Genomic DNA, 68,652 nt, shown 5'->3' on the forward strand with positions numbered 1-68,652 from the left:
CATGATGTCAACATGACCCAGGGGTGCCATGACCCTGGATCACTTGGCGAAGAGGGTCTCTGTCAGGTTTCTCCACTAACAGTTACTATTTTTTATTTTCCACACATTCCCTCATTAGAAGGGAGTCTTTTCTTCTCCTCCTTATTCTTTTGGCACCACCTTGCAGCTTGTGGGATCTTAGTTCCCTGAGCAGAGACTTCTACTTTGGCAGCTGGCGGACCATTGGATTTCTGCAGCAAGGTGCACTTGAGTGCTGGAGGAGAAGGGATGAGCTCCAGCCTCATCTCAGTGGTAGCAATGTGTTCCTGAAGCTGAACAAGCTCAGGCCAGTTTCGTTCCACCCTCAGACACCAGCACCAGGTGAGCAGCATCCACCCCGAGGCACCTCCTTGGTTTTGTCTCCTTTAGGTCTTTTTAGTGGCTGAGTCAACAATTGGTTCATATTGTTAAAATAACTTGCCTGGTTTATGTTTCCACTTGGACATGACGAATAGACAGGAAATTTCTATTGAAATGCAGTCTCAAAACTACACTTTTAAATCTTTTGTAAGGCTCTGCATTAAGTTTCATTGTCCCTTGGTATTTCACATCAGCAATGGCCACTGGAATGCGCTACATGCCCACCTTTGGGCTAAATAAAACATTCCAGGCTAAGACCCAGGGTGGTTTCTTACTTCCAAATCTAAATCTTTGAATTCCAACACTCCTCATTCCAAATTCAGAATTAAAATTAACAACTATATTTTGGTATTAAAAATGTAAATTAAGTTTTGGCAATTAATATCAATTAGAGAACAGCTTTCTGATATTACATTCATGTAAATGATACTGGCAGTGTCCGGACTCTTCCACGTATTTTGTTCTGGAATGTACTTAAAACAAAGACTCACGTGCTGAAGGGCAGAAGCAGCAAGCAAAACACTACTAGTATCCCCATTTTCCATTGTATTAAAGAGTCCACAACCAGGTCCTTGCTGATATTTTCCATTTATTACCGCAGTAGACAATTGCTCTGAAAGTGCAACACTAAATCACTCTTGTCACAGCCTCTGCTCCTCCACTGGCAAATACTTGGAAATTCATTCTTGGAGCATCGTGGACCACAAGCGTCTCTCTGGGTGGAAAACTGTCACTGCCAATGTCACAGGGCAAACACACACACACATGAACAGGAGGGTAAGAGGAAAAGAGCACTGGTGAGGCGTGGGGCCAGTGTCTGGGGGTCCTGGGAACAGCCCACCTGGGCACACTGGACACCCCACCTCCAGCAGCCACCCAACACGTCTGCTAGGTTGGCAAATGCCTGGTGCACCTTTTTTTCCCTTTTTCTCTGGAAATGGTGATACCATAACTGCAACTGTGTCCTGTCTCAGCGTCACAGAGGTCCATGGAGTCATTAGGAATTGAAAAGACCTCGTAAGCTAGTGTGGAAAACAGGTGGTTTGGAGAACTGACTCTTTGATCTCTGATTTAAAGCTGTTAGGCAGAAGATCTGGAGAGTTCTAGGGAAAGACACTGCTTAGCAGAAATAACTCTTGTTCTAGCCAGCATATTTTTGATGGGGAAAAAATAACTTTCAAATACTGCAAAGACAAAGAGGAAGGTGGGGGGCGGGGAGTGACATCAGCAGCTCTAGAAAACACAAGAGACTAAGAAATTAAAACGAGACCCCCCCCCCCGCCCCCAAAAAAACAAAAACACAAGTATGGACAACTAAGCACTCGATCTGACAAAACCTTCACTTGTGAACATGTAACAAACATATGCACCCACACACACATGCTAACAGTCAGTCAGGTAGATGCCCAGAGGGCAAATCCAAACGTCCGCTCTCTTTGGGATTTTCAGGGCAAATCTGAGTTTAGGCATAAGTGAAGACCTCCCTGGTGTCTAAACTCAGGAGGCAGCGTTTGTTCCCTGCTTGGGCCAACGTTGCTCCTGTATTTGTCTGAGCCCTTCACAACTGTCTGGGCACTAGAGTTCACTCTTCATACTCCTGGAGTTTAAATTGCTGCTAGACTTCTCTGATCTAATTTCACCTGCAATGGAAGCACCTCCCTTCTGGCCCCTATACGCCTCTGTTCTTTTAGGAATAAGCACCCCAAGACAGTGGTAATGAGAGTGTTCAGGAGCTGGAAAGTAGGAAGAGTTAATATAAATACCAGAAGGAAATGCCTGTTACTCTCCTATGACTTCTCTGAGACCAGGTGGCCAAGGACCCTGGCCTGCAAGGATAGGTTTTAGGGGAGGCCTTAATTTAAGGTACTGCAATCTGTGCTCACAAGAGCCAAGTAAGATGGCACTCCTCGGAGGCTGCTGAGGACTGGTCCTTGGCACTTGGTCCAACCCTAGGTGTTCTCTGACCTCTCTGACTTCAGTCCTTCTGGAGTCAGATCACCCGGCTTCTGTGGCGTGTGCCTAGTCATTTTTAGAGCCTGCCTGCAACACCCCACAAGGTTTGTGTTGGGCTTCCTGGATCAGCACACACCAGCTAACATATTTACCAGATGATGAGGACTGACAGCAGATTTCTCTACCACTGCAGACAGGCAGAGCCGTGCAAAGAAAGCCGTCCATCACGGTCACCTTTTCTGCAGATGTCCTAGTTTTGAGATCACAGAACTGACCATGTTAACACCTGGCAGCAGCCAACTTCTGCTTCCCTTCTTGCATGAGGGGAATGCAAGAACCCACAACAACAGGCTGGACACAACAGGTCCTGCCCATCTGGGAACCTGGGTCAGAAACTGCCCTCAGCTCCAAATCCTGCCCTTGGAACCCCTAATACAACCTCGCTCCTCATCAAACTGCAGTTTGGTGCAGTTTAATTTACAATCATACCTTCTAAGCCGCCTCAGTGAGACCTGTGTGGTCCACTGGTTACAATTCTAAGTGCAGCAGTGCCTAAAAGGAAAGAGTCCCACAGGAGGGAAGACTGGAGGGCATAAGGCAGGAGACTACAGAATCAGTAACACACGTTCCAAAAGGGTGGCCTTGGGGGACAAAGGTGTGAAATAAACAAAATGTCCCAATAATTTAGTGGCAGATCTAGAAGAGAGCATTTATAGCTATTCTGGGACTCTCCAACAAAATGCTTTTCCTGGATGCACAGACATTCGTAATACTGCTCACTCTCAGTCGACAGCTCTGGCTTGTACACATGGTCACGACACCCTTCGTACAGCAGAGGCGAGCACGACAGAGTGCCCGGGAGGCACCTGGACAGCGCACATCAAGACAAAAGGCTGAACTCCCCCCCAACAGAACCCCGTTAAAAAAAAAAGTCTGTCTATTACAAAGTCACGTGTTCCGTTTTTTTCCGCTTTATAAAGTCAGCGATGCTGGAGGGTGTCTAGCGGAATCCGTCCTCCAGGAATGAGTGCAAAAGGGGAGCACGCAGCTCGGGGACGTCCCTTCAGTGAGCAGATGGAGGGGCCAGCCGGAGACCTCCCATCCACTTCGGACAAACACACACATACAGGAAAGGATTATTGCCAGCTTGTGTACTCTCACAAGGTGATTTTTGTATTTCGAAAGCTTGAATTGTCCCTGAAAGAAAAAATGGGAGAAAAGAGAGCATTCAATACACAGTGTCGTCTCTAGGCAACACACACACACAGGGGGAAACCTGAGCTCGGCAGCTCTGGGGCCCACCTGACACCCTGGGACATTCCTTCCTTGCTCATCTAATGCCAGCATGGCCACCTGCCCCACAAGTCCCTTCAAATGCTTGGGCTCAACTGGTTGTAATAGCAAGAGGTCAGAAACAACCCACATGCATGTGAACAGGGGACTAAATATTAATGGGATACTGTGCAGCTTTTAAAAAGGGAGAAAGAAGCTCTCTACTGAGACTTCTGTAAAGAAGTCTTTCTCCTAGAGAGACCAATAGGGTAAGGTGCAGAATAGCACGTGCACGTGACACACGACTGTCTGTGTAAGCAGAGGTGGAGGAAATACGGTTTTTATTTGCCTTGAGTTAAGCCATACATACTAAAACGCTGTAAGGCTCCATGGGAACCAGTAACAGTGGCTACCTGGGGCGTGTGCTGGCAGAGGAAGGGGACTCTGGAAATTGGGCCGATGGAGAACGAGTGGAAGGGAAACCTCTTTTTTGGTTTTCTTACACACACATATGCACACAGAAAATGTTTTAAAACCTGAATCATTAATTTGTATTATATACTCAAAAAAAAACCAACCAACCAGAAATCCCTTGGTTCAAAACTGACAGCTGCTTACAAAAGGATATTCCAGGAGGTGAAATCTGGACACCCTTCACTTTAAAAACTTGGCATGTACATCCATGTGTGCATGTGTGTGCAAGTGTGCGTGTAACAGATCACAAGACATCTTCTTAGTTGCCTTCTAGGGGATGCAGACAGGTTTGGCTGCCCACTAGTAACCTCTCCTGTTTCAGCCTAGAAATCCAACACCTTAGCCATTTTAATCCCAAAATCTCAGGGCTAGAAGGGGCTTTAAAAGTCATTGCACCTACTGCTCTGGCCCCAGGCTTCAGACTTAAGTTTGTGTGAACTTGTGAGACATAATTTCTCATTAATCTGATTTTGGAATCATTTCTTCCATTTAATTTTAATGGCACATTCTAGAAGCTCTGGTTTTCATTGACCTGTCGGAGAATTGCTACAATTGTCTGGGTATCTGGCAACTGGACTGGAGAGAGTTAATACTGACGAAAACGTACGCTCAGCCCAGCCAAACAGCAGCGTCTTCCTGCCAATGGCTAACCAAGTCTCCCCCGTGATGGTGGCAGGCTGACAGTAACTTACAGCCCTCACTACACAGACAAGTTAACTGCAGATAAGAACACCGAGAGGGAAACCGGAGCTGGCATGGGTGAACTCTGGCTGGGAAGAAACTGATATTATCTCAAAAGCCCACTGGCAATTTTGTAACTGACACGCATGACCATGCAGCTCCATGATCAATGCTACTAGAGTTTGAATGATTCCCATCTAAGGAGTTGACTGAACACAAAGAGAACTTAGAGGAGTGATCATCTTTTTAAAGGGACGTCTAACAGGACAGACTCCCCTGAGGTGCCGCAAATAGCTAGCGAAGAAGGAGGCGTCTGATAGTAAGACAGAAAAGCAGGAGTCACTGAGGTGTGCCAGTTGAGTACCCCCAGGAACACTGTGCTGCAATACTGAGGGCTGTATGATGGGAACACCTCTAAAAACAAAGACGTGGTTGGGAGGGAAGGATTTGTTTGGCTTCCTTCTTCCCCTTTGATGCCATCTCGATCCCCATGGGCCACCTGGTGGCTCAGATGGTAAAGAATCCTCCTGCAATGCAGAAGACCCAGGTTTGATCCCTGGGTGGGGAAGAGCCCCACAGATCAACTGGATCACAAGTCAATCAACAGGGAGATCAGAAAGGCAGAGCTTCAGGAAGGCAGAATCAGAGAATCTTCTGACTATGGGAGAAGGATCTGTCTTGAAGTGGGAGAAATGGCAGGCAAATATCTGGACTCAGTCCTTTCACAGCTGTTTAGTGATGTAAAGAAGAGCATTCTCAGGATTAATTGTTCCCATGAGCAGGGCATCTTATCTTCTGAGAGAACTCCTGTGCTGTGCTGGAGCTGGGCCAGAAACAAATTCTCTCGGGTGGCAGGTAAACTAAGAGCTCTACAACGCATTCCCATTCAGAAAGAGGTAATATTTAACTCTACTGTCATAGATCTCTTCACAGAAATCCTAAGAAGTCAGAAGCATTTTAAAGTTTATTTGCAAAACAGAAATGGGGAAGAACAGAGTAACGGAGCTAAGAGAATCCAGCTGTTTTTCCTCCAGAATCTGATATAAAAGAAAAACAGAGAGGAACGAGGGTGGGCAACAGGCTCCTGATGACAGGCTGAGGCAGGCCGGTGGCAGTGGGCCCCTCAGGTCCAGCCTTTGTTTTTTTTTAAAAAAAAAAAAAAGTGGGCTGAGAACAGCCTGGTGCCAAATTTAGTCTGAGGAATGTGTTCACCTCAAAAGCAGCTGGGAACTAACCCTCAGCTGTCCCTCACCCCAGACTGCAGTGCATAGAGAGACGAGAAGACAGGAAGGGAGAAGGTAGACAGGAAGTGGCAGAGGCCACAAGCAACTTGTTTTCCCCCCTAAAGATGGGTTTCTGTTCTTTTAAAAGCAAATTAAAATTTAGACAATTAAGACTGAGCACTGGAAAGTTAGACCCTACAAGCACCTTGTGATGGGCAGACTGGGAAGGTTTATTAGTTTTGTTTTTTCAGTGGTTTTCAATAATATATAAGACTGTTCAGAAGGAAATGATAACACTTTTTACATCATGGTCTCAGAGGAACATTCTCTGGCTATTCAGCTGCCAGCCCAGGCCAGCTCTGGCTTCCTCCTCGCTCCCTCCCTGCATAGTAAATCAAACGGCAAACCACTTAGGTTCACTCGGGTAAACTTCAATCTCTCATCTCTGCCAAGTGACCACATCAACTTCATTCCCCATCAGTAGAGACCACTGCTCTGCGCATGCCAGTCTAGACATACAGGGCCCAGAATCTCCGCCCCTATTTCCCGGCAGCTAACCGGGACTTCTGCTGAAGCTATGGTTAACAGTGCCATGCTTATTTGTAACGCTAATAGAGGTCACATGACACAGTCCTAAAATATCAGCAGCTACATGGAATGGCACAAAACAGCAGATAAATTGAGGAGAAGTATTTGTGGTTTAAGAATTATTTAACTAGCAGTTTACTCCTTTTACTTGGCTGGAGAAAAGGGAGGGAGGACGAGAAGGCTAAAGTCCTAGGGGGCCTCTGAAACGGCAGCTGGTATGTACTCCTTCTTGGAACACCCAGTTAAACACTTTCAAGGTAAAATCAAAAAACATGAAATAAAAAAATCCTTCTCAAGTCTGTTGTGACAGGGAAGTGAGCTGGGTTTTTTGTTTAGACTCGAACACTCCTCTCATTCTCCCAAGTCTGTGCTTCAAGGAGAATACTTAACCCATTGAAGGAATGCACCCTTCAAGCCTGCCCCATAAAAATGACATGGGGTGGGGTGGGACAACAAAAAGAACAAAGAGCCTACAAAATAGCAATTATGCAAATTTCAAAAAAATTCAAAGGTATTTTTCCTGGGGAATCTAGTGCCAGCTGAAGGGAGAAGGAATAATTTTAAGTTTTCTTCTATTCTGTCTCTTCCAACTTCATTTTAAAGCCCCCTCCCAGGTGCCCATGGAACCTAAGATGCTGTTGAATTTTAAAGGTACCATCATTCTATGTACTTTGAGAAGTAAACACTGCCATTAAACTATGACAAAAACCTTTCTTATCACATTCAGTGTAAAAATCCTAATTTTAGGGATCTTCAAAGCAGGAAAAAAAGGAATTTTATATATGGTAATGCTGTTAAAGGAAGTCCTGTATCGCACCAGGACTCTGGAAATTTTACTTACGGACGTATTTTGAATGTCTGCTATTTCCCAGCCTACAAATCAACGTGTCGGTATTAGAACTAATACATGTTTTCATCCCTCTTTGATATACTAGCCACCATCTTAGAATTCTATATTGAGTATACTTTACAGAGAATTCCTTTGAATTTCAATTCTGAAAACCTAGCATTATCATCTAAAAACTGAATTTGTGATGAAGGAATTAAACTATTTGAAAAAAAGATATGAGTGGCCTGAGTGTACAGGAACTCCAGGACTGTTTGTTACTCAGACCCCAGACACTCGCTCTGTCCCTCACAGGGTCATACTCTTTGGCTCATCTAGGGAAGAAGGCAGGTCTCCTTTCCTTGAAAAAGTCTCCCTTGCTTCCTGTTCTGAAGCGGAGTTCTGAAACAACTATTAGAGCTGGCATGTTCTTTTCCAATTTGAGAAATTCTCCATTTCTTAGGGATGGGGTCGGGGGGTTGGGGGCGGGGATAGTTAACGTCCAGGGATGTGCTTTTGGGCCAGGCACATGCAGACCCTGTCCCTGTAGCCATTCCTCTCATCCAGAATAAATTCATTCAATTCCTTCTGCTAAAGAGACAGACATGGACTGGGAACTCCCTTAACTGAAATATAAATATTCTTAAAAGGAATGCTTCGCTGACCCAGCCTTTGCTATCCCAGGGCCCCTCTCTGCCAGCAAACACGTGTTGGTCTCACCATAATACCGTCTGGAACCATGCTTCCTACATAGCCCTGAAATCTCCCCCATCCCCCACCATTCACTTTAGCCTTTGAAACTTGGAGGTTCCATCACTGTTTCCTCACAATTGATAAATACCACCAGCAAATGAGACACACCTCTCGCCTAAGTCATACAGGGGCCAGAGGAACTGCCCTATTAGTCACAGGACACTGCCAGATAGCTTAAACATGGTCATGTCTGGGAATTGAAAAAAAAAAAAAGACTTCTGGTCCATTTATAGTCATGAAATGTCAGGATCCAGAGACCAGAGATATTAGTCTGTGGAACCTCACTTTCCAGATTAGAAAGCAGAGGTGCAGTGAGGCTCATCGACCTGCCCAGGGGTTAACTGGGAGACACATGACCCAGGGAGGATGGTAAGTCAGCAGCTCTGGACTCAGTGTTTTCCTCCAAGACGGTGGGTGCCTGGAACAGGCTCAGTGTTGGCAGAGATAAGCCTGGGGACAGATGGGGAGGGGCAAGCCCTTGGGAGGAGGGTCCTACGGTTGGGAGGGACATCACAGGGTTACGGAGTAAGATAGACGAGGCCCTACCCTGAGTGTGAGAGACAGAGGGGGAGCGTCCGATCAGCGGCCGCTGCTGTTCACCAGGCCATGAAACTCCTCCCAGGCCCTGGCAAACCAGAGACAAAAAACACAACAGCACATTCAGATCAGAGGCTTTTTAACAGAGAGCAGACAAGATAACCCCACACCCCAATTCAGATACCCTCAAGGTCAGGTGGGGCCCACTGATACCTGGAAGCACAGCAGCGAGGGTCCCCGCCTAGACTTTCCGGTTAAGCAGGGTGGCTGACACCTTTCAGGGGCACCTGGCACTTCTGGCTCATGCTACTGCCCATCTGGCCCTCACTGTCCCCGAGAGGACTTCCACGTCCTTCCAGCCACTCCTTCCACAAGTCTACTAGGGAGGCCACGGAGGTCAGATTAAATTCACACACCATGGGAGACACTTCCCATTCACCGAGGTGAGGGGCAGCAGCGCTTTCTGTCTTGGGGATGTGAGGAGAGGAGGAAGAAATGATTTTTCTCCATCAGGCCTCACCCTGATGAGGTAAAGGCAAGTACCTAACAGCATTAAGATGCTGATGCAAAGACGTGGTGAGGAAATAAGACTGCTTCATCTGCTTCCATACTTCAAACCTTTCAGCTCAGACCCCAAATTCATATCAGGTTCCATGCGTTTCTGATAATACACAAGTAATGATTATCTTAAAAAGTTGTATGTGCCACAGCATTTCCAAGGACCAAACTCCTTTGAAATTGCCCAGGACCAATGCTCAACGCAACTTTAATGCTTATTACCTAAATTTAGAAACTGGAGCTAGGAAGGGATAAGGAATGTGACTGAGGGGCAGAGTCTCTTGGATGACGTTCCACAGAGAATGAGCCTTGGTGGCTGCAGGCCAGACACCAGGAGAAAGGCTCCCTCGTGCCTCCAAAGCCCTGACCCACCTTAAGTTCTCTGAGAGGAGCTGACGTCCTTCCTTTTTGCCTGAGCCATTTTTCAGCCACTTAGGGACAAACTGTCAGGTAACTTCCCTGGGAATTATACATAAAATGGGTAATTTGGGGCCTTCGAATCTAAAATCCCTTACCGTCAATTATTCCATTTGTGGCTTAAAGGGGTGAAATACTCATGGCAACAACATATAGGGTTTAATATGTTAAAATTATTTGCTCACTACAGGTTTAATATTATGGTCACTAAACTACACTTCATCACTAGGTCTCCTACAGATAGCTTTTCTTCTTTTTTCAAATAGGAAGGGATGAAACAAAGACCTGGCCCAATAAATTCATTCTTGCATGCAATCATCACATCAGTTTCATTAGTTATTTCCCTTTTGAAGAGCAACACTTATAAATTAATGACGTAGCTCTCAGAACAAGAGACTGATCCACAGTTAATGGTTTCTTCAGAGTATCGCCAAAATCCAGATACATGTATGTTCACTGAATGGAAGGAAAACGTTAAGAGCGCTCAGTAAGCATGTGTCTTGTCAGTTCACAAACTCAGTTTCCACGGAAAGACATGTTTCACAGCTCTTTCTGGAGAGATGGTAACACGATGAACTTTGAGTCCATCAGTGATGGCAGGAGGTCATTTCACTCTTCAACTCCAAGTGAAGATAAAGAGAATGCAAAATCTGACACCCAGGCAATGACCCAGGAAACCCCTCTTCTCATTCTAAGAGTGAGGTTTAAGTTATATTTAAGCAAGTTAGGTGTCAACAAGAAACTGCATGGCTGTGTTGAAGGTTCACCTCATTTATCCTTTAGTTTCCAGAAAGGCCTACACTAGTCCAAACGGAAGTTCTCTATGTCAAGAACTTACAGAAATAGGGATTTCAGAGTTCCCCTCTAATCCAGTTTAGCATTAAACTGCCCTCCTATTTTCTTCAGCAGTATATTCTTTACATGGAAAACTTCAACATGAAGAATCTGGGCAAAGAAATTTCCTCAGGTGGATTCAGTGGAGATAAAATCACTGCTCACAGTCATTGGTACAATCACTGGTTTTCAATGCTTGACTAAGTAAACCAACCGCCTGAAACTAGGTGCGAATGTTCTGGCTATTTTCCACCTGGCATCCCAGGCATATATGTAATTTTAAAACTTGTTTCTTTGAAAGGTGAACAAAGAACAAGTTAAATGTTATATCTGGCATGTAAACTGAGTTTCCTAAAAACACTTTTTCCCCCTATTATCCTAATACAACCTACAGGGAATTCTAAACAGATTCAAATGACAGGGTAACAATGAGTCCTTTCAAGACCACTTTTTACCAGCTGGCTTACCAGCGAGCAAATTCTAAGGGCAGAAATCTCATCCCTTAACTCTGCATTTGCCCCCACTCTGGCCCAGCCCCACTTCACAGCATTGCCCTCGGCTGGCCCTCATGCTTACAGATGAGCTGGGCCTCCTGCTGATTTGGGCTTTACCTTGCACATCAGCGTAGAGGGACATTTCCCAAAAGCAAAGCCTGGCCAGCAATGATGCTGGGTGATGCAGCGCCCCCAGCTACAATTTAGCTGTGGCAAGAGAAGGGATGGTTGGTCCCTGCCTACCAAGTTCAATATTTAAATACAATGAAATCTAGATGTGGTGGAGTCCCCACAATTTGACCCATTTCTCCTCTAAAACAAATGAATAAAGACAAGTCACCTACCCTCAGCTCTCTGTGCAGAGGGGCCTGGTCAGTCTTCCCAACACTGTGGCCCACCGAGTGTAACAGGCCCTGTCTTCCCCTTCCCATCCCAGGCCAGAGGCACAAAAGGACTCAACAGACTATTCCAAAGAGGAATTTCCTCACAAAAGACACTGCTGTTTTATACGGCCCTGTGGTCGACCCAACTCTTTTCCTGGTGGTCCCATGATTCTGGGGTGCAAGTCTGGCTGTGTTATGAGGCTGTCCGCCTGCAAGGACCCAAATCTCTGAAACCTCAGCCACACACCTAACACTTGATTTGACCATTTTCCCACTTCTCAGTGGGCCCGTGCACCCTTAAGGGACTGACTGTTAGCAGTAAACAAGGGTGTGAGGCAGCAAGCAGTGTTCCCTCTGCAGCAAAGCAGCTCACCATGCTCCTTGCGCAGCGGCAGCAGTCACCTCTTAGCTCAGCAAGGGGTGCTAGCAAGGAATGCAGCAGGAAAAGGCCATGAGCAGTGTGATGAAGGAAGGCTGGGGAACGAGACACTTGAGATAGGACGCTGGAGACTGGATGGAAACACAGCAAGGGGGAGGGACACCTGACTGAGAAAGCTGAGCCACCCCTAGAACACTCCCCTCACCATTTCCAGGACCCCTCATCTCCAGAGTACGTGGGAGAGAATAAGTGTTGCTCTTTCCTCCTCATGTCCCTTCAATTCTCAAGTCCAAGCAGTTGTTGTTCCTTGGCTCAAACACAGCCACGCCTGTGGAAGAGCCATGGTGGAAGGACAAAGCAGAACAGTCCTGGCTTCCGTTCAGATGTGGCAAGGCTCAGAGGGGTCAAGGTCAGTTTGGTGCTTTCTGATCAACTCTTACACTGGTAGGTGGCATCAGGCTCAACCTCTGGACCAGCTATATTAGCTGAAATTAAGATCAATACATGTGGACATCACAGCGGAAGGCAAGAGGGAAAGGGCCATAGAACGTCATTCTTTGACAAACGCTGAAAACATAGAAAATATGTATTTCCACACATCAACCATCTCCATCTTTCAGGAACTTTTAAGTAATTTGGGGTAAGTGATCACAAAAAGCAGCAATGACAGAGCCACCTCCAGGATGCTCAGCTCATGTGCTAGTCCTGATGTGTGGTCTGTGGGATCCCAGGCCTCATGGAGGCGGATGGGCGGTCAGATGGCACAGCTCAGGGCGTCACTGCCAAAATGGAGCAGCACAGCCACTTCGGAGAACTCCACGCTATGCCCACAGCCATCTTCACAGATGCTATCAGGCCACGTGGCCTAGTGTGGGCAAAAGTGGTTTATTTATGGTTTGGGTGGAAGCTCTACAGAAAACCTAAAGTCACATTAAGCCTTGCTAGATTTCTCCATGCAGGTTAGGGGCTTGAAGGCCAAGTTGCAGCACATACATGCCGAGCCTCAAAAACACATGGGGGGCTGGGCCATGCTGTGGTCAGATGTCCTAAGGAGCAAAGTCACACAGGACAAAGACACGTCCCCACCCCCAGGTCCTGGTGCACGACAACCCTAGGGACTGGGCAAAGGGAAGGGCTAGAACTTTGCGAAGTGTATGCAGGGTGAGCTCAGAGAGGAAGATGAGCTGGCTCCAAGGGGAGAACAGAAGGGGAAAGGCTGGCAGAGAGCTTGCGGTTGGGAGGCTTTGGCCGGTGAGGAAAGCCCACTTACACAAAGCAAGGAAGCTCTACACACACAGCGGCACACAGACGGAAGCAGGGCTTTACCTCCAAGCAAGAGATGTCTTTGAAGTAAGACAAATGAAGTCAGCCAAGCGAAGGTCAAGGATCCCCCTTTCCAACCTGATGGACTTTTGAGCTGAATTCTAAATCAGAAATCACTCTGTTCCTGTCCTCAGCATGACTGGTGGAAACTTAAATACCAAAAAAACTGGGGTCTCTTTCTGAGAGCCAGATGTCACCTCAGTGTCAGACCTCAGCGGAGATGGAACAAAATACCGTGTGATGTGATACCATGGGCTTATGGAAATGAGGCTGCATTCCCCAGATGGCCCTCCACGGAGAAGTCTGTGCCATTCCTTAATATGGTGACAGTCAGTCTGAAAGGCCACTTCTTTGATGCACCATAAAGAGCAAGAGCATGAGACAAGCTAGTTTAGCACCATTTATTAAGTGATCTCAGCTGTTGTTGTAGCTGCTGCGTGTCAGCCTGTTCTTAAAACATAAAATGCTCTTCCAATTCCTCTTGTCCGGGACGGAAGGATCTTCCAGGTAGCACACCAACAGAACAAGAGACTCCGATGACGCCGGCTTCAATGACGGTGCCATCCAGAGAGGGAGAGGGTCATGGCACATTCAACCGCGGCTTCCAGAGGTTTTGAAAAAGGAGCCTTTGGGAGCCCAGCCTGCCTGGCATTCTAGTGGAAGTGCAAAAGGTTGGCATGTTGGGAGAGAAAGAGAGGGAGCCGCGAGGGGAAAGTGGCATCTAGGTGTCAAGGAGGGGTTTCTGGCCCCTGTGGCTGCAGGGCTGGAGGACTAGGCAGACCTCTGATAAAGCAGCAAGCAGCAGACTAAGGCACCAAGCCCCAAGGCTAGCCTAGACTCTATGGACCTGTATACATTGCTACAGAAGTCAGGAAGAGCTGCTTCAGGGTATTTGAAAGGGAGAACAGTGGAGAGGGGAGAGTTGAAAAATATCTCTTTCCCTTTCCTATCCGGGTGAAAAGGTTGCTTAGGGGTGGAGTGGGGGAATTGGGGGGGGGCGGGGCATTTGGGAACACTGAACACAAGAGTCCTAGTAAAAGTAGGTGTGGACCTCTCCAGCCTAGACTGAGTCTGGCTGGAGGACAGAAACTACTTGTATTCCAGAACAAATAAGAAGAAAAACCTGCCAAGAGAAAAACAGTGCTGACCCAGGGCTGCCAAGGCAAGCCCTCAGGGTAGTAATGGCTAATAACTGCTGGTGGCTGTGATGAGCCACACCCAGCCATTTCAGACAGACCACCTCCTATGGCAGCATTCCCAGTTAAAAACTGGAGCTTAGCTGGTATGAGCCAGTTCCACCCACAACATGATCTGTAAATGCATGGGAAAAGATTCCCAAACGATCTGCCTGAGCGCCATCGTTGGGCTCATTACTATAATGCTTGTAATAACAGCGTGGTGATGTTATTACTAACAATGATGAGAGCAATAATCCTTGACCCTGTGAGAGCATTCCCCATCTGAGGACCTTCAATTACAAAGACTGAATCAGCCTCACAAACAAACCTGCTCAGTAAAGCCCTCATACCCCCCACTTTTCCGATGGGACAGGTGAAGCAGAGTGGCAGAGACTTTTCAAAGGCACGCAGTGGTATCTGAGTCAAAGGACAGAACTACACCCATAGGTCCTGACTCCTAGCTGGCTTGCTCTCCCTTCACATGTGAGAAAACTCTTAACAGCCACTCCCCACAATGTGTCTATAACACCCTGAGTTTATTTATGATCTTTGGTCACTGAAGGAGCAACCCCGGCCAGTGATTCTCACTTGTGGACGTCCAGCTCCACTCCCCTGAGTCTCAGGCAGACTGCTGAGCTAACTTCCCCTCTGGCATTCCTGCTCCCCTTAGAGTCTACTCTCACACACACACTGTTCTGCTTCCACTTCGACTTCAGCTCTGCACACAAGGAAATAGAGTCATCATTCCTGGTAAAGAAGTCAATTTCCCGGGACAGAAAGCAGACTGAAGCTAACAAGTTAAAAAGACATGCAAAAGTGGAGTGAGAGACAGACAGGGAGGAGGGCCTCACTGTTCAGTGAAATTATTTTAGAAACCGCAAGAAAAAGAGCACTTTGTCTTTCATTTTGAGACAGTGGTTAGTGAAGTAAAGACAAGACAGCCTGTGTGAATACAGCAAGCCCAGGTGGTTCAGCTGGGACTCTGCAAAAGGGATCTCTCATCCAGAGCACCCAGGGTGCAGGCAGGCAGAGAACCGCACCAGCAGAGAACGGCTATGAGTGGACAGAAGCACTGGGGGAAGACTGGTCTGTCCCTTCTCCTTAAGTCAGTCTCCTGGAAGACCATATTCCTCTGGACCCGACTAAGGACCTACTTTTGCTGAACTCAGGGACACGCCCCACACCCCCCCAATCCCCCACAACACATACTTGATGCTGTCGGTGTGGGTTTTGTATTCCATAATGGTGTTGGGAGGTAGGTTAAGCACTCGCCGAAGCGTATCCCGTATGCGGGCCGTGGTGGCTTGATCGCTGGCAGTCTTATTCCATATGGAAATAATGTCCTCCTATAGGAGGGACGACAGAAGGATTCATCAAAGGAAACTGGAGGCAGTGAGAAGAGCAGAGGTGACACACATGAAAGCAGACCTGCCCGCGAGGCGGCTTACCTGAAAGCGGACAGAGACCACAGCCCCGCAGATCTCCTCCCCAACCATGAACTGTTCCCCCAGCATAGCCAAGATGAGATTCTCCCAGCAGCGGGATGCCAAGCCCTTCCGCAGTCGAATTATCCACTTTCCGCCATTTTTATTTGCATCATCCTGTAAAAAAAAAAAGTATTAAAAGTTAAAATATGGTCTCATAGCATTAGGGCCAAGGATCCATGATCACTGAGAAGTCTTGCTGTTTTCCAACTATTCGACTCTATAGGAAAATGTGGTAGGACTACAGGAAGAAACGAGAAAAAAGAAACACAAGGTGGGGATCCTTGCAACCAGCCATTAAAGAAAAACAGCCACACAGACCCTTTAAACCAATCCTCTTTTGGGAACTCCCTGGCAGTCCAGAGGTTAAGGCTCAGCACTTTCAGTACCAGGATCCAGGTTCAATCTCTGGTCGGGGAACTAAGATCCCACAAGCCATACAGTGTGGCCAAAACAAACCAACCAACCAACCCTCTTTTTTGAAAACTACATCAAAATGAAATAATGTCAGATTTCAAACACAGATCATTCCTTACTTCATTTGCTAAAAGTTTATCAAGTGTCACCATGTCCCCAAATACAGACATGACATCACAGTCTCTACCCAGATCCAGTCTAGTGAAGCAGACAAACAAGAAAACTAATTGCAGTAGTGCAGTCTGACAAGTACTGCTGTAACAGAGATACATACAGGAAGTTTATGAAGAACAAGACAGTCAGAAACACCCAGGAAAAGGAAAACATTTCAGCTGGGTTGTAAGGGACACAGGAGTTAGCCAGGTGAAGGGCTCTGTGGGCACTGGGAAGGACATGGCTATGTGCAAACACTGACTGTGAGGCAGAGATGCAAAGAGGAAGATCTAGCTACACTGAAGGGAGGGTCTGGAGAGGACAAGTGACAAGTGCTGAAAGGTAATTAGGAGTAAGATCATGTGTGCAACAGAAAACTGCATAAGATTTTTAATTAAGGTGTGTTTGTGTGTGGCAGGGGCGGGGGTTCCCTGGTGGCTCAGATGGTAAGGAACCAGCCTGCAATGCAGGAGACCTGGGTTCGATCCCTGGGTCAGGAAGATCCCCTGAAGGAAGGAATGGCTACCCACTTCAGTATTCTTGCCTGGAGAATCCCTGTGGACAGAGGATCCTGGTGGGCTACAGTCCGGGGTCGCAAAGAGTCAGACAGGATGGAGTGACTAATGACTAAGCACAGCATAGCACATGTGTGTGTGATCATGTCTGTCTTCTGGAAGAATGCTCTGGCATCAGCATAGAAAAGATGGACTACAGCAAAGAGATCATAGAGCTCAGCTCTGGGTCTCCGGTGACTGCCCCTAAGCTTATTTTTACTCACTTTAACCATATGTATACTATGGTAATGTATAACACACACATAAAACTAGTCTATGCGAAGTTCAGTTCAGTTCAGTTGCTCAGTCGTGTCCGACTCTTTGCGACCCCATGAATCGCAGCATGCCAGGCCTCCTTGTCCATCACCAACTCCCGGAGTTCACTCAGACTCACGTCCATTGAGTCGGTGATGCCATCCAGCCATCTCATCCTCTGTCGTCCCCTTCTCCTCCTGCCCCCAATCCCTCCCAGCATCAGAGTCTTTTCCAATGAGCCAACTCTTCGCATGAGGTGGCCCAAGTCCTGGAGTTTCAGCTTCAGCATCAGTTCTTCCAAAGAAATCCCAGGGCTGATCTCCTTCAGAATGGACTGGTTGCATCTCCTTGCAGTTCAAGGGATTCTCAAGAGACTTCTCCAACACCACAGTTCAAAAGCATCAATTCTTCGGCGCTCAGCTTTCTTCACAGTCCAACTGTCACATCCAAACATGACCACTGGAAAAACCATAGCCTTGACTAGACAGACCTTTGTTGGCAAAGTAATGTCTCTGCTTTTGAATATGCTATCTAGGTTGGTCATAACTTTTCTTCCAAGGAGTAAGCGTCTTTTAATTTCATGGCTGCAGTCACCATCTGGAGTGATTTTGGAGCCCAAAAAAATAAAGTCTGACACTGTTTCCACTGTTTCCCCATCTATGGGAAGAGTAATCCGCCCCCCAAAAAAAATCCTTCAATGTTGCTCTAACACCATGTTAGTGAGAAAACAACCTTTGAAAACCATCCACACGAACAATGGAATCGGGGCTTTTTCCTAGAGTTCCCATTTCCAAGGATGTACCAAACTGTTATGCAGCTTTCAAAGAAGACTTTAACCAACACCTGGCACTAACCCCCAAACCAAACAAACAAAACCCCCCCGAAAGACAGAAAACTTCCTCAGAAAAACAGTCTAAGGCTCTCAGTTCTCACCTCCCACATGGGTTTAATTCCTTCTTTGAAGAGATGGAAGTCGCTGTGGCCTGTCAAGTCCCCGGGACGCACCATGTGGCTGTAAAACCTCCAGAACTGCTCCACCTGCAGAGAGAAGACAGCAGAGTCAAGAGAGGCACCTTCTTTTTCTTTGGGTGAATGTGAGATTTAAGAGAAGAGCATAACCACGGAAGACACTCTGCTAGAGGCTCTACTTTTTGGAGGACAGGTGTTCATTCTGGGGATTGTGGGGGAAGAACAACATCTAGAAGGGAAGCAGACTATCTGTTTTGATAAAAGAATAATGTCATACTGTTGACACAAGAATAAACTCTTTAGGCGAGAATTGCCCAGCCTCAGCCAGGAGCCTTAGTTGGTAAAATGTCAATACGCATCCTCCTGTGGAAGCCGCAGGAGAATCACCACATGCTGTAGGAGGACTTTGTTTTACACAATAAAAACCACTTAGGTTTGAGGTATATTCAGGGCCACATAACCTCAGCTTGAACCAAATCACTTAAAAAAAAAATACAGTATTATTAACATTGTGAATTAACTAGTCATTGTGCTCTATAGTACATGCCCAAGACTTATTTATAACTGCAAGTTTGGGCACTTCCTGATCAGAGGTTTACTGCCAAAATACAGCATTAGCTACACTAAAGTACACTTTATTTCTATAGAAATAGTTATTGAGCATTAAGTGACAGAATCAACCACAGGCACTACTCCATACCATGGTGCCCTTGCTAAGGCCCAGATGGTCCAAAAACCAAGCAGGCCTTAGCTTCCTCACTCAGGGTTTAATTCTCTCTTCTTAGCTATAAAATTTCTCTTTACTCCTCCTTCACAGTCCTGTTAGAAAATATACATATTTCTCTATAAAATGTATGCTTATTTATATTTATCACACTATTTCTGTTTTTCTCACTAGTGATTTGATAAGAAATTACTTCCCTGTGCATAAGCATGCGTTCATGCTAACTCACTCAAGTTGTGGTCAACTCTCTGGGACGTTACAGACTGTAGCCCACCAGGTTCTTCTGTCCATGGGATTGTCCAGGACAAGAATACTAGAGTGAGTTGCCATGCCTTCCTCTAGGGAATCTTCCCACCCCAGGGATCGAATTAACATCTCTGACATCTCCTGCATTGGCAGGCGGGTTCTTCACCACTAGCGCCTAGTGGCGCTTCCCAATTGGGAAGCCCTTGATTACTTTCCTATTCCTCTGCAATTCACAGAGAGCACCTACAAAGTACTTGGCAGTCAAGTGCACACTTTACAAGTAAAGAAAAAATGTGTAACAGTCTGAAGAAAACAGCTGGTATTTGCCAAGAAACTGCTGAAGATGCTCTAAATAAACATGAAGCAAGATTCCATAATGTGCAGGTAAAAACAGGTACCATGCAGACAGAGATTCAGGTCACACTCCCGGATGTGGATAGCAACTGAGGAGAAACCCTAGACTGTGTGAAATGGCTGTGCCTCTCAATCCTCTAGAGCACAGAAACACGGGAAACATCTCATGTTACAAGGAAATTAGGAACAAAGCCATCTGCAGGACTTCATCACAGTATTTCACCTCAGCGAGTGCCATGCTTAATGATACCCAGGGATCTGGGTCAGTGAATGGTCCTATGCATACAACGAGCAATAATCTTTTCCCCACTCTAACAGTGCAAAGAAATGAAGCTCGCCTTCTAGAAACTGTAGCTCACTGTGAATAAGGACTTGATGGAAGTGGTGGGGACAGAGCATACCAATCACCCCCAATCCTCCAGTGGAGCACTGCTTTATTAACAGTTTGGTCTCCACCAATCTGAGAGCCATTCTCTACAATCTTATGGCCAGAATTCTATACCCAAATCACAACAGAGATAAAATAATAGGCAGGTTGAGAAATAGTATTAAAACTTTTTTTTTTCATTCTCTTAAGGCAACTTGCATTTTTAAAACTTTCAACTGAAACCAAAAAATCAATGTTTAGATTCAGAACATGGAATGCAGAAAAGACTTTAGAAATCATCTCGACTACTTTCTTTGCTTTATAATTGAGAAAACGGTTTCAGAACTTGCCCCAGCTCACAGTCAAGCAGCAGAATGAATGACACTTGTGATCCCCGAGTCCAACGCTTTTTTCATTTCAAGATACAGTTTTCTTAGTCACCTCAAGAACTTTTAAATAGTGTCAAATACTAGGACCGAGGACTAGTGGGAAATACTTTAGCATCATTAGTTTCAAAATGTAACTACTTTTCTGTGAGGAATATTGTGGGACACTTCCCAATGCCTCGACTTACATGACACTGGTGAGTATAAAGCAGCATTAACCCAAGATGATGCTGATGATCGAACTGTTCAACTTAGCATATATGCCCAAAGAAAACAAAAACTCTCCTTGTACAAGCTGGGAAAATTCACACATATTTTTTTTAAGCGGGAAAGAAAAATGCTAGAAGTAGTTATAATTATGCTAAAATAATTGAACAAAATCCTGAATGAAAGCTGATTCCCCAGAGTTCAGTTTCTTCTCTGATCCTAAGTGCTTAACCAGTTGTTCATAACACTATGGCTGCCATTTTACCTGAAATGTCTAGCAAGCTATCAAAATTTTTGTGGATTCAGGAATGTTAGGATGACATGGATAGTTTTTTTAATTCTATTGTTCTCTCTTCCAAGAATTCCTTCCTTTCATCACTTGTTCAAATTTTCTGAATTCAATCTTAAACCCATCTCCTTCCCAAAGAGGCTTCTCCAGGCTGAAATGAATCCCTTTACTCTGAACTGCAAGAGCACTCTAGCTATTTATGCACCTCCTAAACTGCCTCCCTGTATTAGAAATTCCTGGGCATGTCTTATTTCCCTAAGGGCAAGGTTTTTTTAGTCATTTTAGAACACTATTATGCCCCAAATTCATTCAACAAACTTTTCTTGAACCAAATATGTACCCGTGCACAGCTACTTCTAATAATTCAAAAAAGTCTTAATTTAACAGTAATAAGAGAGCACAGGCCAACTAATACAAGATCTTTGCTTGTGGCTGAAATATCAACTCAACATAATCAGATGATATGATTATCATTATATATGCATCTGTTTAATAAATATAGCCTGTCTGGTAAACAAACACTTTGAAAAACTGGAGCATCCTGGCATGCATTTGGGTATACAGAAGACTGAAAGAATGTAGGCTTTGGAAGGTGGTTTTTACAGCCTACCCAACCTGAGTCTCAATACTGGTTCCTCCACTTAATCCAGTCAATTATAACTGACTTGAGACTTCAGATCAGATACTTAACCCAAGTCTCATTTTTCTCATTTGTAAAATATGGATAACATCACTGACCTCATAGGGCTATCATAACGATCAAAGGAAACTATATAAGTGACTATTATTGTGTGTCCTTCCTCTTTACTAATTTATTTTAAAGTTTACTGTCTATTATTGTTTCCTTTTCCAGTGTCTGCATTTTAAACAGAACGAATACCTTAATAACTTCAAGAAAATAACGAATCCTGCATTTGATTCTGCCCACAGATCAACTGTACGAAATACATAACAATCTTCACCAAACAAGACTGGCTTTAGTCGCAGACAAGCCTCTCACGGTTTACAACTCTAGTTTTCTGTGAGGAAGATGAGACAGTGCGTGGGCTCACTGTACTGACAGTGCCCACAAAAAAACAGAGACTTGCTTTTCCTTCTGAACACAGAACAAAGACGCTAGTTTATGTGTAATCACTGACATATCTGAAACCCGATGTGAGGTTATTAAAACAAAAACTTTTAAATTTTATTCTCAATTTTACTGACAAGCTTCATGAGGACACCATGTACTATAAAATTTTGTATCTCCCATAACACTTTGCACACAGAAAGGACTCCATAAATACCTACTTAAACAAACCAGTGTTTTTGTACTGTCCCCATCTGATCAATTCCATGATTTATGCACTTATTGATTCTGACATATGTTGCCTACGGATATATAATGAGAAATAGAAGAATGAACCAATTTAGCTTTACAGACTCAGGTCAGTCAACTAAGGAAACCAGAGTCCTATGTAGGTTACCAGGAGGGTAGATAAACACAAAAATGTAAATACAGACAAGAATGTACTACCAAAGCTTACTATGTTAAACCACCCAGTACTCACAGAGGCAAAGGTGCCAATCTGTTTGATATTCTGTTCATAGCTCTGTGAGCTGGTGGGACGGCCGGGGGTTCTCCTGGAGTACCAAAAAGTGTAGTTATACTGCAGTGGGTGCTCGGCCGGCCCAGGGACGACAGCCTGTGAATCAAAGGAGGCGTGTTAATCTGGGCATTTTCCACATGCTCTGAGACTGAGAAAACATTTCCCAGTGTTACCCCTTACCACCTCCATTAAAAAGGATACATCCTCAATTACCTGCAATGGGCTCAAGATTCCACTTACATGGTAAATTAGTGGTTAACTCTAAGTTCCTGTAACACTTTCTGTGTTCTTAATGCTTTCGTAACTTTCTACCTCCTACCATGAGTATTATGCTTATATCTCATCTCAACATATTCCCAGGCCAAACACTGCCTCCTCTATGACACCCTATCACTTACTGGCTCATGACACTGGGCAAGTTGCTTAACCAGTTTGTGCCTCAGTTCCTTATCTGTAAAATAGGGAAAACAATAATGACCACCCTCATGGGGCTGCTGAGAGGATCAAATTAACAGCTGTGAAGTGCTTAGCACCATGCCTGACACATAGGAAGTACTCAAAAAATGACAGCTCCTAGGATTACTGCTACTGTTAAATGTAAGTGCCTTGATTCAGGCTCACTCACCTGTGTCCTTCTAGCATGTAAAATGCCTGTATTTGGAATGTAGTAAATATTGTGCAATAAATGAATTAGTAATTGCTTTAATATTTCAAGAAAGAAACTGAGAGATCTATCTCTCGTTCGCTAAAATTCCTCTCTTCCAAGTCACTTTCAGCCTGAATTATTACCGACTAAAGAGTCGAACATTCTAAGTGATGGGCAGGACTGAAATACGGAACAGCAGCTTCTGAAGCAACTAACACCCTTGCTAAATTCCAGGATTAATCTCCCCACCTCAGGCTAGGAGAATGTTGGAAAGCAAGGCAAGAACTCAAGATCCTGTGGCAAGGGGAACCTTCAAAGTCCCAAGATGAACTCCAGTGATGCAACAATCTTTTTAGAGAACAAAATCAGACACTACAAAACAGGGTGTCATCAAGTGCACCCAGCATCCTTCAGATTTCACAAGATCACCAAGTCCCCAGTCCAAAGGCAACGACATCTGCACAACACAGAACTCACCTTCCTCTTGCTGCTGCTCTGACTCTTGTCTCGTTCCGTTTTTTCCTTCTCACCATCTTTCTGTGTGCTGTTTTCTTCATTCTGATCATGGTCCCCACTGTCATCATCTTTCAATCTGAATGGGAAGGCAAAACAACAGTAACCCATGACTGAGCTGATTCTTGCTTATCTAACAAGGCTACCAGGTCAGATGAACCACCATGTAACCAATCAGAAGTCACTCAAGTCATAGGCAATGAGGTGCCCATGAAAGAAAGAAAAGGAAGCAGAAAGGCAACTGGGAGGATTAAGCAAAAATGAAAATGCCCATCAGCTAATTTGTGAATTACAGAAAGCACCATATTCTAGTTTTCTAAAAGTGTGCACAAAAAAGCAAGAGGTAAACAGTGTAAGGGGTTGTTTTCTATGCCAAAAATAGTCAATAACGAGGAGAATTTCTGGATTATATAACTGTTTTGGCATTTCAAATGAACTTGAGAAACTTCCCTTTCTATCCTGCCACTTCTAACTATCTTTCCTACCATTCCCCGCTGCTACTGCTAGTCATTTAATTTCCAAGCTTAGAACTCTCCACTGTCCTGTGCCCTTCCATGCCCACCATGCAGGATATAATACAAGGAAATGTAAGATCCTCTACAACTCGACTGTCAACTGGCATCCCCTTTCCCTCTCTGCCTCCCAAAGCAACCCAGATTTCCACATCTGTGCTATATGCAAACACCACCCCTCAGCCTAAGGCACCATTCCTCCCACATCTGTTTTTCCTACTAGATAGAGGGGGCCCTAGATTGGTGTCTTATTAACCTTTGTATCTTCAGCAACGATGACATGATGCTGGAGTGATGTTAAATGAAAAAGAAATGAAAGGAAGGAAGAAATGTCTTCTTGTCTTGTAAGTTCAGTCAAAAGTACATCAGGTGCCACCTTTCAGGAGCAGTGAAACTACCCTCAGCGCTGTGTATTGGTTTGCTATGACTTCAAACTCACTTATTTATGACTTAAATGAAGATGCTGTTTTGAGATAACAATGAAGTGTCAGTTCAGTTGTGTCACTCAGTCGTGTCCGACTCTTTGCAACCCCATGCCAGTTTCCCTGTCCATCACCAACTCCCAGAGCTTGCTCAAACTCATGTCCATCAGGTCAGTGATGCCATCCAACCATCTCATCCTCTGTCGTCCCCTTCTCCTCCTGCCTTCAATCTTTCCCAGCATCAGGGTCTTTTCCAATAAGTCAGTTCTTCCCATCAGGTGGCCAAAGTATTAAAGCTTCAGCTTCAGCATCAGTCCTTCCAATGAATATTCAGGACTGATTTCCTTTAGGAGTGACTGGTTGGATCTCTTTGCAGTCCAAGAGACTCTCAAGAGTCTTCTCCAACACCACAGTTCAAAAGCATCAGTTCTTCGGTGCTCAGCGTTCCTTATGGTCCAACTCTCATGTCCATAGATGACTATTGGAAAAACCAAAGCTTTGATTAGATGGACCTTCATCACAAAGTAACATCTCTGTGTTTTAATATGCTGTCTAGGTTGGTCATAGCTTTTCTTCCAAGCAGCAAAGTCTTTTAATTTCATGGCGGCAGTCACAATCTGCAGTGATTTTGGAGTCCAGGAAAATAAAGTGTCACTGTTTCCATTGTTTCCCATCTATTTGCCATGACGTGATGAGACCAGATGCCATTATCTTCCTTTTTTGAATGATGAGCTTTAAGCCCGCTTTTTCACTTTCCTCTTTCACTTTCATCAAGAGGCTCTTTAGTTCTTCTTTGCCTTCTTCCATAAGGGTGGTGTCATCTGCATACTGAGGCTATTGATATTTTTCTTGGCAATCTTGATTCCAGCTTGTGCTTCATCCAGCCTGGCATTTCACATGATGTACTCTGCATACAAGTTTAATAGGCAGGGTGACAATATACAGCCTTGATGTACTACTTTCCCAATTTGGAACCAGTCTGTTGTTCCATGTCCAGCCCTAACTGTTGCTTCTTGACTTGCATACAGATTTCTCAGGAGGCAGGTAAGGTGGTCTAGTATTTCCATCTCTTGAAGAATTTTCCACAGTTTGTTGTGATCCACACAGTTGAAGCCTTTGGCATAGTCAATAAAGCAGAAGTAGATGTTTTTCTGGAACTCTCTTGCCTTTTCTATGATCCAATGGATGCTGGCAATTTGATCTCTGCCTTTTTCTATATCCAGCTTGAACGAATGAAGTCTATCAGGATATTATGTGTAGTCATTCATACACATTAACAGGTCAGTAGGCGAGTAGCTCCTGCTGGGAGCTTATCAGCAAAAACAGATAAAGAAGGGAGCATGGTGAGGGGACATTTAGACTATAAATACTGAGTGTTGTGTAAGGAATATCCAAGTTTCCATCTGAGCAAAGCTGTCCTTTGCTGATCTTGCTCTCCGAAGATTGTGAGCCACTTGCTTCTGCAGTGACCAAGCCAACTCTTTGGTGGGCAGTGGTGTCAAACCCTGCAGCTGTCTCTGAAGAGAAGGGACATCAGCTCTGCTGTGGTAAAGCTGACTCCTTTAGCAGTGGTGACAAAATGTTTAGCGGCCCTGCAAAGATCAGCCTGCCCATAACCACCAGTGCTGGAGTTTTCTAGCAACAACTGACTTTTATTTTTGAGCTGGTAGCTGAACTTCAGTTCCTGATTGGCAAAGCCTTCTCACCCAGTGCCAATTCATATAAAGGTACACCTGGGACTAAATTTGGACTGTATTCCTTTCATCTCCCTGTGTCTGGAACAATACTGTGAGTAATCTACCACTGGTTTGGAATATGTTATGTTATTTCTTTACTAGCATCAGCATGTTACTGGCTTATGAAATTACTGTAACTCCCACAGTGGACCGGTGTTAAATAAACTAGTGGCAAAGAAAATCTACCCCTGAGCATATTCTGTACCCTCCAAAACAAAATACTAGGGCTCTCAGTGAACCTAAAATTCACTGGATCTAGACAAAAAGATAAATGGAAGGTGAATTCACAAAGATAGTAAAAATTCTGTTCAGTCTAGAGCTGGACCATCAACTTACGGATCTTTTCTGAAATCACTTTTCTGGCCCTACCCAGTCACACAGAATTTGACAATTCTCAGGATAGTTACTAGAAGCGGTCAAACTGTAACTCAGACACAGGAATACCTCAGAGCTATTGTGGGTTTGATTCCACATCACAGCAATAAAGCAAGTATCACAAGAAATGGAGTCACACAGATTGTTTGGTTTCTCAGTGCATTTAAAAGTTAGTTGACGCTACACTGTAGTCTGTTAAGAGGGCATTAGGAATATGTCTAAAAAAAAGTACGTATCTTAATTCAAACCTTAGAGTGGACAAACTACACATGTGTTGGGGTGCCCACTCTGCCCATTTCACAGCCCTGGCTGTAGGATATACTCCTGAGATCGTGCACTGTGCCATGCCCAGCCCCAGCCCCTCCCTGGCCAAGGCAGGACGATAAAGGGCACTGGTAGCCCAGCCTGTCCAATAACCTACGCCTCAGTGCCTTCCTGACTCCTCCTCAGGTCTTCATCCAGGAGGTGAAAGACCTTACAGATTCAGGAGCTGGTGCAGTCAGTCATATGAGCTGCATGTAAGAAAAGCCATGAGGGAATAAAGACAATAAGCAAAAGCAGAGAAGGCCAGGAGGGGCAAAGGGGATGGAGCAGATGAGCAGAGAGGAGAATGGGGTTTTTCGTGATGCTGCCATCTCTTTGGCTTCCCTGGACGCCTGGGAGACCTAATGGTGCTTACAATAACTCCTTCCCCATTATGAAATTTGAGTCCGCAGGGTTTCCTTTTGAAGCGGGGCCTGTCCTAGCATCCAAGTCCCACAATATTACCAGCACACTGTGTGTATCAGATGCTATGAATACCTGACACACAGTCTTTTCCCTCCTTTCCGTCCAGTAGTACCAACCCACTGCAGTCCCCAGCTTCACGCCTCTGTTGTGTTCATCATCTGGTCTTTCAAGGAGCTCCTCTTCCCCTCCTTAACTTGTCCTTTAGGACCCAGACTAAGGGCCACTTTCTCTTAAAAATATTCCCTGATCTCTCTCTAGGCTGGGTTGGGACCCCTTCTTCTAAACATCCCCATATCAATGTTTTACTTGTCCTAGCTATACTGTCAGTTTTTTTGTCTCCTGATTACAAATATTTCATGAGTCTTTGTTTCTTTTTTCTTATTGCTTAGGTCCAAGATAGCTCCTAATTCTCTTCTTTAGGGCATATCCCAGGGACTCAAACCATTTCTCTCTTCTCAGCCCCCAACTTCCCACTATACCATCTGGGGTCCTTTCCCTTCAATCTTGGTTGAAAAAGGGCACAGTTGCTCTAGCACCTCACATTTTGCTAGCTCCAAGCAAAGCATGTAAGTTTCTTTCTTTTTAGTGCTTTTGCTGCTAACCACTACCGGGAAACAGAAAAATAATAACAAGAATAATTATGTCAGAGAAGAAACAATGCTACTGTGACCCTGGTCCTCAGCTCCCAACTCCCTTCTAAAACAGTAACTGGAAACCTTAAGGGACCTTCATCTAATGTTGTTATTTCTTGAGGGTGGAGCTCTGCACTCTGGGACAACATTTAAGGCAAGTCATTCACATCCTATCTTCAGAGGCTACTCTTCCCAGCTGGATGCTGGATCTGAGCAAAGATACTATCCAGGTGGAAATATCAGTGCTCCTTAGACTCAGGCAGGCAATTAGCATCTGAAGCTATCCATGCTGAGCGGTGCCTGATCAGCTCACCAAGCTTCTCCCCAGGTATGTCCTCATACTCTGACTGGACAATTCACTGCAGGTAGGAAATTGGGCTAATCCACCTTCACATGTCCAGTATCAGGAAATGCGGGCAGAAAAGAAACAAGTTTAACACACGGATTTCTAAAATCAAGGCAATACAAGGCAAATAAGTGCCAAATAAGTGGTTCAGATAGTAGGTAAGAATGGGCTAAAGCTAACAAAGAGAACAGGGACAAAATAAAATCTGGCACCTGGATTTGAAAACCAAGCTCAACCCAGTAGGGACTGCAATACTTAGAAAGCATCTTAACGGTTTTACATTTGAACAGGATTGATAGCAATGGCACCTACTGACTTGATGGGAGTCGGGGGGAAGGAGGGGGGTGTGGGGGTGGATTAGGTTACACATGAAGGCCATACAGAAAAGGAGACTAGAACTCCTCTGCAATCTGAGCCCATCAGATTAGACTAGAATACTCAAGTCCAGACACTGGACTTGTAGGACTCTGGCAAACCGAAACATGTCCACATGTCCTTAGGAGCCAAGTGGTGAACCATATAGAGACCAAACAGGCAACCAGTGGCCTACAAACTGCACTTTTTTGCATTAAAAAAAAAAAAAAAAAAAAAAACCCTAAGGGTTGGAGTGCTTTCTTTAATTGCTAATTTCAAATGAAAGACAGTTTACTTTTTTCTCGTGAATAGCTAGAAAACAGATGTTTAAAAAAATCTGGCTCAGTATAATGAATAGTTAATAATTGGAACTAATTAAAAATGACCCAGGTTAGGGACTTCCCAGATGATCCAGTGGTTAAGATCTCACACTTTCAATGTAGGGGGCTCAAGTTCAAACTCCGGTCAGGGAACTAAGATCCCATGAGCCACAGGGCACAGCCGGAAGGAAAGAATCCAGGTTAATTTTTGTCAAGATGTGCTTGAACCAACGTTAAACAACCTGGGTATGAATCTCACCATATGTGGCCCTTCCTGTTGTGGGCAACTTATTTCATCTCTCTGCTAAGTCACTTCAGTCGTGTCCGACTCTGTGCGACCCCAGAGAAAGCAGCCCACCAGGCTCCCCCGTCCCTGGGATTCTCCAGGCAAGAGCAATGGAGTGGGTTGCCATTTCCTTCTTCAATGCATGAAAGCGAAAAGTGAAAGTGAAGGTGCTCAGTCGTGTCCGACTCCTAGCAACCCCATGGACCGCAGCCCACCAGGGCTCCTCCGTCCATGGGATTTTCCAGGCAAGAGTACTGGAGTGGGGTGCCATTGCCTTCTCCATATTTCATCTCAGAGAGTCTCATTTTCCCTATTTGTAAAACAAAGCAACAAGATCCCCCTTACAGGGTTGTTTGAATCAGTTAATATGTGAAAAGCAGCAAAGTGCCTATAGAAGCCATTATTGCCATTTTCAAATTAGCTTGCTGCTGCTGCTGCTAAGTCACTTCAGTTGTGTCTGACTCTGTGCGACCCCATAGAAGACAATGGCACCCCACTCCAGTACTCTTGCCTGGAAAATCCCATGGACAGAGGAGCCTGGTGGGCTGCGGTCCATGGGGTTGCTAAGAGTCGGACACAACTGAGCGACTTCACTTTCGATTTTCACTTTCATGCACTGGAGAAGGAAATGGCAACCCACTCCAGTGTTCTTGCCTGGAGAATCCCAGGGACAGCGGGGCCTGGTGGGCTGCCGTCTATGGGGTCGCACAGAGTCGGACACGACTGAAGCGACTTAGCAGCAGCAGCAAGCTAATTTGAAAATGGCAATAATGGCTTACTGCAGACCAAAAAATGGAGAAGGAAATGGCAACCCATTCCAGTGTTCTTGCCTGGAGAATCCTGTGGAGGGGGGAGCCTGGTAGGCTGCTGTCCATGGGGTTGCACAGAGTCGGACACAACTGAAGTGCCTTAGCAAGCATGCATGCATTGGAGAAGGCAATGGCAATCCACTCCAGTATTCTTGCCTGGAGAATCCCAGAAACAGAGGAGCCTGGTGGGCTGCTGTCTATGGGGTCGCAGAGTCGGACACAACTGAAGCGACTTAGCAGCAGCAGCAGATCAAGAAATATTTGGGTAGGAATGGACCAGATGACCCATAAAGTATCTTAAGATAAAATTTTGACTTCTTCAGTTTGGTGGAGAAAGGAGTATAGGGTTGGCAGAAAGCTCCACTGAGACAGGACTCCAATCCAGAGCTAAGACTTGAAGGGCTTAGGATGGGGTTTTTGTTGTTCAGTCGCTAAGTTGGGTCAGACTCTTTTGCAACCCCATGGACTATAGCCTGCCAGGCTCCTCTGTCCATGGGATTTATCAGGCAAGAATACTGGAATGGGTTGCCATTTCCTTCTCCAGCGGACCTTCCCGACCCAGGGATCAAACCTGCATCTCCTGCATTGGCAGGTAGATTCTTCACCAGTGAGCCACCAGGAAGTCCCTGGAGATGGGGGGTGGGACAGTGGTAATCAGTATAGGGATGTGCTCAGCTACACAGTGGGCTACAGAAGCAAAGTCCCAAAGACTTTTTTTCAAGTAGTAGAGCCCTCTCAGCAACCAGGAAACATTCCTGAGGAGCTGCCAAGAGTGCTGGAATCCAGGATCTATGAATTTGCACACCAGCACTCACTGTCCTGGAAAAAGTCCAATTTCCCCTCAGCAACAGTGGGTCACAAACTAAACTAATGGTAATTCCACTTTACATGTATATCTCTCTATTTAACACTTTACAAAGTACCTTTAAGCACTGCTGAATGTGATTTGATCCTTATCACACCCAGTGCAGCAACAAGACACTAATCACTAATGCAGTTTGGATTAACAGAGGCTCAGAGACTCGGTAACTTTCCTGCTGTCAAATAGCTGGTAACTGGTGGGTCTGAGGCTGGAAATCTAGGTCTTCGGAAAAGAAGACAGATTTACTGCTAGACTATTAGAAGAAAGCCAAGAACAAAAATCTACCTCCAGATACAATTGCTGGAGGGAAATGTGCAAAAATTTACGCATTTCCTTTCTGCACCTCCAAAATGTTTGATGCTAGAACTAGGACTCAAACAATAGATAAGGTTCACCCGTTGGGTAAGAAACTGAGTTCTGGGAGAGTATGTTGGAAGAGGGCGAAAAGAGGAGGAAGAAGAAAGGAAGTAGGAAGGAGTCTCAGGAAGATGATGAAAATTCCGTAAGAGAGCAGCCGCTGCGCTAATGCGCTAAACGCGGCAGCCACATTACCTCACTGCATCCTCGCAACTCTGTAACATGGGCTCTGTTACGGTCCCTACTTTGCAAATGAGAAAACTGAGACTCAGAGGAGAGGTGACCTGCTTAGGCCAGAGAGGTGTGTGAGAAATGCTGAATTCAGTGGCAGGGCGGCCAGGCTGCGGAAACAACCAAACGGCCGAGGTCTCCGCCCCTCCACGCCGCGGGTAACCCGCACTCGGGCGGGGCGTCCCAAAATCTCCTTCCGGGCCGCACGGCCACCTCCTGCCCCCAGGACACCGCACTTCGCCCTGGGTCCGTACGACCCTGGGGTCCCCGAGACCCCCGCATCCCTCGTCCCTAACCCCCTCATGCCCGCTGGCCGCACAGGGCCGGCCAGACCGCAGCCCGAGTCAGAGATTGTGGCCTGTGCCGCAGTTTGCGCCGCCTGCAGTGCGGGCGGGGGTGGGCGCAGGGAACAGTTGGGGGGAAGGGGCCCCGGGGGACGGCCACGCGCCACTCACGCGTCGAACTTGTTGTTCATCCTCTCGCCGCCACCGTCGCCACTGCCTCACGAAGTGACTTCCGCTCCCCCAGGTCCCTCCGCCTAGGGTCCGGCCACTTCCGGTTGCTCAGGGCACAGCGGAACGTTGGCGCTTTGGCCGGGTAGGGGGCGGATATCCCGGGACGCTTTCCTCCTGAGCTGAGGCGCTCAGGTTTGGCGCCTGTGTGGCGTGAACTCGGGTCTCGGTTCCTGTGCCGGTCCTTGTTCCTGCCTGCCGCCCGCTCTGCTTAGCCGAGGGCGTCCTGACCGCCTCCCGAGGCGGGCTCCGAGAAGGGCAGCTCCGAGTCGCTGAGGGAGCCGGCTCTTGCTAAAAATCCCGACTCCACCTGCAGTGGAGCTGCGCGATCCTGGACTCTCTCCTAACCTCCCTGACGCTGTTTCTTTGGTACTGACCGTCCTTTGATATACTACCCGTATCTTCACGTTGCCTTGTGGATTGATCGAGATAATCAGTGTCAGGCTCTACACAAAGTTGCCCTCAATAAACGGTAGCGATTGTTCATCTTTGCTTACTTGTGCCAGGAGCTACAGAGCTCCTCTCCACCTTCCGAGGCAGAGAGGGTGAGAGACTCACCCCAGGTGGCTGAGCTTGTAAGAGGCTTACAGGAACCAGCAGTGGTCCCTTCATCATCGAATTACCTGCTGCTCCAAATACACAGCAGTGCGTGCAGCGCACACACACGCTCTGGAGTAAATGCAATGAACCTGCTGATGAGTGATTTCGAAAGCCAGCAACCCTGGCTATTTCCGGGGTCTTGCTCCCCGCCCCCCAACAATGTCCCGTTGTCAGGATACTGTAACATTTTTTTAATCTTCATCGGCACCTTTGATCCTGTGATGAAGGTAGATAGGAACTGATATCTGTGCCCATATTTACAGATGAAGACACAATTTCAGGAAGCACAAATGTGCTCGTGTCTTGTCACCAGTAGAACTCAGGGCTCAGGCTCCAGCCATACTCTAAAAGCATGGCCTTCCCCAAAGACCAGCTAGCCTCCTTGTTTCCCAACTAGGGCCAAGGGAGGCTGGTCAGGGTCTCCTCTCAGGCTCCCTACTTCCCTCCCTAGCTCTTTCTTGTCTTAACCATCCCTTCAGACCAGTGCAAATTCCCTGGCCTTTGAGAAGAGAAAGAAGAGGGGTCCATTTTCCAAGCCATAGAACTTTCATAGAATGTCTAAGATTGGGTCAGAGTTGGGAATTCTGAACTCCAAACCTTATTTATCCACCATTGTTCTGGCAAGCCCCTCTTACTCTAGGCCCCAATTTGCCCAACCTAAACACAGGGGAATAGTGACTCTTGCTTATCTGTAATGCTATGAGGAGCTTTTGAGAATGAAAAAAAGAGAATAAAACTCATAAAATGTTTGATGCCTACAGCCCCCATAAAGCAGGCAGATGCCACCTGAAGTGGGCTGCCTCCCTTTCAAGAGAGCATTGGCTGCCACTCTTCACTTATCTCATGACTCCCCTCCTTTAAGAAGCTGCAGGGAACTTGCAAAAGGGAAGAGAGGCCCAGGCCTGGAGGGCTAGGAACTTGTCTAGCTGGGGATAGGATAAACAGAGTCCTTAGGGTTTCAGAAGTGATGGGAGTTGACAACACTTTGCTGAAGTGAGGGCAATGCCAGGACAAGCAAGCCAGTGCCACGTGCATGCTGATTCCACTAGTGCACTCTGCCCACATCCCAGCCCCAACCACTCTGGGGTTCCAGCTCTGTCTCTTTATTTCCCCAGCTTTTCTCACATATCCCCCAAGAGTGTTTCCCAAATAGTATACTCATGACCTCAGGAGCAGAAAACAGCTGATAAGACTCCACGTGGCTAGCAGCAATTGGTCAGCTCAGTCAGATGAGGGCAGATAGGAGCGGGGGTCCCCAGGAAAAGGCAGGGCAGGTACTCGGTTGTAGTGGGCCATGAGGAAGATGCCAGCAGTGCCACAGACAAAGAGCGAGAGCATGGCCAGGAAGCAGACTCGATCCAGCACTCGGCCCACCAGGAACCACTCCTTGTTCCCCTGAGGGTGGAAGGCAGGGTAAGAGGTGACCAGAGGTGACACCAAGGCTGGATCTCTGGAGCATCCTTAGCCACCCAGCAGGCTTCTGCTCTTCATTTCCTTGAGCCCTTCTCACCTACTTCAGGTCTGACCCTGGCTTTCTCCATGGTCCCATGGTGTCATTCCCAATTCCACTTTTTCCATGCCATTGCCATACCATGGCCACCCCACTCATCCTGCCCCCATCTCAGGTTCAAGTTTGCACACCAGGTGTGCAAACCCTACCCCACCCCCTGCTGACTTACACTGTCAAAGTGAGTCTGCTGGTGCCGGGCACGGGCAATGAGGTTGCAGGCCTCCACGCAGGCCTGGATGGCCGGGGCGGCCTGCTTCAGGCTGCCACACCATTCTGGGCTCTGCCCTGACTCTGGGCCTTTCTCTGTTGATGAGGAAGGGTAAGGTTTGGGAGTAGAATGGGGGAGGAACAGTCTGAAAAAGTGGCCCCCACTTTCTTAGGGACCCCAGCCCCTCTCTTCCCAACCTGGACGTTTGCCGACCCCTCATCCACTGTGCCTGGCACCTTGGTCAACAGATGACCCTTCCTGTCCATCACACCCCCTGCCTTACCAAACTTCTCCAGCGCTGCCCTCACCAGCCCATTGCGCTGGCGCTGCCGGAAAAGAAGCTCACTGCGGGGCAGGCAGAGGGCCACCTCCTCCCCAGCTGTGATTGGCCACCCTGAGGAGGAACCATTCTGTAGACGGGGGTGGGCATCCTGCACAGCCACTGGGGCCAGTGGGCGAACGTGCATCCGTAACAGCTGGGGCAAGAGCTGCAGGAACACCTGGAGAGATGTTGTGCGCGGCTTAGCCTAGTGGATAGCAGAACTTCCTGGGTGACCGGGCTTGGGAGCAGAAGGTAACAATTGGCACAAAGAGTTCACGTGATGGGGGCCCGAGGCAGCCTGGCAGGGGCAGTGGCTTGGCCCTGCTACGGCTTACCTGTCCTGAGCCAGACACTGACCTGGAACCCCCAAACTTTTGTCCACATCAGAATCACCAGGACACTTGTCATGAACACAGGTTCCTGGGCCCCACCTCTGACCCAGGATGTCTGGGGCAGGCCTGGGAATCTGCCTTTGTAACAAGGGTCCCGGCTGATTGCTGCAGGTGGGCCGCAGCTCACACAGGCACTGGAGCCACTCGGCCCGGGGAGAATCCTGCCTCCTCCACTTTCTTGCTGTGCAACCTCGTCTGGGATACTTAACCTCTCTGTGCCTCAGTTGTCTCATGTATAAATGGGAGATGAGACCAATACCCATTTCACAGAAGTCTTAGGAAGGTTAAATAAGTTAGTATACGTAATATGCCTCCCACAGAGTAAGCACTATATTATTCTTGATCCATCTGGGCATGTTCAAGATACACATGGGGCTGGTCTGTTGCTGAACTTGGTGGGTGAGGAATGTGCCCAGGGCCAGTAGGGGCATGTGAACAGACAGGGCAGGAAGAGGCTGAAGTAGGCAAGGGTAGGGAGCTTGCCTTGCGGACCCCTCGGGCCATGGAGTGTGTGTGGGGGGACCGCAAAGACACGTTGAGTACGACCACAGCGTTCACGACAATGAGGATGGTCACCACCAGGAGGAAGGTCAGGTACCTGCAGGGCGGGATAGGCAGGTGGTGGGGCTGGTTGCTTCATCTCCAGATACCAGTCCCACCCCTCTAGTGGCTGACTCCCCCACATCCCTGGGATTGAGGATTGTAGGGAGTGGCAAGAGGGCAGTACCCTGTGTTCATGAGAACGGAGGAAAGGAAGTGGGCTCAAGCATGAGAGCCAGCCTTACTTGCTGATGAGTGGCACCGCCTGGGAGGTCTCGGGCACCTTCTTGGCCACGAGGAAGAGGAAGACGGTCTGGGCCAGGAGCACGTTGATGGCGACGGTACACTTCTGGCCCCCCGCTGCCCATGACCAAGAGGCCCTCAGAGCGGATCTCAACCTCCCCACCATGGGGCAGTCCCCTCCCCACAAGGAGTCCACGACCCTGGTGCCAAGTCATAGTGCCATTCTGTCCTCCCTGCTCCCTGTGCCGCTGGCCGGGCCATTGCCCCCCTCCCACCAACACTAGGTACCCTTGGCAGGAAGGAAGTAGATGAGGATGGCTACAGAGGAGATGAGGACACAGGGCGCGATGATGTTGATGACATAGAAGAGGGGCTTGCGCTGGATGAGCAGGTAGAAGACGACCTTCTGGTGGCCTGCCTCCTCGGCTGGGGCCGCCTCGTCCAGCAGCATCTTGGCTGGCCGGTGCCGGATGGCCCACTCCCCATTTTCTGCAGGCAGCAGGCGGGGGTGGGCACAGGGACTGGGGGCGAGCTGATCCCGGCAGCCCACGGAACCCAGTGCCCACAGGAGCAGCACTGTGCGGGGAAGGATGCTTGACGCCCCTCCCGCCAAAACCAGAGTCACTATCAGTGAGGAAGATCAGCTTTGCTGGGCCTTTAAATGACATGCATTTTATGGTTTATGGGAGCTTTCACCTTGAGTGACACGGGGGGGCGTGGTCTCGGTCTGGCTCCGCCCCCACAGCCAGGTCCTGCATGGACCTTGGATGGCCATTACCTGTGAAGGCCTCGGGGTCGATGAAAATCCATTCGATGGTCTGACCGTCTTCCTGGCTCAGCTGCAAATTGATCTCATTGGTGCTGTAGGTCTGGGACCTGGGAGATGGGGGTGGGAAAGAGGATAAATTGGAGTGTGTGTAGATTCACCCAGGAAGTCACACAGACCATCTCCTGAGGGCACCTGTGGGCAGTTTTGCCTCAAAAAGCACAGTCAAGAATTTCTGAGCTCTTCACAAAGCCTTGGCATGAGATGGGGCGGGGCAGGGCGGGGCGGGGCGGGGCAGGGAGTCCGGTTTTCGAAGTCTGGGGAAACTATAGATTTTAAGGACCAGGAGGTTGCAGCCAGAGCCAAGGGCCATCTGGGGTCCCTTCCTTCCGTTGCCTCCAGGGCAGAAGGGGCCGATGGTGAGAACAGGAAATACAGCCTATACCTCTCTGATCTGTTTTTACTGAAGAGGGTCTCCTGATAGGTTCCCTTATTTAAAAAAAAAAAAAAAAAGACTGCTTCTCTAAAATATAGGGAACCCCTCCCACAGACCGCCGTCCCCCCATTGATGGAGGAGGACACTGAGATAGCCCTGGCCTCTCCGTGGATCTGAGGGTGCAGTGACCTAAAGTGTGTGTGCATGGGTCTGTGCACATGTGTCATGGGCATGCATGTGCCTTCTCGCCCACCCACGGCAGTCCCTGATGGCTGTCTTTGGCGGGGAAACTGAGGCAGTGAAGGAGAATGAGTGAGGGGTCTGGGGCTTAGCAGAGAGGGTCGTGGGCATCTCCAGATGTCTGGGCCCCAGAGAGGTGGAGCCCGGCTCCCCACCCCTGGCCGGAAGCCTCAGATCCCCACCTGGCCAGGACCCCTCTTTGATCCGCTCGGAGAACCCCCCACCCCCATGCGTGGGTCTCCTCACTGGAAGATGAGGGAGCAGTTCTGCCAGTCGAAGGGGAAGAAGGTGACAGAGACGGGGCAGGAGGAGCGGAAGATGGCCGGCGGCAGCCAGTACACACAGCCATCGGGAGACACGAGCACGTTGCAGTAGAGGGCCACCTCGAACACGCCATCCACGCTGCGGACAGGCCAGGGTGTGGGGCTGGGGGCCCGCGCCCCGACAGTCCCTGCTAGACTGAGACACCCCCCCCACAACCCTGACCAGTCCTCTGCCCCGAGTGGATGGGGCCCCGGGACACCAACCCTTCCCAGCCACCATGCCCCTGCCTGGTCCCCCGCTACCCCAGCCTCGGGGACCACTGCCTCCTCCAACAACCTCCCACAACACCCACCCTGCAACACCCACCCCAGCTCTCCTCCATACGGGTCATGACCACGACCGACAGTGGTTAAGCTCCCCGCTTGTCCTGTGCCTCCCGAGGGAGCTGTCCTTGTACCCACGGTAGTGGGGAGAGCAGCCACCCAGGCGCCCCAGCCCTGAGGCGGTGGAGCCGGGGTTGGATCAGTGCTGCTGGTTCCCGGGCCCCACCCTTAGTCCCCATGCCCTGGCGCCCTCAGGGGCCCCAGCTGCACCCTCTGTTCACCTGTCTCTTTCCCGGAGGCCCCCTTGTCCTGTGGGCCCTGCCCTGCCCGGGCCCCCTCCTCACTTGTTCTCCAGCACGATGTCTGGCCGCCACACCATGGTGGATGGCACCCGCAGCACCCACAGGCCGCCGTAGTCTCGAGGGTCCCAGCGAAGCCGGTAGTCACACCACTGCTGCAGGGGGAGGGGCTGCCAGACCCCATCCTGCCCCCAGGACCCGGGCCCCCTCCAAGGGCAGGGAACGCAGAAGAGGCAGGATGGGGTGAGAGGGAAACAGGCAGCTCTAAGGGGCCTCGGGGGCCTAGAGTGGAGCTGATGGAAGGAGGAGGGCAGTCTAGCAGCTTCTTACCATTTCTATCCAGACGTTGGTGGTGAGGGCCTCCTCTCGCTCATTCTAGGGGTGCAGAACAGAGGACAAAGTCCCCATCATGGACTGACTCCCCAGACATCCCTACAAGACCCCAGCCTCTTGGGCAGCCCCCATGGGAGTTGGCCAGCTCCCTGGTGGGCTGCCCAAGCCCTCTCTCTCTCCCCTGTGGGCCCTGCCTGTTCCTGCCTGCTGGAGCCACCCCTTCACTCCCCAGCGGGGTCCCGGGGGAGCAGTGGGCTGCCATCCCTGCCCCCACCCCCAACACACACACACAGGCCTGTGCTCACCAGGGAGATGAGGTTGGTAAGCGTGAGCTTCAGGCTGACATTGACCACGTCCGAATCGTGCTCAGCGGGTCTCAGGTGGGGGTTGTAGCCTTGCATCAGGTCCCCGAGCAGACGCTCCTCCTGGTTCCGGCCCTCGGCCCCTGGAGCAAACAGCGGTGAGAGCCTGGGACACGGCCTCTGGGGCAGATCAGGGCGGGGGCGGGCCACGGGAGCAGGGGACATGGAGAAGTGGAGAGTTGGGGGGTGGGGGACAGGCCTCAGTAGCACTCCTCCCCAGACCCTCCGTCCCCTGAGTCCTTGGGCTCCTGGTCCCGGCCTCCCCAGGAGGACCCGCTGTGTCCACACCCAAGCAGACAGCCAGCAGCGGCAGAAGGAACAGTGGCCTCTGGCCCCCGCACATGGTGCCACAGTTCTCCGTAGGGACGGGGTGGGACTGCAGTTCCCCCCCGGGGCTGGGGGTGCAGCCTCCGGGGCTCATGTAACAGCCCACATTCTCCCACCCCAAGCCACCCTGGCCAGCCCAGCCCAACCCCGCCAGCTGTCTGACCACAGCGCTGTCAGCTGTCCCCGGGTGGACACAATGCCGGGCTCAGATTACCCAGGCTGGGGAGGACAGAGGGGCTCCATCTGCCCAGACCGTCCGGCCTCTGTCCCCACTCTCAGGCTCAGTTGACCCAGTCCTCTGTCCTTGTTCCGGCTGGGGGCTGAGGACACAGCTGGGGATAGATGAGCATGGGACAGAAAGGCGGAGCGCTGAGGAAGGGTCCTGATTGGCGCTCCCTCCTCCTGCTCCCTCCAGCTTGGTCAGGATTTGGGGAGGTGGGAAGGCCGATGGGTAAACATGTTTGGTGCTTCAGTTTCTGTGTCACATGGTTGAGGTCCCCAAACCTGAACATAAATGAGAGCACCAGGTGTTGGGGTCCCCCAGTCTCTGAGGCAGGGAACTCAGGTCTGGTGAACTTTAAAGGAAGGGGGACCAAGGACGATTTGGGATGCAGGCCCTAAGAAATAGGACAGTTCCTGAGTAGGGGCTCCTTAGTGGGGCCTCAGCATCTGTGAAATCATCCATTCATGGAGTCCCCAGCTTGTGGGGGGACATAGCGAGGCCAGGGGGACCCAGGGATAAGCCTGAACTGCTCATGGGAACTCATGGTCCAAGGTGGGGGCAGGCAGGATGAAGGCAGTGGCCCCTGTAGAGTCTGATGAGGTGACCCAGAGGGCCCAAAAAGGCTTCCCTTATAGCTCAGTCGGTAAAGAATCTGCCTGCAATGCAGGAGACCTGGGTTCGATCCCTGGGTGGGGAAGATCCCCTGGAGGAGGAAATGGCAACCCACTCCAGTATTCTTGCTTGGAGAATCCCCATGGACAGAGGAGCCTAGCGGGCTACAATCCATGGGGTCCACTAGAGTCAGACATGACTTAGCGACTTAACCAACCAACCAAGAGGAGCCAGAAAACCAGCCCCATCCGCACTGTGGATTGTGGTCAGCGGGAGGGCGGGCTGAGGCTGATCTAGGCACCGAGGGCCCTGCTGCCAGTGACCACCTGTCTTCTGACCGGCTATTCCCAGCAGACAGCTCAGCATGACCCAGTAGGTGGGCAGGTTCCCAGACGTGCCGCCCACCCTTATGCACTCTGGGGGAAGGGTGGGGGAGGTCTCTGAGAGCTGGAGAGAAGGCACCATCAGAGGATGTGTCTCCCTCCCCCTGAGTGAACGGCGTCTTTGGCCATTTCAATGTGTGACTGTGAAGCAGAAGTCAGCCCACGTGCCCTGTCCTTGGAGATCCAGGTGAGGTTGGCTCAGACCCCAGCCCCCTGCATCGGGCCACAAGGCCCTCCTGTCCTTGCCAGGACTTTGGGGTTGGGGAGTAACAGCAGTTGCCCCTGCCTTCCCTGAACTACCTCGATCTCTCATTTGGTCCTGCTCTGGGCCCTGCGCTCGGTTTTCCTGGACAACCCTGCCCCCAACCTGAAAAGCTTCCCTCTCACCACGCATCTAGGTGTGTAGCCCACTTTCCCTGGAGTTTACCAAGCCAATGGCTCCTTTTCCCCACTTTGCCCCCGGCCCCCCCCAGACTCAATTCCATCACCTGTTTTGCAAAGCAGTACCTCTCCTCTTCTCTGTGCTGTGCTAAGTTGCTACAGTCATGTCTGACTCTGTGATCCTATGGACTGTAGCCCCCCAAGCTCCTCTGTCCATGGGATTCTCCAGGCAAGAATACCGGAGTGGGTTGTCGTGCCTTTTCTCCAGGGGATCTTCCCGACCCAGGGATCGAATCCATGTCTCTTAGGTCTCCTGCGTTGGCAGGCGGGTTCTTTACCACTAGTACCACCTGGGAAGCCCACCTCCTCCTCTCTGCTCACCTCCAAGATGATGCTTTGCCAAAGATCATTAATGGCTTCTTCCCCATAATCATGGACCACCTACTGCCCACCCTCCTCCACCACCCCCAGGCATAGATGGTCAGCTGATTCTTGACACTTCTGACTTTCTTCTCTACAAGTGTCTGGGAAGGAAAAGGAACACTCTGGAGAGTGACTTCCTTCTGGTAGGAACTGTACCTCCTTCTTCTGGATGCAGATTTTAACTCCCGGTTTCTTCCCTTCTCTCGGCTCTGGGAGGTCTCCTTGGTGATCTTGTGGCATCTCTGAGGAGTGGCAGTTTCTGCCCTGGATGTGTTAAGGTCGGGGTATGGGAACCATTGGACTTCCCTGGCAGCTCAGTGGTAAAGAACTCACCTGCCAGTGCAGGAGACTTGGGTTCAATCCCTGGGTCAGGAAGATCCCTTGGAGAAGGAAATGGCAACCCACTCCAGTATTCTTACCTTGGAAATCTCATGGACAGAGGATCTTGGCGGGCCACAGTCCATGGGGTTGCAAATAAGCAGACATAACTTAGAGATTAAACAACAACAGCTTCAGTTCAGTCGCTCAGTCGTGTCCGACTCTTTGCGACCCCATGGGCTGCAGCATGCCAGGCCTCCCTGTCTATCATCAACTCCCGGAGTTTACTCAAACTCATGTCCATTGAGTCGGTGATGCCATCTAGCCATCTCATCCTCTGTCGTCCCCTTCTCCTCCTGCCTTCAATCTTTCCCAGGATCAGGGAACAACAGCTTGGAACCCATTAAGAGAAAGCCTCTTGTAGTCCTCACTCGCTGTCTAACAACTCTGCCACCTACTCCTCCAGAGGCCTGAAATGCAAAATGTTCATTTCCCAGGCTCCTTTGCAGGTGGGGCAGCCATGTGATGACCTCTTGACCAATGGGGTGTCTGCTGAAGTCAGCTGAGCGGTTTCAGCTTTTTCTTCCTGTTAAAAGGGTCAGAAAAGGCTGACCCCTTTCCTGCCTTGAAGATGATGTGAAATATGGAGCTGTGGCAGTCAAGGTGCTACCTGAGGCTTCAGGCTGGAGGACAAAATCAGCACGTGAAGGAGAGAGGGCTGGGCAGAGAGCACAGAGCCGGGTCCCTCATAGCTTTGTGGGGCAGCTGAGATGGGGAAGCAGCTGCTGTCTCAAGATTCTTCCCATATGAGAAAGAGGAAATCTTGATGTTTAAACCATGAGTCTTGGGGATTTTCTGTTCCGGCACAGGCCGGCACATTTTCCTGATGGATTTATCGCCCTTTGAGAGAGGGGTGGGTAGCTGTGCTGGCCTGGGGAAAGTGCGTAGGGACTCCCTCTGGCTTCATGGGAAGCTGGTCTCCTATGGGTGCCACTTCCTGGGGAGGGAAGGAGATGGGGTTCCATGTCACCTGGAGGGTGAACCAGTCCTGACAGCACCCTGGGGCTGGAGTACTGGGCGAGTGGGTGTTGTTGGGGGACCCACTGTGACCCTGGGAACCTGCTCAAGAGGCATCCTTAGTCGGGAGGGGCATTTGAGGGTTGTGGCTCAGCTGGTAAAGAATCCGCCTGCAATGTGGGAGACCTGGGTTCGATCCCTGGGTTGGGAAGTCAACCCACTCCAGTACTCTGGCCTGGAGAATTCACATATTATATAGTCCATGGGGTCGCAAAGAGTCGGACATGACTGAACGACTTTCACTTAACTTCTCCTCTAGAAGGTTATAGGCAGGCATCTGAGCAGGCTTGACACACTGAAGCCTTGCTATTGGATTGTGTAAGACTTGCTGCAAACAGAGCCACCATGTGGCAAAGAGAAGCAACAACAGTGGTCGAGGGATCTGGTTTCAGCCTTTCCACCCTCACACATCTCTGCGTGGGCTTCCCAGGTGGCTCAGTGGTAAAGCATTGCCTGCAATGCAAGAGACGCCAGAGACGGGTTCGGTCCCTAGGTTGGGAAGATCCTCTGGACTGGCAACTCACTCCAGTATTCTTGCCTGGAGAATTACCATGGACAGAGGAGCCTGGAGGGCTGCAGTCCATCAGGTCACAGAGGCAGACATGATTGAGCACACATACACTACTTAAGCATCTCTCTGAGTGAGACAGAGACCCTTCCCGAGTTGGTGGCCAACTCCAGGGAAGACCCAGACTCCCTGCTCATCTGAAAGGTGTAAGTCTAAGCTAGTTTTCCTATTGAGAGGGGGAAAAAAACTAAAGATGTGTACCTTGAATTTTTGGAAGGTTCGTATTGGACAGCAGAAGTAAGTAGGGTCAGTTTTGATTTAAAATGATTTCTCTTCTTTTCAGTTCCATGGAAAGATTAAACATCTTTCCTTCTATATACCTGAGCTCATGAGGTCACTGATTCCCTCTCAGCTGTGGGCTCAGCTGTGAGTCTCAAGCCTGCACATCAAGGAGGTGAAGAATCAGGTTTTCCAACCTGCCTCAGTCCCCTCTCAGTCACCACGCCAGGCCTGGATGTAGAAGGCCCCTGTGAGCTCCCAGGGGCCCGTTCTCAGTGACTGAGGCCCACAAATGAGGAATGAGATAAATAGCCACCGCTTAAATTTGCAGGACACATGTAACATGACTCCTACTAGCAAATTTGATCTTCAGAACACCTCATGAGCCAGACTTAAGACACACTTTGCAGATAAGAAATCTGCAGCTGAGAGGTGAGGGGTGGTTGGCCCAAGGTCACACTGCTAGCGTAATGAACAACCCCCAAACGTTGTCTCTCGACACTACAGACGTTTACTGTCTCACACAGTTTCTGAGGGTCAGGAATCCAGGAGCAGTTGAGTGGGTGGTTCTGGCTCAGAGACTTTCGGGTTCATCTGAAGGCTCCACTGTGACCGAAGAGGCCCCCTCGGCCAGAGGATCCACTTCCGAGTCACTCACAAGGCTGTTGGCTGGAGGCCTCAGTTCCTTGCCACGTGGACCTCTCCACGGGGCTGCTCATCATGCCAGCCGGCTTCCCCAAAGTCAGAGAGCTAGCTGACCATGAGTGAGGGTGTAAGAGCAAGCAAGCGAGAATGTGCTGTGATGTCTTTCACTATGTACCCTCAGAAGTGACACCCTATCACTTCCGCCTCAGTCTACGGGTCGCAGAGACCAATCTCAGCACCGTGCGGGAGGCGCCACACAAGGTGTGAGTACTAGGAGGTGGGGGTCCCCGGGCCACCCTGGAGGTAGGTGACCACACAGAACCACATCCTCAAAGAATTTGGCCCTTGGGATAGGATTGGTGGGGGCTTCCTTTGGGGTAGAGTTGTCAGATTTAGTCAGATGTAGCAAAATAAAATACAGTGTTCCTAGTTAAATTTGAATTTCAGGTAGACAATGAATCATCTTTTTTTTTTAGTATATGTACGTCCCAAGTCTTACCTTGACAACCCTACTTTGGGAGGAGGAATAAGCCCCCGTCCCTGGGGCGATAGCTGAGTCCCAAGGCTTTCAGATGGTGTGTCTGACCTGAGCTGGACAGGCTGACCTCCGGCTTCTGTGGATGCTGAACCTGACCTTTCCACCCCCACCCTCAGCTTCCCAGAGGGACCCAGAGAGAGTGGCGGAGGCTTAAAAGCCTGGGGAAGGCCATTCTGCAGTCCTGAGGCTCCCGAGCCTGCCAAGAAACTCCTTCCTTAGAAGACCTGGAAACAGAAGCAGCCCCAAACTCGGCTCCAGGTGGGGCCTCAGATGCCCAAGGCTTAGGGGTTGGCAAGGGGGGTGCTGGAGGAGCAGGGGAGGAAAGGTCCAGGATCCCACCTGCTCCACCCCCCACCAGGGGGAGGGGGAGGCTAGAAGATGCCTCTGTCTCTCTGACCCCTCACAGAATGGTCCAATAGGCCGGCTCCAGTGCAAACTTCCTGGTCCCTAAGCCAGCCCACTGCGGGCATGTGTGCTAAGTTGCTCAGTCCTGTCTGACTGTTTGCAACCCTATGGACTGTAGCCTGCCAGGCTCCCCTGTCCATGGGGATTTTCTAGGCAAGAATCCTGGAGTAGGCTGCCATGCCCTTTTCCAGAGGATCTTCCCAGCCCAGGGATTAACTCACGCCTCTTGCATCTCCTGCACTGGCAGGTGGGTTCTTAATCACTAGCGCCACCTGGGAAGCCCAAGCCAGCCCCCTGCCTCCCCACAAGTCACCTTGCCCCACCCCCAGCCAATGTCCACGCGCAGACCTTCTCCAGGGGGTCCTGGTTTTATTTGCAAAAGAACCACCGTTGAGACATGGGCTCCCCTCCAATCCTGGACCTCAGCTGTCTCTGCCCCAGCCTTGCAAGGACCAACTGGGCTCGGGTCTCAGGGCCAAGATACAGCCACCCCAGGAAGAGCTGGTGGTCTCTCAGAGGCCCCTATCCACACAGCTACCCGCCCCACCCCGACCCCCTGCAGGCCCATCCCTTTCAGGCCAACCCCCTCCCCGCTACTCCCAGAAACGGCCTTGGTTGCTGGGCTGGGCCAGGGGCTCTAGATGAAGCGCTTGTCCTTCTCGAGGTAGGAGAAGGGGTCCCCAGGGAAAGGCTGGGGCGGAGGCTGGTTGTAGGCGCCCTGCAGGAAGATCCAGGCTGTGCCCACCACCATGATGGGTGTCACCACGAACAGGCAGAGTCGGTCCACGGTGCGAGCAACCCGGTTCCAGCAGTCCTTCTCCTGGGGCCAAGGGTAAGAGACAGTGGGGTGAGAAGGGCCCCCAGACCACAGACTCCCACCCCAAGCTGGGGCCTGGTGACAGACGCACGGCCTTGGCATAGCTGTGGGGGCTACCTCCGGCTTGCAGCAGATGGGAGATGCTGGCGTGTCTGCAGCAAATACCCAGCCCCCTCCCCCTGCTCCCCAGCAACTGGCAGGGCTGGTTGTCCTATCTGTCCAGGAGACAGAGAGCAGGGCCGTGGCCTCCCCCCAGCCACGCAGTGCTGCCACAAGCCTGTATGTGAACTGAAAAAAGTGCCCCTATCTCAAGAGAGAATTTTTACAGGTTGTATACACTAGGGGTAAAGAACCTGCCTACCAATGCAGGAGACCTAAGAGACCCGGGTTCGATCCTTGGGTCAGGAAGATCCCTTGGAGGAGGGCATGGCAGCCCACTCCAGTATTCTTGCCTGGAGAATCCTATGGACAGAGGAGACTGTGGAGGGCTACCGTCCATAGGATCACAGAGTCGGACATGACTGAAGCGACTTAGCACATACGCACACGTACAATATTGAACAACCATATAAGGCAGGCTTTTAAGTGTCTGGCTTTGTCTGGAGTTTCAGGCTTGGAGTTGAGCAGGGACAGAAAGTGACTGGCAGCTAGGAGAAAGAAGGGACCTTAAGGGAGGTCCAGAGTATGGCCCCAACAGGGCAGAGCTATGCATTTGCATGTATACCTGAGTGTGTGCCTGGCCACACACACTGCTATGAGGTTATAAGCAGGGGCTCCCACTCCCTTACAGCCCTGGAATCTGCACTCACCATTCACTCCTTCATCTAAGTTGGCAGGTATCTCAGAGGGGAGCTGTGCCCCCTTAAGATAGGATATGCTTGATTAGTGCACTACTGGAACACCTGTACATGGCAACACCGTGGCTACTCACCTCATTGTAATTGTTCTGGTCCTTCATGTGGTTGACAATGAAGTTGGCCCCATCCACAGCTGGCTTCAGCTCACTGAAGAGCTCCTGCTGGGCCTGCTCCGAGCCTGCTGGAGGCCGGCCTGTGGACACCAGGCCAAAGGTGGGCATGAGGCCTGCCCTTACCCCACGTCCCACGGATGGGCCAAACTCCAAGCCACTGGAGACTCACGTGCCGTGGTGAGGCGCCGGGCCAGCCCATGCCGCTCTGACTGCTTCTCAAACATGAGGTCACTTCGGGACTTGAGTGAGAAGTACTCCTCTGCCTTGGAGATGTAGCCCAGGGAGCTGCTTCTCCGGATCAGGGTCCCGGGGCTGGGCCCGTCCTCTGCCGGACGGGACATGTGCAGGATCTCGGGAAGGGTCTCCAGGAAGAGCTGGGCAGGTCAGAGGGGCCATCATACAAAGTGGATCACCTTCACTCATCCAAATATCGGGGCTCCACTCCCGGCTGCCACAAGGTGTTCCCCAATCCATCATTTATCCCCCCGATCCCTAACTGATGGACACTTAGGTTGCTTCCAGTTCTCCCTTATTACTCAGCATAGAGAAGAACTAACTCATTGGTTGAAAATGAATTCCGGGTGAAAAACAAAAAGTCAGAAAAATGCCCTGACTGCTGAGCTAAGACCAGAAAAGTTGCTAAACGACCCCCCTCAGCTGTCCCCAAACAACCAGGCAGCCCTGCAGAGGCCAAGAGGCAAGGACAGTACCCCTCCTGGGGACCCTGCCCCCACAGTTCTCACTGTGTTTTGAATCGAGGTATACCAATACACAATAGAATCAACAAACTGTCCTTGTATAGCCGGGAGAAATTCTTCAGAAGCATTTCGCTGTGTAAACACCTCTCAGATAAGAACTTTTCTAAGATGTTCCCTCCTGCCTGTGTTGTGTGTGAGCTGCTCAGTCCTGTTTGACTCTTTGAGACCCTACGGGCTGTAACCCCCCAGGCTCCTCAGTCCATGGCATTCTCCAGGCAATAATACTGGAGTGGGTTGCCATGCCCTCCTCCAGGGGATCTTGCCAACCCAGGGATCGAACCTAGGTCTCCTGCACTGTGGGCACAGATTATTTATCTGAGCCACCAGAGAAGCTCCCCTCTTTCCTGCCTGGCCGCCATCAATTCCTACGCAGCCCCAGAGGGAATCACCACACCCTGACTTCTAGCACTAAAGACTGGTTTTGTCTGTCCTTGAACTTCACAGAAAGGAAATCTTGCAGTCTCTTTAAAGTCTGACTTCTGGGTAACATTCAGCCTGGGGCGAGTCGAGAAGCAGTGCATGTACGCATGGGCTCCACCGCCGCTGGGTACCACCCCCGGGTACCACCCCCGCGTGCCCGTGCGTGTGTACGCATGAGCCTCGCGCATTCCGCTGCAGAAAGGCACTGGACAATCTCCAACTTTTGGCTACTGAGCCCTCACCTTCTTCACCGGCTCAGACAGCACGTGGGTGCTGGGTGTGCGGAAGTGAATGTTGAGCACGATGACACAGATCACCACGACCATGGTCACCAGCACCATGCCAAAGAGCAGGAACCTGTAGGCGCAGGTACAGTCTGGAGCCCCTGCCCAGGGTGGGGAGTGGTAGGGTAGGGTAGGGGTGGGCGGTCGGGGAGGGCTGCTCACTTGCCGATGAGGGGGATGGCCATGGACGTGGCTGGCAGCCGCTTGGAGATGAGCAGCAGGAAGACAGACTGGGCCAGGAGCACCGAGATGGCCATGGATGTCTTCTCACCACCTGCGGGAGCCTGTCCTTAGCTATGACCTCTGGCCCGGAGCCTGGAGGGCCGCACGGTGACCCCTGCACTACTGTCCACAATGCCATGGTGCCCAGGGCTCAGGAGCTAGAGCGCTTGGGTTCCCATCCATCTTTCTCCTTATTGCTAGGTGACCTTGGACAAACGGCCTAAGCTCTCTGTGCCTCACATTCCTCAACTGTTAAATGTTGGGAGGATAGAGTGAGAGTATGTCTTAAATGCTCCGACTCTGCCTGGCAGTGGGTGAGAGCTCAAGGAACACTTGCCATCCTCGTCAGCCAATCGCCTGCCACTCAGCTCTCCTAGACCACAGATCTGCTGTGTCCTGCCCCACGTAGAAGCCCCAGGATGTCCTCCCAGACCCCAGCCCAGCACCGCCCTGCCCTGCCCATCTGATCCCCTGAGAAGTGCTGGGCGTGGGCCTCATGGTCACAGACCCCTGGGCCCCCGCCCCACTGCCCCTTCTTCATCTGCAGTGTGCCTCACAGCCTGGCTCTGGTTCCCACCCCACCACCCCCAGGCTGTACTCCCAATCCTGTATTTTCCACCCTGTCTGCCAGGGTCAGGGCTGGATCATATTTGTCTCTGGCACTCACCATGCCCTGCTCATAATAAATGTTCCGGAGCCAAGTGACCACAGATGACATGTGACATGATACCTTCTAGAATCAGGTGAGTATAGATTGTATGCCCCCTGCCCTGGCTTCCTAGAGACCCTGTGATCCACCCATTGGCTCTGCAGCCAATCTCTCCCCAGCAGAGGGAGACTCTAGTGTTCTCCCTAGGGTCTTTGGGAAGCCCAGCATGAGAGGCAGAAGTGAGGTCCAAGAGGGATGGGACTCCCTGGGGCCTTGTCTGCTTAAGGGATGTCCCACAGGGACACAGAGCCCTTCCGCTGACAGGCCACGTGCTCTGCATGCAGGACCCTGGGCAGGGAACCCCAGGAGTGGTGACCGCCCCCCAGCCAAGTGGCTCCCGGGGAAATTGAGGGGCAGGGCTGGGGCGGCCAAGCTTAGGGGCCCTTGAGGAGGGGGTGCCGGGTGCTGGGCTCACAGTCGGCTGGCAGGTAGAAGACCAGGTTGATCATGAAAGAGATGAGCACACAGGGCACCAGGATGTTGATGACGTAGAAGAGCGGCTTGCGGCGGATAATGAGGTAGAAGGTGACGTCCTGGCGGTTAGGACTGTCCAGCGGCACACTGGGGTCCACGTTGACCCTGGCTGGCCGGTGCACTATCTCCCATTCCCCGTTCTCTGAGGGAGACATGTGGACGCCTTGGGGTCAGGCTGGGCAAGGTGGCCAAGGAGAGGCTTGGTGCAGGATGGGGGGCTAGCAGGGACTGAGCCGGCCCAGGGGCTTAGCCAGGCCTGTCTGCAGTGTCCTAAGGGGGCTGGGGGTGGGGACACAGAGGAGGGGTCATGTTCTGTTTGTGGGTGTCTTTCCCTGGGGCTTGGGATGAACATTTCACGCTACAAGGGCAAAGTTTTCCTCTGGGATGGATTTTTTTTCTCCTTGGGAAAAATAAAAGCTGAGGCCATATGTGGTTCAAATAAGAGCCTTGGGGAATAACAAAGCAGTCAGAGGAATCACTACCCCTGCCATGATATACCAGCCTTGGGACGAGCTGGATGCGGGTCTCTTCTGACAGACAGGGGCAAGTGGTTGGGCCCCATAAAAGGTCTGAGCCTGGTCACAGATGGGGGCGGGCGGGCGTTGGGAGGGGGCGGCATACACACCAAGTGGAAGACACGCGGCGGCACACACATCAGATGACAGCCAAAGCCCCAACCACCCCCTGGGCCCTCTGGGGATGGGAAAACTAAACCACCCCCTCATCCGTCGGCCAGATCGACCCCAGGGACCCTGTCCAGACTGGGAAGGGTCTGTGTCCACCTGCACGTCTGTGTACCGGTGTGACCATGTCCCCGTGTATGTACACACACGTGCAGCTCTGTGACTATATCTGTGGGCGGGTGTCCAGGGGAGCCTGGCCACCCAGGAGCTGCTGCTCCTGGCACCTGTGAAGCCCTCGGGATCGATGATGATCCACTCCACGGGGTAAGAGCGGCCATCTTCTTCAGCCTGCTTCAGGCTCAGGGTGATCTCCTTGGTCGTGTACTTGAGCGAACTGGGGAGGGCAGAGGGCAGAGGGCAGAGGGCAGAGGGTGGGTCTCAGCCGCTGGCTGGGGCCATGGTGGGGATGGGGATGGGGCCTCTGCCTGGGCGGGGGGAGTGTTTGCTTCCCTCGGCCCCTGGCAGGGTGCCCTGGAGGGGAGGGGCGGTCAGAGAAGTGGGGGCACCTGAACTTGAGGGAGCAGTTCTGCCAGTCGAAGGGGAAGTAGGTGACAGAGATGGGGCAGGAAGAACGGAAGATGGCGGGTGGAAGCCAGTAGACGGAGCCCGAAGGGTAGATGAGCACGTTGCAGGAATAGGAGATCTGGAAGGAGCCGTCATTGCTGGGGGACATGGACAAGGGCCACAGTGAGTGCTGGCCAGGGTTGGGGGAGGTAGAGGTGGGAAGGCAGTGGGAGGCGAGGAGGGCTACGGCTCAACTTGTTCTCCAGCACAATCTCTGGGAGCCACACCATGTCAGCGGGCAGACGCAGGACGCTGATGTTCCCAAAGTCTTCTGCATCCCACTGCAGCCGGCTGTCTGTCCAGCCCTGGAAGCCCAAAAGGAATGTCAGCAGTGGGCTCTGCTGTTGTCTGGGGTCCCCCACTCCCCCCCTACACCCTGTGCCGACCACTTCCCTGGCTGGGGAGACTCGACAGGATCTGGGGCTGGGACAAAAGAGGTTGGGGGAGATGGGTACAGAGCGGGACTCAGGTCTGTCATGTACAGCTGTATAGGATGTGCACTGCACAACTAAGGGAGGACTGTTTCCATAGTGGACATAGGAGACCGACTGACAGGTAGCAGACAGTGTCTTCTAATAAAATCAAGCCTCTGTGACAGTGTTCCCTGAGATGAAGATCCTAATTCACCTAAGGCTCTATCTGGGCTGTGGTGGCAGTAGCTGGTGAGGGCAATTGGGTCTGGGGTTTCTTGGGAGGCAAGGGCCAGTCTGTCCTGGAGGACAGTGTCTGAAGCAAGCTGGGAATCCCCCAGCAGAAGCAAGCACAGGGGAATTTGGGCCCTGCATCCTCTCTCCCACCCGCTGGCTCTGTGTGGGGTGTTCTCCTTACCTGCTCGATCCACACATTCGTGGTGAGGGTCTCTTCAACTTCTTTCTGTAATCAAACAGGAAGCCGGTGCCCCAGAGGCCGGTACACGTTCCCCAGGTGCCTTCTCCCAGCTCCCACCCGGGGGGAGACCACGATGATGACCTGTCCCTAGCAGTCAGGAGTGGATGGACAGACCAAAAAGCAGATAGGGCACATGGCCTCTTGAAAGTGTCATGTGGCACATGTCATAGGGCACATGCACCCTTGAAAGTGCAAAATGGGGTGGTGGTGGGGGGAGAACCCAGGACTGAAACTGGAGGGGAAGGGGCATCACCTGAGGTCTGCAGGCAGTACGGGGCATGGAGAGGGTCTGAGCACATTTCCAGGGGAGAGGACCTACTGGAGCTGGGGCCGGGGCCTTGACCTTCCTCCCCATGGCCATCCCAGCCGGACCTCCAGGAAGCTGTGGCTGCTGCCCTTCCCCCACCAGCCAGGAGGGGCCGCTCACCAGGGAGATGAGGTTGGAGAGGGTGAGAGCCAGGGAGATCTCCACGCTCTCTTTGTGCGCTGCGGGCCGCAGTTCCTTGTTGTAGGCCTTCTCCTCAAACAGGTGCCGGATCAGCCGCTCCTCCTCGTTCAAGCCCCAGCTGCCTGGGGAGGGTGGGGGACAGGGGCCCAGGGAGGACGCTGCCCTGAGGTCCTGCTGGGCATGCAGTGGGACCCCGGGGGGCGGCCCCTCCAGGGAAAAAAAGTGGCCGTGGGAGTGGGGAGGTGAGCCTGATGCTGGGAGAGGGTGTCCCAGGCGAGGAGGGAGGAGATCATGCAATGAGGACACTTTGGGGAGGGTGATGGCCATTCTTACCACACACGACCAGGGCGGCCAGCAGCACTAGTGTTAACACAGACCCTTCCATCCTGTTCCTCTGACTGGGTCTTGGGTCTGTCCCTCCGGTCGGCAGGGCTGGGGAGTGTGGGTGAGTGCCAAGGGGACAGGTGCAGGGTGGGGGCGTGGGGGGGTGCAAAGGAAAGAGGCAGCCGGAAATGCAATCTGACACCTCTAGGCTCTGCGGCAGGGCAGAGAAACTGGGGCAGGTGATGAGGGGGTGGGGACAGGGACTGGCTGGCTGGGGCAAGAGCCGAGGGACATAAGGCAAAGGAACTCCCCACAGCTACCGGTGAGGGTCGGGGCTGGGCAGAGAGGCTGGAGGCTGGGGGCAGCGCTGGCAACCATGGACAGGGCAGCGGGGACAGGCAGGTGGGCTGCTGCCATTTCTTGGGAGGCAGACCGATATCCTGAGCTGGAGGGTTTGCAGCCTTCCTCCAGTGTCTTTGTGACCTCTATCAGCTGAATCTGGAGGCTGGGCCCTACCCCTTGAGCCCCAGTGTCCACCCACCCCAGTCCCACCCTAAAGAAGCTCTAGAGTGGTCTTTGTGGATCATAAATAATGTTTATTAAAGCAGCTGTGATTTTCTGGTGGTGCATCTGAGAACACATGGAGCCCTAACCCCCTGCCCCCACCCCACTCTGGCAGTGATGGTATGTCATCGTGCTCCTTGATCCCCTCCCAGGCCCTGGAGCAGTGTTTCTGATGAGGGTGGGGGGACACGGGGTGGAGTGGAGACCCGGCTCAGGGCCACCTGACTGGGGGCCCGTGAGGGCTGAGTGGGTGGCGCCCCTTCCTCCCCAGCCCTCGGCCCTGCATTGAACCCTTGCGGGCTCCCTCGGGCTCTGCCTCTGCCAGGGCTGCCAGGCGGAAGGCCTGCAGGGCCTGCAGCAGCAGCCTGGGAAGGCTTCGGGCCAGTGTGGTTGGCTCCAGACCCACCAGGCCACCGAAGACCACATGCCGGTCCCCCAAGCCTGCCCAAACCCAGGCTCGGAAGAGCCCGGTCAGTGTCTTGGAGCCCAGATCTGCCAGGACCTGCAGAGGAGGGAGGCAGACAGCTCAGGGGCCCACAACCCCACTCCTGGTCCCCCTCCTTCTTGCCCCAGAAACTCACAGGCAGAGCTACCCTGTCCCCAGCTCCTCCCGCTAATCCAGCACACTTCCTGCTCACTTGGACACACCTACACTCCACTCCCACCTCCTCTCCACTCCTTCACACCCACCCAGCACCCAGCTCACATTCAGCTGCCCTCCCCATAGCCGTCCCTCCATCCATGGACACCCTCCCCCACCTCCACCCAGGCTGTTGGGGGAGGGTCCCTTCTGTTTCCCCTCCCCAGCATGGCTGGCCCAGGTTAGCCTTCCCAGGCCACTGTGAAGGAGTCTGGGAAGCCTGGGGACCCACCTCATTAAAGTCCATGGCCAGGCGCTCCGGGGGCACCTGCAAGATCCAGGCGTGGGTGCCCTGGAGGGTGGCCAGCTTCTGCCGCAAGGGCTCCAGCCCAGGGCAGGAGAGACCTCAGGAATAAGAGAGAGCTGACGCTAGTGTGGAGTCGGGGTGGTATTCCACCAGAACCTCGGGACACCTCCCAGTGGGCAGACCTCCACATGCTGGGATGGGGCAGCTGAAGTTGAGAGGGGTTAAATGGTAACACAAAGCCCAGCCTCTGTGGACACTGGAGCGGGCCCAAAGTCACAAGTTCCGCCCCCCGCCCAAAGAATCATGCGTCCTGCTGCGAGGGAGGGCGAGAGCGGGTCTGACCGCTGCCAGATGGGGTGAAACTGCATCCCAGCACAGACAACCCCAAGAGTCCCCTCCTGGACGCGGCCTCCCTTGGCCGGCTCCCCTTGAGGCCGCCGGTAGGGGGCGTCATTACCATTCACTTCCCCGCGCCGCTCCGATCTCCGCTTAGAGAACCGAGCGCCAGCAGCCCGGGGAGGCGATCCTGCGGAGACGCAGGGTTAGGGGAACGGCGCGGCAGCGCTGGGGTGGGCCGGGGCCAAGCTGCGAAGGGCTTGGGGTACCTGAGTGCAGCCGCTGCTCGCGGGAGGGGTGCCTGGGAGGATCCCGAAGCGACGGAGCGGGGCGAGCCGGGGCTGGGGCCAGGCGCCGCACCCCCAGGCGAGGGCCGAACAGCTCCTGGGCCCCCCGCAGCAGCTCCAGGAGAGTGTGCGCCAGCGAGCGCAGCTCTGCGGGCGGAACGAGAGTCCGAGCGGCGGTCAGACGTGGGCCAGACCCTGGCTCCCCCTCGGCCCAGCCCCGGGAACCGGACTGACCACATCGCCGCCGGCGCTGCAGACACTGCTGGTGCGCCAGACGCGCACAGGCGCCCGCGGGCCCCAGGCATAGGTGGGCGTAGAAGGTGCAGAGTGGGGCGGCCTCTGTCTGCGGTTCCTCCGACGGGTCCCAAGCCAGAAGCTCCCTACAGCTGGGCTCGCGGCTGAAGGGGGCGGCTGCAGGGGGCGTCAGGGGTTAGCTTACCACCTTCCCCTCGCTTTAAGTCCTAGCCCCCCAAATCCCTCCCGGGAGGAAAATAGGCTTTCCCCACGCAGGAGCCTGGGGGCCGGTGGAATAGAAACGGGCTCGTCCCAGGGCAGTTATGGGGCACTCTGGGCAAGGGGTGCGGGTGGGGGGAAAGGTGCTCACCGCTCATCTGCTCCTGGAGCCAGTCCTTGAACACAGCCACACGGGTGTAGACCCCAGGCTTCCCTGGCTCCCCGCATCCGTCCCCCCAGGAGGTGACCCCGTACAGGACCTCCCTGGGGCGGGGGCCAGGCTCAGAACAGGTCAGGGGGCCTCCCGAGTCACCCTGCAAGGACCAAGAGAGAGGCAAGAGAGAGGGCACTGTGTGGACCCACTTATCACCTCCCCTCACCCCAACGACACCCTTACAGGCAGCTCTGAGCTCTACTGGGGTTACCACTCTTGTACCCGTTTTAGCGATGAGGACACAGAGGTGCAGAGAAATTGAGTGACAGCCTAATTGTAGAAGGAAAGGAGGCGGTCCCGCCGCCGGGGAGTGGCCCACTACCACCCTCCGATCCGGCGGGTCTCATACCTGGCACGAATCGATGCCCCCGGCCAGGTAGCCCGCACAGAGCATGCTGCTGGGGCGTAGCCCTGGTCCCAGGGCCCTTCTGCAGGTGTCGGCGCTGAGCAAGGGCACACGGGCCTCCCTTACCGCCTCGGCCTCTGGCCCATCTACAGGAAAGCCGTGGAAGGGGCTCAGGCCTGGATGGCCGGGGTCCTGTTTTAGGGTTCCCCCTGCCCACCGCCCTCCTTGATTCTTCCCCACTTGGCGAGATGGGCATTATTTTGCAAAGACAGCATCAGAATCCTTCCACGCCAGCCTTCTCAAGCTCCATCACTCCAGACCCCCATTTCCCCCACGCCCCCGCGTGGCTCACCCAGGCCCTGTCCTGCCTAGTACCTTCGAAGAGGGCACCCCAGCCCGCGATGGCGCAAGGAGTGCCCGCGGGGGGTTCCTGGGGCTCCTGGGGCAGGCACACAGGGCGCGCCGCCCCCGTCGGGCTCACCGGGGTCCACAGCTGCACCAGGGCCAGGTCGTTGTGGAAGGTCCGAGGGTTAAACTGGGGAGGGGGTGGCGGCGCCGTGTAAACGAGGCGTGGCCTGGGGGTGCTGTTCCCAAGTCTGAGGGCCTGGGGCTGCCCTCTCACCTTCGGGTGGGCCACGATGCGGTTCACCTGCACCTCCTCCGCCGGTTCCCCCGGGGACCCCTCGGCCAGCGTCACCGTCCACAGAAGCTCGTTCGGGGCGCTGCGGCGCGAGACACGCAAGACAGGAATGCGAGAAGCTTCCCCCTGGAGACCCTGCCTCCGCCCACGGGTACCCCCCAACCCCCAGCTAGCCAGAGGCCGCGGACAGCGCGCCCCGGGAAGACTCCGAGGCGGGGAAAGAGACGGCCGCCGCCAGGGGGCAGCAGAGACCGGGCCTCGCGCGCGGCACCCCACCCCGACGACCCCGGAAGAGTTGGAGCCCCGCGCTGGGGATCCCGGGGCCGGGGGCCCAACGTACCCCGCGAAGCAGTGCGCCGCCGTGAGCACCCAAGACGCGGCCACCAGGACGCCGCCGCACAGAGGCTGCCCGCCGAGCTGCAGCCTCACCAGCCAGGGCCAGGCCCCCGGCGGTGCCGCGCTGCCCCCCACAATGCGGCCGTGCGCCCGCGTCACGTTGACAGCGCCCGGGCGCCTCTCGCCACAAGGCCCTGGAAAGGCCGAAGGGGCACAAGTCAGGAGGCACAAGTCCCGGTCGTCCTAATCATCGAGACCCCTCCAGGGTCCACCCTGCCCTCAGCCCTGCTCCCCTCCCCTCTATCCCACAAGCCTTTGCAAGCTCACCTGGCTCAGGTGAATCCTTCAGGAGGGGGGCTTGAGGCCTGGTTCGTCCAGGTGCTGCTGAGAAACACACCTCTGAGCCTCACGGCCACCCTTCCCCTCTTCTCCACTCCAGGCTCGGCCTGAGCCCTCTCTCCGCCTCAGGGAGCACCCCAAACCACCCCACCCTTACTTATCCTGCCCAGTAGTGTGTGTGTGTGTGTGTGTTAATCGCTCAGTTTCCAACTCCTTGCAACCGCATGGACTGTAGCCCACTAGGCTCCTCTGTCCATGGGATACTCCAGGCAAGAATACCGGAGTGGATTGCCATGCCCTCCTCCAGGGAATCTACCCCACCCAGGGATCGAACCCAGGTCTCCCGCATTGCCAGCAGGTTCTTTGCCCTGTGAGCTACTAGGGAGTCTATTTCAGCAGTCATAAACGGCTCACTGTTCACCAGATGAGCCCAGACTGTGCCAGCCCTCCTGTCTTTGCACCTGCTGTGTGCCCAAGCCTGGTGGGTGTGCCCTTTCACCTGGGGAGACCCTCCCCCGCCTATTCTTGGTTGCAGCCTCACCCCGTCCGTGTGTGTCCCCAAGAGGGGGTGATTTCTGAAGGGAGGGATGGGGTGGACAGGAGAAGGGGCCCCGGGGTAGTTGGGGCAAGCTCACCAGGGCATGGGGTGGTGTGGTTGGCACAGCTCCGGCACTCATGCAGTCTGTGCTGAATCTCCATCACCACCCGATTCACTGCCCACTGGGCACTTCTCTGGGCAGCCTGCAACACCTTCGTCCCCTGGGCGGACAGAGCTGTGGGGGACACAAATCCATCATGCAGGGTTGGGGACGAGCCCCAGGCTCGTCCACCTTGCCCCAGCCCTGAGCCCTGCCTTGGGAGACCCGGGAGGGAGGCAGGCTGGGCGGCCGGAGTCCTGGGAGGGAATGGCACCCAGCACTCAGAGCAGAGAGGATCCGATGCTCGGCCTGAGATAGCTTTGCGATTTCAACAGGGCTGGGCTGGAGTCCTTAAAAAAGGAGGGCCTTTCCTTAAAAACCTTGAAGGAAAAACAGGACCCCAAAGGTGCAGATATTACAGGACACGGACTTACGGACACAAAATGACCATGGTGGGTTGAGTTGCCCACCCTGGGACCCAGGTAGCCAAGGGGACGCTGCCCTGGGCCCCTTCCTCCCTGCTGGACCCAGAACCTTCTGGAAAGCACACCTTTTGGCCAGCTGCCCTCCCCCTCCCCCGCCTCAGTCTCCCCTTTCCTCTCCCACCTGTGTCTCATTTCTGGCCCCTTCTGCCAGTAGAGGTGGGTGACGGGGATGCAGAAGGGGCCAAAGGGCCCTGTGAGTGCAGATAGCAAGCTCAGGGGCCCCCTGCCTGAGACCACCCCTCTCTCCTTGGACCAGCTCACCTTGCAGGGTGCTGGGGGGCACGCGCACGTACAGCGGGTGCCCGTGGGCAGACTGTGGGTCTGGGAGAGGCTGCAGCAGCAGCAGCAGCGCAGCCAGCAGCATGGTGACCCTGTCCCCGGCGCTCCGTCCCCCTCGGGGTCCGCCCTCCAGGCGCTTATCCTCAGTGCCTGCCTCCTGGGCACTGAGTTCTCGGCCCTCACACCATCTGACTCCGTTCTCTCACTTCAAAATGAGCCGCTTCCCTTGGCCCGTCCCTCACCTGGCCCTTTACTCCCAGGAGCCCACAGGGGGAAATGGGGCCTGGGGCTGGGGGGGTGGCACTATAGAGAGGACAGACTGCGGGAGGGGGGCCGGGGTCGGGGGAGGGAACAGGGTAGTGGGCTCACCTTTGAAGTCTCATCATCTGGGCTCTGAGGCCCCCCCCTCCATCTGTCAAAGGAGCCCTTGTTTCTGCGGCTCCATCAAAGGGGCCTGGACCGGCCAGAAGAGCTGACCGTTGGGCTGGGGGCCAGGCAGAGGGGCCTGGTGGGCAGGTCCCATCTCCAGGGTGCAGAAGAGGGGGTATTCCTATCCTCCTCTATTCCCTGAGGAGTTTACGGCTATGTTGGGGGGGGTGTGTGTGCAGACACTCCTGGAGGGGAGGAGGCAGGGGGTGTCGGAGGGTCTTCTGCAGCCCCGCCCCCTGAGGAAGTGCCCAAGCTCCCAGCCTCTTTGCCCCTAATTGCTTGGCAGCGTCCCTCCCCAGTGTGGCCATTTCTAAAGATGATCAAAGCGCCCTAATTAGCGCAGTAATTGCCGCCCTGGGAGGAGCGGGGTGGGAAGAGACGGAGGCAGGCGGACGCTGCAGTGGCCCCGAGGGGAAGGCGGGAGATGAAAGTCCCCCCCACAGTGGCCCAGTTCAGGAAGGACAGGCCCCAGCAGCCTCTGCCGCTCTCCCAGACCCCCTGCCCTGTGCAGGGCCCGCTCGGGCTGCCCGGGCGGCATTGTTCTCAGTTGCTGTGACCCTGATCTGGCAGGAGAGTCTTCTGTGTCTCATGGGAAGGGCCACAAATGGGCAGCTCTCAGGGGCCCATGTCCCCTACCTGGGCATCGAGGAGCTGCCCTTCTACCCCACAGAATGTCCTGGGACCCAAAAAACCGTCCTGGTGCCCCCATTCATTCTGGTGACCCCAGGGAGCCTTTGGCCCGGCCTGGTGCTTTTTTCAGAGTAGATCTGTCATGACAACTGTTCATTAACATTGTCCTTTCTTCTCCACTTTTGCTCCTTCTGCATAGGTGAACGCAGCCTGATGGGAACCTGTCCCACCTTTGACAAGACAGAACCTCAGACCTGCAGAGATAGCCCAAGTCAGGGGTCCCATGGGGTTGATGGGTAAGAGGCAGAGAGGGGGCAGCTGGATCCAGCAGCTTCTCCAAGTTCCTCCTGTGCCACTGTGGGCAGCAGACAAGAAGCTTGATTTTTTTGTTTCTCCTTGAAATTCTCTTCCCTGGAAGGTTGCAATGCCCCATGAGTTTGGTTCTCCCCAGCCTCCCTGGGGCACTGATCACAATGAGGCTCCCAACCCCTGGAACTCCAGTCTGAGTCAGCTCAGCCCTGCCCCCGAGAGCCAGTCACCAGCATCTCTTCCCAAGTCTGCATTCAGTGACATCACTTCTGTATCCTGAAGTCAGCCCTGGTGGGAATCAGCGAATGCTAACAATCAGAGCTCTTTTTCCCAGGAGAGCCAGTGATTTGGCACTTACTATCATACCACTGCATTGTTCGGTCGCTAAGTCATGTCCAACTCTCTTTGACCCCATGGACTGCAGCATGCCAGGCTCCTCTGTCTACCATTATCTCTGGGAATTTGTTCAAATTCTTGCCCATTCAGTTGGTTATGCTATCTAACCATCACATCCTCTGCCACCCCCTTCTCCTTTTGCCTTCCGTCTTTCCCAGCATCAGGGTCTTTTCCAAGCAGTCAGCTCTTCCTATCAGGTGGCTAAAGCATTGGAGCTTCAGCATTAGACCTTCCTGTGAATATTCAGGGCTGATTTCCTTTAGGACTGACTGGTTTGATCTCCTTGCAGTCCAAGGAACTCTCAAGAGTCTTCTATGGTACCACATTTCGAAAGCATCAATTGTTTGGTGCTCAGCCTTCTTTATGGTCCAACTCACACATCTGTGCCTGACTATTGGACACTGCACACCTTTTTCCCCTGATTACCATCACATCTCATAAAAATAATACCTCTGATTCAGGAATGCCATGAAAATACTGAGTCTATTTACTGTCCCCACCTCCCTTTAGGGTAAGATCCCCACCACTGCCAAAGAACAATTAGGGAGCTCACAGCATGGACTGCAAGTCCGCTCAGACCCCAGCTCACCCTCCTCTGGCTCCTCTGCCACTCCTGTTCCCGTGGCTGGATCACAAGCCCTCCCCTCTCCTGTGCCTTGACACCACCCCAAGTCCAGGTCAACTTCATTCACTTCCACAGGTCACCTCCTGAGAACTTATGTCTACATCCACATCTCATGAAATGATTCTATTATCGGCGATGGGTGCATGCGTTCCTTACCTGCTTCTCCTGTTGGACCATGATGGAGAGGACTTCCGGCCACTGTTCCAGCAGGTCCTCTCATCTCTGTCACCTCACCCTTTCATAGCTTCTTCAGAGCAGTGACTTCTCTGTTGCCAGCTGTCCAGTGGGATTCTACTTGTTTAAGGGGCTCAGTCTCCATCTTCTAGAGTGGACAGCTCCCTCCTCTCCCCACCCCACTGCAGGGCTCACTGCTGCACTCTTGCTAGAATCCACTCCCCCCGAGGGCCCCTCCTCTGAGTGGACTGGATAAAAGGACAAGGGAGAAGGGCCTTTGGGATGGCAGTGTTGGTGGACAGAGTGTCTTCCCTCACAGCTCTAGCCAGGTAGGAAGAGGAGTGGAATTCCTAAAGGAATCAAGGAAACCCTTGCTCCGGAATCAGGGAGCTGGGAGAGGGAGAGACTGGCATTCCAGTGCCCAGTGGAGGTCACCTCAACCAGAGGACTCGCTGACCGGCTGAGGCCTCTGGAAGTGCTGAGTGGGGAGGGGCCTACATCCCCCCACCTCCGTGATGGCTGGTCCATAAGCATTTACAGAGGGCCTTCCACGTGTGTCCACAGGCCTAGAAGTTGGCACCTAGTGCGAATGAGACTGGTGGCTTTTGGAGAAAAAAGGCAGCACAGTTAAGATGCTGCCAGCCCTATGTTGCCATAACGCATGTCTGGCAGGCAGGACAAGCTCCATAAGGTGCTGGGGTCCCCATGCAAAATGAAAACACAGGGCCCCTTGTTCAACAGTTGTTAAGAGTTTCAAGATCATGATACGCTGAATATTAAACCAAGTGTGGGGCCTTGCAGAGCAAGGGCCCTGTGCCCAGGGGAGTCACCCTAAGAGAAACCTCTGTCCGCTGGCAGGTTGGGCCCCTGGCACTTCTCATTTTCAGTGAAAAGGAGCTACAGCAGCCTTAGGGCCTTGACTCTGGTTCTAGGGCTCCCTGGCCCAGGTGAATCAGAAGCAAGGGCCTTGTCTTTCTGCTGATGCTGACACTGAATCTGGGCTTCCCAGATGGCTCAATGGTAACGAATCTTCTTGCAATACAGGGAATGGAGGAGATGCGGGTTTGATCCCTGGGTCGGGAAGAGCCGCTGGAGAAGGGAATGGTTACTCACTCCAGTACTTTTGTCTGAGAGGAAGCTGGTGGGTTACAGTCCATGGGGTCACAAAGAGTCAGATTCGATTGAGTTACTGAAGACACACACACACACCCCAACACTGAATAATGAAGCAGGAGGGGAGACCCCTACTCACCGTCCCACTACCCCACAAGAGCTCCTGGAGCTCCACCTACACTCGGGAAAGGGAGAAGTGAAAGTCGCTCAGTCATGTCCGACTCCTCGTGACCCCATGGACTATACAGTCCGTGGAATTCTCCAGGCCAGAATACTAAAGTGGGTAGCCTTTCCCTTCTCCAGGGGATCTTCCCAACCCAGGGATTGAACAGTCTCCCGCATTGCAGGTGGACTCTACCAGCTGAGCCATGAGGGAAGCCCACAGGAGAGGGAGAGGCGCTTCAATCAAGTGAGAGCCTGGAGTCTCCATGGACGACGCCCAGGAGAAGGCTCTAACATGGAAGGTGGAGAAGGCTCAGAATCTGGCTGGATGTTGGGATGAGAGCTGCTTCCTGCAGTGACAAAAGGGTCTCTGTCCGGCACAGTCTCGGGCAAGCCCGAAAAACTTAAATTGATTTAAATCTACATACTGCTGTGTCGCAGTACCCCCGTAAGCTGGTGGGAGCCACCTGCGGTTGTGAGCTCGGTTCTTTGATGTCTGTCTGCTACCAGGAGGAGGGCTTTCTGCCTCATCCCCATGGTGTCCCCAGCACCTAGATCGGAGCCTGACACTCTGTATTTGCTAAACAGGTGAAGACATGAGGGCTGGCCCGTCTTCTGGCTCCAGGGACTGGCACATCAGCTTCAATCTGTCTGAAGCCGTCCAGGATCTCTAGGTTCCCCAGCCCCTGTGGGCTCTTCCCCATCAGCTGCCTTTCATTGCAGCTGGGTGGGGCCTGGTCTGCTGCCCCCTCTCACCTGGGCCCACATTCACTCTGCCTGGTCTGTCCTCTGCTCTGGAGTACGGGTCTCCCTTGGAGTGCAGGTCAGTGGAGCAAGGCAGGGTTGGGGGTCGGTGGGAACCATCACGTCCCATGGTTATTTCTGAACCAGCAGGTGGCAGAGCTGGGGTCTCCACCTCACCTCCTGCTCCCCTGTCCTTCCTTTTTCCCTCCTGGTTTTTCTGGGGCTGGGGGCAGGATCTTTGTCCAGGGTGCGAGATGAGGAGGGGCTGTTAGTGACACCTGCGGCCCCTGCTTTCCCAGCCTCCCTTCCAGGCCCCAGGCTCCTGCCTGCGAGGTGAGCTGGCCTTGTCTGCTGACCCTCCTGCCATGGGTGCCCTCTGAGGCCACAGTGGCTTCACCTCACCCCTCCTGCAGGTAGGAGCGAAGTCTGAGAGAAGGAGAGAACCTTGGACCTTTTAGTCAATACCTCAGGAAAGCCCCAGCAGGCTCGGGTCGGGAGGCCCCTGTGGACTCTGGTGACCTGGGCCAGCCCTGCAGCCTCCCTGCTGGCACTGGGCCCTCTCTTGTTTTCAGAGGAGGATGGGAGGGGGACCGTGGGCCTTTGGAAATGGTGAGGAGGGACCTAGGCACTTGCCACCCTGGACGGAACTGCCTCTCCAGGTCACTACACTTGTCCTCTGGGGGAGGACCTTTCCCACCTCCCCCATCAGGCCCCTCCAGGCCATGGATGTGCTTGCCCCCCCTCACCCCAAATCACCCTAACCTTCTGGTCTTGCCAGAGGTGGACAAAAGGGCAGCTGGGTTGGGGGAGGGGTGACTAACCCACAGCTGACCAGGCCACCTTTGAGGGCAGTGTCCCAGGACCTGAGGGTAGGACCCACAGCTATGCCGGCTTCTCGGGCCAAACATGGCCAGCTGGACACAGAAGCGCCCATGAGCCGGCTGCTGACATATTGAAATATGAGGAGAGGGGGACTCAGGCTGTTCTTCGGATGACAGGCTGCTCTGGCCGTGATTCAGAGCTCAGGCCTGGGGGTTCTGACTGTACCTCTGGGTGATTTGGGGTGAGTCACTTCCTGTTGAGGGTTGGATTGTGTTCCCCAGAAGATATGTTGTCCTAACCCCCAGAACCTCAGAATGTGACCTGATTTGGAAACAGAGTTTTTGCAAACATAAAAAAACTTGAGAATGTCATACTGGAGAAGGGTGGGCCCTTCATCCACTGCGCTCAGTTGCTTCACTCTTTTCGACTCCAAAGACTGTAACCCGCCAGGATCCTATCAATCCATGGGATTCTCCAGGCAAGACTATTGGAGTGGGTTGTCATGCCCTCCTCCAGGGGATCTTCCCAACCCAGGGATCCAACCTGGATCTCCTGTGTCTCCTGCACTGCAGGCAGATTCTTTACTGCCTAGCCAATGGGGAAGCCCCTGTGTCCTTGCAAAAGAGAACAGATACACAGGGAGAAGCTAGTGTGACAATGGAGGCAGACACTGGAGTAGCGACAAGCCAAGGACTTCTGGCCACACGGGAAATAAGAGAGAGTCATGGGACAGAGCCTCCCAAATAGCCTTTGAAAGAGCATGACCTTGCCAGCACCATGATTCTCTTGGCCTCTAGCCTCCAGAACTGTGAGAGAATAAATTTCTGCCCAGTGTGTGATCATTTGTGATGGCAGCCCAGGGAACCATATACTTCCTGTTTCTCAGCCAGTCTGGGAAATGGGATAATATCACCCATCTTGATGGGAGGTGTGAAGGACACCCACTGGGCTTCCAGCAAAGAGCTGGCAGGGATTGTCATCATTGCTGTAGATCAGCGCTCTGTACATGCTGGGAATCCATAAGATGCTGTCTCCTGGCACAAACATGATGAGAATAGCGAGGGCCCGATCCTGGAAGGCACCAAGGGAGATGCTGGCGCCTCGAGAATGGAAGAGAAAGGGACCTGGGGCAGCAGTGTGGAGTGGGGGAGGGGCCCCCCAGGTCCTGTGTGGCCTGATGCACAGAAGGTGTCTGAGTATTGCGGGTTCCCCTTGCCCCGAGGGCCCTCCCCCAGGCATGGCCTGTCTTCTTCAGCTTGTCAGCTTTAGTTGTTGCTCTGATTTTTCCCGCCCTTTGGACTGTACCTGACTACTCTTTTTTTTTCTTTGGCCACACTGCGAGGCTTGCAAGATCTCAGTTTCCAGACCAGGGATTGAACGTGGGCCATGGCAATGAAAGCCTGGTATCCTAGCCACTAGGCCACTCTTGAGAGTCTCTCAGACTACAAGGAGATTAAACTGCTCAATCCTAAAGGAAATCAACCCTGAATATTCATTGGAAGGACTGATGCTGAAGCTGAAGCTCCAATACTTTAGCCACTGGTGGGAAGAACTGATTCATTGGAAAAGACCCTGATGCTGGCAAAGATTAAAGGCAGGAGGAGAAGGGGATGACAGAGGATGAGACGGTTGGATGACATCACCGACTCGATGGACATGGGTTTGAGCAAGCTCCAGGAGATGGTGAAGGACAGGGAAGCCTGGTGGTGCTGCAGTCCATGGGGTCACTAAGAGTCAGACACGACTGAGCGACTGAACAGTAACAACAGCAACAAGGCCACCAAGGAACTCCTAGGCTGAACTTGACTTTAAAAGGGAGAGGCAAGAGTGCTGCTTGGGGCTGGGGGCAGGGTGTCGAGTCAGGGGCCCCCACATCGACACCCTGTCCTCCTGCAGGCTCCATGGGTGTTTAAGAATGGACAGGTCCTGGACCTGCACGAAGGACTCTCTGTGGTTGGCGAGACCCCTGGCTTCTGACCGGGTATGTTCAGCAGGGGTCACAGGCATGGAAGCACGAAGACCATGCCCTTCATGCCCCCAATTCAGAACCCAACCTTTTGCGTACATCCCATAAACTGTTCAGTCATCATTCTCCTCCACTCAACCCTTTCCTTTTAAAACAGCTGGGAGGAGAAGGGGGTCATCCCCACCCCTTCCCCTCCCCCAGGCTCATTCTGGCCTTCTCCAGCAGGGTCAGCCCCCTACCCTCATCACTGGTATCCTGCGGGGACGGGAGGAGGGTCACAATGCTTTTCCACCGTAACCACAGACTCCAACTTTTTTGTCTTCATTTAGTGAGAAATGTTGGAGAGTTACGGGGAATTTTGCAAAAAAAAAAAAAAAACAGGAAAACATAAGCAAAATACAAAAACTCAAGTCCAGATGAGTTCATAGAACATGAGGTCATGTCCTACTAACAGTGTCTGCCCAAGTGGGTACCACTGTGGGCTGGGCAGTTCACCCCTTAAGTTGAACCACATGAAGTTCATCAAAGTGGTCTGATAAATTCAAAAGAGCTACAGTAGATTTTTTTATTTTATTTAAAAAAATTTTATTTTATAGTTTCCCAAGTGGTGCTAGTGGTAAAGAACCCACCTGCCAATGCAGGAGACAGAAGAGACACAGGTTCTATCCCTGGGTTAGGAAAATCCCCTGGAGGAGGGCGTGGCAACCGACTCCAGTATTCTTGCCTGGAGATCCCCATGGACAGAGGAGCCTGGTGGGCTACAGTCCGTGGAGTCGCAAAGAGTCAGACAGAACTAAGGTGACTTAGCACAAGCACATTGCTGATTAACAATGCTGTGATAGTTTCAGGTGGACAGCAAAGGGACTCAGCCATACACACACACATACCCTTTCTTCCCTAAACTCCCCTCTTGTCCAGGGTGCCACATAACATTGAGCAGAGTTCCATGTGATGAACAGTTGGTCCTTGTTGGTTAAATACAGCAGATAGTGCATGTCCATTCCAAACTCCCTAATTATTCCTTGCCCCCACCCTTCCCCCTGGCCACCATAAATTCGTTCTCTAGGTCTGTGAGTCTGGTTCTGTTTTATAAGTTCATTTGTATCAATTCTTTTTAGATTCCACGCATAAGGGAAGTCATACGATATTCCTCCTTCTCTGTCTGGCGTACTTCACTCAGTATGACCATCTTGAGGTCCATTCATGTTGCTGTCAATGGCATTATTCATTCTTTTTAATGACCGAGTGTATATCCCATTGTGTATATGTACCACGTCTTTATCCATCCCTCTGTTGATGAACTTTTATGCTGCCCCCATGTCTTGGCTATTGTAAGCAGTACAGCAGCTTTATTTTAAAATGTCAATATTTACTACATGCCAGAAACTACATCTTTCTCATCATTCAAACATGATAGAAACCTTTAGGAAAGGAGAACACGTGTAGGCAAAACTCTTTTAAGTTGAATACGTGTGCAATTTTGAATACCGTTGTTCAACCCTGTGCAAACCAGTCCACAATTGTGCCTGTTTCCTCTCATTTTCTTCCTTGCCTTTTGTCTTCCTTGCTTGTGATCTCTCTCCATAAGTTTTCTTTTCTCAGTCTTGTTGTCAGCTGTTACTTTGAAATTTGCTAATTTAACGCCTTCAATTTCTACTATAATATTCACATTTCTCCCCACTCCTACGTGAAAGATTCTCCCTAATCAATACTTTTTATTCTTATGGATTTCCTGTCTTTTTGTTAATATGAGATGATCTTTGTAGAACGCATTGTCTCTCTGATGAAGAGACATTTACTAAAGTTTTGTGGTTTCTTTCAATTTCCTTCCATTTATTCACTTATTTTCTTTCATGAAAATAAACTAAAATTAAAAATATATATTTAAAATAGTCAGATCCCTTCTCATAGCAATATTTCTATGCATTTAACACTCTAAATTTATACCTGTATCAGTGCAAAAAGAGATTTCTGGAAATGGTTATTATTCACTGATTATGGCTATTTCTGACAGGGAGATTTATTTTTATTTTGTTTTGCTTCTTACCTCTTCTTTGTGCTTTCTCAGTTAGCTTGAACTCTTTAAGCATTTGTACAAATGCAAAGCATTAAGAGTATAAAAGCAAAGTGCCAGACATCAAGTAGATACTTATCAATGATACAAAGTTGACTTAGTGCAGTATCTCACCCGGTAAATATTAACAGGGAAACAGCTGGAGCATAAGCAATTTCTCGTGGTTCTATGTAATACAATCTATTATACCTTTAATAATAATTATTTAAGCCAAGTGTTATCAGACCCAGTTTGCAGATAAGGCCACTGAGACGCAGAAATATTGCGTGATGTGGCCAAGATCAGATCACCAGACTCTGGAGGAGCAGAGAGGAAAAGCAATCCCACTTGCTGCTGAAGGCCACTCCCTTGACCACTGCCCTGCCCTCCCTCCTGAGCCCACGGGGACCTCCCAGCTGCTGTCAAGGTTCACTGAAGGCTCCTGACACAAAAGTCAAAGGTTCTTCTTGAAAGTATAGAGGGTTTGCCTCCCCCTGGGGGAGACCTGGCTGTGCTGAGGCAGGAGGAGGCAAGGTGGAACAACTGTGATGGCACTTGGGGGAAAGGGTGGCGGTCTACGGGAGGCAGATGAAGCAACGGGTGGGAGACCAGGGGCCTGGAAGAGCTGGAGCAAGATGGGAGACTGGAAGCCAGGGCCTCAAATGCCGCTGAAGTCTTCCCAGCATCCATCTGGTACCCCTAGGTTGGTTCTGTCCCCCAAGGGCCCTGGAGGTCTCAAAGGCTGAGTTGGGGGTGGTTCAGCTACTCTCTGAGTCCAGCTGCCACCCATGGAGGAGAAGGGGGAGGACAGGGACACCAGGACCCTCCAGTTGGGCATGTCAGCCCCCTGGCCAGAGCGCCAAGGTCCAGTGGAGGCTGGCAGCCAGGGCAGGGGACCAGAGGTTGGTGGGGAACGGCATAAACTCCCCAAGGCAGTGAGCAAGGCATAAGCAAGGCGCCTTGCCTGCCAGGCCCCCTCCCCTGTACACACGCATGCAC

The 68,652-nt window shown here is 51.8% G+C and overlaps 4 protein-coding genes across 7 annotated transcripts; all 4 read right to left on the reverse strand.

Annotated features, from left to right (window-relative positions):
* Positions 1-971: 971 nt before the first annotated feature.
* Positions 972-31,907, reverse strand: EIF4E2 (eukaryotic translation initiation factor 4E family member 2). 4 transcript variants are annotated; one of them, XM_086335306.1, is made up of 8 exons: positions 31,852-31,907; positions 23,390-23,504; positions 22,228-22,362; positions 18,069-18,173; positions 15,721-15,873; positions 15,482-15,618; positions 8,716-8,794; positions 972-3,549 (listed from the first exon to the last, which is right to left on the reverse strand). In XM_086335306.1, exons 1-7 carry the CDS (start codon positions 31,869-31,871, stop codon positions 8,749-8,751), a joined length of 711 nt encoding a protein of 236 aa, XP_086191432.1. In that variant the 5' UTR covers positions 31,872-31,907; the 3' UTR covers positions 972-3,549; positions 8,716-8,748. The 4 variants fall into 4 exon arrangements, with proteins under 4 accessions (XP_086191432.1, XP_086191437.1, XP_086191421.1 ...); XM_086335311.1 differs by lacking the exon at positions 8,716-8,794; XM_086335295.1 differs by lacking the exons at positions 972-3,549; positions 8,716-8,794 and adding an exon at positions 13,482-13,747.
* Positions 31,908-33,597: 1,690 nt separating this feature from the next.
* Positions 33,598-39,089, reverse strand: CHRNG (cholinergic receptor nicotinic gamma subunit). The gene is made up of 12 exons (XM_086335328.1): positions 38,969-39,089; positions 38,690-38,829; positions 38,382-38,426; positions 38,097-38,206; positions 37,412-37,567; positions 36,502-36,599; positions 36,012-36,212; positions 35,726-35,840; positions 35,424-35,538; positions 34,510-34,726; positions 34,188-34,321; positions 33,598-33,903 (listed from the first exon to the last, which is right to left on the reverse strand). The coding sequence occupies exons 1-12, from the start codon at positions 39,087-39,089 to the stop codon at positions 33,730-33,732; spliced, it is 1,626 nt and encodes a 541-aa protein (XP_086191454.1). The 3' UTR covers positions 33,598-33,729.
* Positions 39,090-45,217: 6,128 nt separating this feature from the next.
* CHRND (cholinergic receptor nicotinic delta subunit) lies at positions 45,218-52,604 on the reverse strand. The gene is made up of 12 exons (XM_086365458.1): positions 52,436-52,604; positions 52,082-52,224; positions 51,595-51,639; positions 50,962-51,071; positions 50,709-50,864; positions 50,427-50,536; positions 49,461-49,661; positions 48,277-48,388; positions 48,073-48,187; positions 46,822-47,026; positions 46,614-46,732; positions 45,218-45,685 (listed from the first exon to the last, which is right to left on the reverse strand). Exons 1-12 carry the CDS (start codon positions 52,485-52,487, stop codon positions 45,503-45,505), a joined length of 1,551 nt encoding a protein of 516 aa, XP_086221584.1. The 5' UTR covers positions 52,488-52,604; the 3' UTR covers positions 45,218-45,502.
* A 397-nt stretch (positions 52,605-53,001) lies between these two features.
* Positions 53,002-58,393, reverse strand: PRSS56 (serine protease 56). The gene is made up of 12 exons (XM_086365459.1): positions 58,213-58,393; positions 57,491-57,601; positions 56,817-56,870; positions 56,494-56,683; positions 55,889-56,235; positions 55,517-55,659; positions 55,105-55,267; positions 54,735-54,911; positions 54,483-54,647; positions 54,335-54,403; positions 53,863-53,975; positions 53,002-53,492 (listed from the first exon to the last, which is right to left on the reverse strand). Exons 1-12 carry the CDS (start codon positions 58,313-58,315, stop codon positions 53,202-53,204), a joined length of 1,926 nt encoding a protein of 641 aa, XP_086221585.1. The 5' UTR covers positions 58,316-58,393; the 3' UTR covers positions 53,002-53,201.
* Between the last annotated feature and the right edge of the window lie 10,259 nt (positions 58,394-68,652).

This window comes from Bos grunniens, chromosome 2, assembly GCF_055505025.1.
Source record: "Bos grunniens cultivar Pamir isolate PY7600 chromosome 2, Bosgru_T2T1.0, whole genome shotgun sequence".
NCBI classification, from domain to species: domain Eukaryota; kingdom Metazoa; phylum Chordata; class Mammalia; order Artiodactyla; family Bovidae; genus Bos; species Bos grunniens.

What these genes read in the sequence shown, in the direction of transcription:
- EIF4E2 (XM_086335295.1), bottom strand. Translation starts at nt 31,871, where the DNA reads ATGAACAACAAGTTCGACGC. An exon ending in ATGAACAACAAGTTCGACGC is followed by an intron (nt 23,505 to 31,851) that starts GTGAGTGGCGCG and finishes CTTCCCATTCAG; the next exon opens with ATTGAAAGATGATGACAGTG. An exon ending in GAATTAAACCCATGTGGGAG is followed by an intron (nt 15,874 to 18,068) that starts GTGAGAACTGAG and finishes TTTTTTTTACAG; the next exon opens with GATGATGCAAATAAAAATGG.
- CHRNG (XM_086335328.1), bottom strand. Translation starts at nt 39,089, where the DNA reads ATGTGCGGGGGCCAGAGGCCACTGTTCCTTCTGCCGCTGCTGGCTGTC. An exon ending in CCAACGTCTGGATAGAAATG is followed by an intron (nt 38,207 to 38,381) that starts GTAAGAAGCTGC and finishes CTCCCCCTGCAG; the next exon opens with CAGTGGTGTGACTACCGGCT. An exon ending in GGCAGCGCTGGAGAAGTTTG is followed by an intron (nt 34,322 to 34,509) that starts GTAAGGCAGGGG and finishes CCTCATCAACAG; the next exon opens with AGAAAGGCCCAGAGTCAGGG.
- CHRND (XM_086365458.1), bottom strand. Translation starts at nt 52,487, where the DNA reads ATGGAAGGGTCTGTGTTAACACTAGTGCTGCTGGCCGCCCTGGTCGTG. An exon ending in CTTCTACCTGCCAGCCGACT is followed by an intron (nt 48,389 to 49,460) that starts GTGAGCCCAGCA and finishes AGGCTCCCGCAG; the next exon opens with GTGGTGAGAAGACATCCATG. An exon ending in CCGGCGCCTCACCACGGCAC is followed by an intron (nt 46,733 to 46,821) that starts GTGAGTCTCCAG and finishes TGGTGTCCACAG; the next exon opens with GCCGGCCTCCAGCAGGCTCG.
- PRSS56 (XM_086365459.1), bottom strand. Translation starts at nt 58,315, where the DNA reads ATGCTGCTGGCTGCGCTGCTGCTGCTGCTGCAGCCTCTCCCAGACCCA. An exon ending in GCAGCGCCGGCGGCGATGTG is followed by an intron (nt 54,648 to 54,734) that starts GTCAGTCCGGTT and finishes TTCCGCCCGCAG; the next exon opens with AGCTGCGCTCGCTGGCGCAC. An exon ending in TGGCCATGGACTTTAATGAG is followed by an intron (nt 53,493 to 53,862) that starts GTGGGTCCCCAG and finishes CCTCCTCTGCAG; the next exon opens with GTCCTGGCAGATCTGGGCTC.